At 48.2% G+C, this 60948-nt stretch overlaps 2 protein-coding genes across 4 annotated transcripts in view; one reads left to right on the forward strand and one right to left on the reverse strand.

Moving 5' to 3' along the window:
- LOC137377220 (ciliary microtubule associated protein 1A-like) overlaps positions 1-651 on the forward strand; it is a 68395-nt gene extending 67744 nt beyond the window's left edge. For both annotated transcript variants that reach the window (XM_068046758.1, XM_068046759.1), the window contains one exon: positions 1-651. This exon is cut by the window's left edge and continues 4555 nt beyond it. The gene's annotated coding sequence lies outside the window, so the exon portion shown is untranslated.
- Positions 652-10914: 10263 nt separating this feature from the next.
- On the reverse strand, positions 10915-59956 carry bet1l (Bet1 golgi vesicular membrane trafficking protein-like). 2 transcript variants are annotated; one of them, XM_068046961.1, is made up of 4 exons: positions 59889-59956; positions 24151-24242; positions 14128-14184; positions 10915-11762 (listed from the first exon to the last, which is right to left on the reverse strand). In XM_068046961.1, the coding sequence occupies exons 1-4, from the start codon at positions 59905-59907 to the stop codon at positions 11595-11597; spliced, it is 336 nt and encodes a 111-aa protein (XP_067903062.1). In that variant the 5' UTR covers positions 59908-59956; the 3' UTR covers positions 10915-11594. The 2 variants fall into 2 exon arrangements, with proteins under 2 accessions (XP_067903062.1, XP_067903063.1); XM_068046962.1 differs by lacking the exon at positions 14128-14184.
- Positions 59957-60948: the final 992 nt, after the last annotated feature.

The following is a 60948-nucleotide window of genomic DNA, read 5'->3' on the forward strand; positions in this document are numbered from 1 at the left end:
TGACGGGACGTGGGTCTGTGTCAGGGATTCCCCCACACGGTGACGGGACGTGGGTCTGTGTCAGGGATGTCCCCACACGGTGACGGGACGTGGGTCTGTGTCAGGGATTCCCCCACACGGTGACGGGACGCGGGTCTGTGTCAGGGATTCCCCCACACGGTGACGGGACGCGGGTCTGTGTCAGGGATTCCCCCATACGGTGACGGGACGCGGGTCTCCTTCTATGATCCAACACTTTTCATCTCTTAATCTCAGTAATGCCCCTGTGTTGCAAAGTGCGGTCAGGCACTTCCTCATGGGAGGAGAAAATGAATGGTCGGACCAATAGCTGCATGAAATTGGGTTAACCTTTCAGGTCTATGATCTTACGCCAAAAGTAATCGACCTGAAACATTAACTGTTTTTCTCTCCACGGATGCTGAGTGTTTCCAGCATTTTCTGTTTGTATTTCAGACTTCCAGCAGCCACAGAATTTTGCTTTGCTGGCTGCATTAAATTGTCAGATTTTAAAATCTCCTAATACTAGCTGTGTGGAAGTCAGAATTAGTCTGTTTCCTTCTTCTTGAGCGCAAGTAAACACATTTGAAATAAAGTTCTATTCTGTTTAAGCTGCAATGTATTGGGTTGCAAATGTAAAATTAAACCCCTGTGTTAAAGGAATAGTTTAATTGTAATATCTTGAAATGTTGAATAAACCATTTATTAAGATATTTTCTGTCTCATTTATTGTGACTTTTTGTGTGTTTTTGAAGATTTTTCTAAGGCTAAGGATCTATCGGAAATATTTCCAGCAGTGTTATGTAAATTATCCCCAAGTAGAAAATCTGATGAAGGCAGCATTACAAAAGCAGAACGATTACTTTGCACAGTAGTGATGGGTATCGCAAGGCTCTGCTCGATAACAGAGTCCAACCCACTCGCTACAAAGACAACGTTTTGGCTCTGGCTGCCATTGGCATTCCAGAGTCTCGTAGCTACAGTGTTGATATAACTAGTCCAGTTAAACTTCTGGTTAATGGTGACCGCAGCCCAGATCCTGCTGTACCTGTCTTGGAGAAGTTACAAATGAAGCTGAGCAGGTTTTAGGAAACACCAAGCAGGGACTGATAGAGGGGTGACTAGAAGATTTGTCAAAAGGAGGGGTTTTAAGAAGGCTTTGAAAAGGTGAATAGAGCAGCTGAGAGCTATAGGGGAAGAATTCCACAGCATAAAAGTTTATAAAGTTATGTCACCAATATTGGGATGGGGCAGGGTGGCGATATTTACAGAACTCAAAAGTCAAAGGAATGGATCACTCAGTAACCCTTCTCAGACTGGAGGAGATTATGTCGAGTTCAGGTGGTGCGAGGGATTGGAGATCATTTTAATTTAACAGGCTGGAAAATTAATATTGGTCAGGGAGAATATTGGAGGGAAAGATGAACAAGAGGACTTGAAAACATGGAAGAGTGTTTGGGCCAGATGACGTTTTCTAGAGGGCGAAGTCTGGGTGATGAGCATGAGAACAGGAACAGGAGCAGCAGTAGGCCATTCAGCCCCTCAAGTCTGCTCCATCAATCAGTAAGGGAGGCGGTGGCGTACTGGTATTGTCACTGGACTAGTAACCCAGAGACCCAGGGTATTTCTCTGGGGACATGGGTTCGAATCCCACCACAGCAGAAGGTAGAATTTGAATTCAATTAATAAATGTGGAATTAAAAGCTAGTCTAATGATGGCCATGAAACCATTGTCGATTGTTGTAAAAACCCATCCGGTTCACTAATGTCCTTTAGGGAAGGAAATCTGCTGTCCTTACCTGGTCTGGCCTACATGTGACTCCAGACCCACAGCAATGTGGTTGACTCTTACATGCCCTCGAAATGGTCTAGCAAGACACTCAGTTCTAGGACAATTAGGGATGGGCAATAAATGCTGGCCTGGCCTGCAACGCCCACATCCCATGAAAGAATTAAAAAAAAAATCATGGCTGATCTGATTGTGGCCTTAACTTCACTTTCCTGCCGGCCCACACCCCTTCCCCCACTTCCCCTCCACCCCTCCACCATAACCCCTGACTCCCTTGCAGATCAAAAATCTGTCTAGCTCAGCCTTGCAGATTTTCAATGACCCAGCCTCCACTGCTCTCTGGGGTAGAGAATTCCAGAGATTATTACCCCTCAGTGAGAAGGAATTCCTCTTCATCTCCGTCTTAAATGAGAGGCCGCTTCTTCTGACACTGTGTCCCCGAGTTCTAGATTTCCCACACGAGAGGAAATATCAGCATCTACCCTGTCAAGCCCCCTCGCAATCTTTTTTCAATAAAATCACCTCATTCTTCTAAACTCCAATGAGTATAGGCCCAACCTGCTCAACCTTTCCTCATAAAACAACCCCTTCATTCCAGGAATCAGCCTAGCGAACCTTCTCTGAACTTTTTTTTTATTTCCAAAATATACATTATTCATAAAAATTTGTAAAAAATACATTACCAAACAATTTCAAAAAGCACCAAGTCAAAAATTACAAACATTGCAAAGGAGATCAGTTTCCTTCAATACAATCATGAGTTGCCTCACAACACTTCCATTTCATTTGTCGTGCCAGATTCATTTTTACATTTTACAGCAAACGAAAAATTTCCCAATACACAGTTTGAGGGGTTTCCCACGGGTCCAGCCCCTCCGTTCAGCTTGGTGGGGGGACCTTACACTGTGGTCTTTCCCCATTGAGCCTTTGCTGCGGCTGCCCCAAGCTTTAGTGCGTCCCTCAGCACGTAGACCTGGACCTTGGAAAGTGCCAGTCTGCAACATTCGGTCGTGGACAACTCTTTGCGCTGGATGATGAGCAAGTTTCAGGCAGACCAAAGGGCGTCTTTCACCGAATTGATAGTCCTCCAGCAGCAGTTGATGTTTGTCTCGGTGTGCGTCCCTGGGAACAGCCCGTAGAGCACAGACTCCTGTGTTACAGAGCTGCTTGGGATGAACCTCGACAAAAACCACTGCATCTCTTTCCACACCTGCTTTGCAAAGACACATTCCAGCAGGAGGTGGGCAACCGTCTCTTCCCCACCACAGCCACCGCGGGGGCATTGTGTGGAGGGGGTGAGACTTCGGACGTGCAGTAAGGATCTGACGGGGAGGGCTCTTCTCACCACCAGCCAAGCTACATCTTGGTGCTTGTTTGAAAGTTCTGGTAATGAGGCATTCCGCCGAATGACTTTGGCGGCCTACTCAGGGAACCATCCAACAGGATCCACCATCTCCTTTACCCGTAGGGCCTTGAGGACATTCCGTGCAGACCACTGCCTGATGGATCGGTGGTCAAAGGTGTTTTCCGCAGAAACTGCTCCACGAAGGATAGGTGGTACGGCACAGTCCAACTGGATGGAGCGTTCCGTGGCAATGTGACCAGGCCCACCCTTCGCAACACCAGGGACAGATAGAACCTCAGCACGTAGTGACACTTGGAGTTTGCGTACTGGCTGCAGCCGCACACGAAGGTGGTCATCAGGATGAGGGCCACGTTGGGTACATTTTTCCCGCCCTTATCCAGAGGTTTGAACCTTCTCTGAACTGCCTTCGATGCAAGTAGATTCCTTCTTAAATAAGGAAACCAAAAGTGCACACAGTACTCTAGGTGCAGTCTCACCAATGCCCTTACAGTTGTAGCAAGACTTCCCTACTTTTATACTTCATCGCTCTTGCAATAAAGGCCAACTTTCCATTTGCCTTCCTTATTACTTGCTGTACCTACATGCTAACATTTTGTGATTCACGTACAAGGACACCCAGATCCCTCTGTACCACAGCATTCTGCAGCCTCTCCCCAGGGAGGAAGTTGTCGAGCGAGGGAGCCGTGGTTTACTAAAGAAGTTGAAGCGCTTGTCAAGAGGAAGAAGGCTTATGTTAGGATGAGACGTGAAGGCTCAGTTAGTGCACTTGAGAGTTACAAGCAAGCCAGGAAGGATCTAAAGGGAGAGCTAAGAAGAGCAAGGAGAGGATACGAGAAGTCATTGGCGGATAGGATCAGGGAAAATCCTAAGGCTTTCTATAGGTATATCAGGAATAAAAGAATGACTAGAGTTAGATTAGGGCCAATCAAGGATAGTAGTGGGAAGTTGTGTGTGGAATCAGAGGAGGTAGGGGAAGTGTTAAATGAATATTTTGCGTCAGTATTTACAGTAGAGAAAGAAAACGTTGTCGAGGAGAATACTGAGTTTCAGGCTACTAGGCTAGATGGGATTGAGGTTCACAAGGAGGAGGCGTTATCAATTTTGGAAAGTGTGAAAATAGATAAGTCCCCTGGGCCAGATGGGATTTATCTGAGGATTCTCTGGGAAGCCAGGGAGGAGATTGCAGAGCCTTTGTCCTTGATCTTTATGTCGTCATTGTCGACAGGAATAGTGCCGGTAGACTGGAGGATAGCAAATGTTGTCCCCTTGTTCAAGAAGGGGAGTAGAGACAGCCCTGGTAATTATAGACCTGTGAGCCTTACTTCGGTTGTGGGTAAAATGTTGGAAAAAGTTATAAGAGACAGGATTTATAATCATTTTGAAAAGAATAAGTTCATTAGCGATAGTCAGCACGGTTTTGTGACGGGAAGGTCGTGCCTCACAAACCTTATTGAGTTTTTCGAGAAGGTGACCAAACAGGTGGATGAGGGTAAAGCAGTGGATGTGGTGTATATGGATTTCAGTAAGGCGTTTGATAAGGTTCCCCACGGTAGGCTATTGCAGAAAATACGGAAGTATGGGGTTGAAGGTGATTTAGAGCTTTGGATCAGAAATTGGCTAGCTGAAAGAAGACAGAGGGTGGTGGTTGATGGCAAATGTTCATCCTGGAGTTTAGTTACTAGTGGTGTACCGCAAGGATCTGTTTTGGGGCCACTGCTGTTTGTCATTTTTATAAATGACCTGGAAGAGGGTGCAGAAGGGTGGGTTAGTAAATTTGCGGATGACACTAAGGTCGGTGGAGTTGTGGATAGTGCCGAAGGATGTTGTAGGGTACAGAGGGACATAGATAGGCTGCAGAGCTGGGCTGAGAGATGGCAAATGGAGTTTAATGCGGAAAAGTGTGAGGTGATTCACTTTGGAAGGAGTAACAGGAATGCAGAGTACTGGGCTAATGGGAAGATTCTTGGTAGTGTAGATGAACAGAGAGGTCTTGGTATCCAGGTGCATAAATCCCTGAAGGTTGCTACCCAGGTTAATAGGGCTGTTAAGAAGGCATATGGTGTGTTAGCTTTTATTAGTAGGGGGATCGAGTTTCGGAGCCACGAGGTCATGCTGCAGCTGTACAAAACTCTGGTGAGACCGCACCTGGAGTATTGCGTGCAGTTCTGGTCACCGCATTATAGGAAGGATGTGGAAGCTATGGAAAGGGTGCAGAGGAGATTTACTAGGATGTTGCCTGGTATGGAGGGAAGGTCTTACGAGGAAAGGCCGAGGGACTTGAGGTTGTTTTCGTTGGAGAGGAGGAGGAGGAGAGGTGACTTAATAGAGACATATAAGATAATCAGAGGGTTGGATAGGGTGGATAGTGAGAGTCTTTTTCCTCGGATGGTGATGGCAAACACGAGGGGACATAGCTTTAAGTTGAGGGGTGATAGATATAGGACAGATGTTAGAGGTAGTTTCTTTACTCAGAGAGTAGTAGGGGCGTGGAACGCCCTGCCTGCAACAGTAGTAGACTCGCCAACTTTAAGGGCATTTAAGTGGTCATTGGATAGACATATGGATGAAAATGGAATAGTGTAGGTCAGATGGTTTCACAGGTCGGCGCAACATCGAGGGCTGAAGGGCCTGTACTGCACTGTAATGTTCTAATTCTAAATATTGTGCTTTTCTATTCTTCCTGTCAAACCTTACATTTTCCCACATTATACTCCATCTGCCAAATTTTTGCCCAACTCACTTAACTTATCTATATCTCTGCAGACACTTTGTGTCCTCCTTACAACTTGCTTTCCCTATCTATCTCTGTATCAGCAGCAAATTTGGCTGCAATGCACTCGATCCCTTCATCCAAGTCATTAATATAGATGGTAAATAGTTGAGACCCCAGCACTGATCCCTGTGGCACTGCACTGGTTACAGTTTGTCAACCTGAAAATGCCCCATTTATCCCGACTCTCTGTTTCCTGTTAGCTAGCCAGTCCTCTGCTAATATATTACCCCCAACACCATGAGCTCTTATCTTGTGTAGTAACCTTTTATGTGGCACCTTATCGAATGCCTTTTGGAAATCTAAATACACTACATCTACTGGTTTCCCATAAACCAGCCTACTTGTTACATCCTCAAAGATTTAATAAATTTGTCAAATACAATTTCCCTTTCACAAAACCATGTTGACTCTGCAAGATTGTATTGTGATTTTTCTAAGTGTCCAGCTACTACTACTTTTAATAATGGATCTCAGCATTTTCCCAATGACAGATATTAGGCTAACTGACCTGTAGTTTCCTGCTTTCCATCTCCCTCCTTTCTTGAATAGGGGTGTCACATTTCCAGAGTAAGGAGGGCTCTGTAATACTCAAGGTGATAAATGGACATCAACAGGATGTGAAAAGCTGCTCTATAAATGTAAGCAGATTCTTTACTATACAAGGGCATTGTGACATTTTTCAATGTTAAAGACACTGTAAAAATATCAGTGTATACCATCAGAAACATTCAGAAGCTATCTTCACTTTGAATTCTTTGTAATGCTTTACAGCTAAGCTTAATTCTCTAAAATAGTTCATGTGCATATATTGTATGAAATGATTCTATTGTTAAAGCACAATTCATCAGTAAACTATCAAATTAATCAACATACAACTCGTACACCAATAACCCGCTTCCTTTTAGCTTGGGCAATCATTGGGGTAAACCTGGCTCACTGAGAGTTCTTAAAAGGCAGAGAGTTCCTCTCACACAAGCAACAGCAAGCTGCCATTACACTCCCAACACCATCCCCTAATTCACATCCCACTCCTCTATTCAACCCCCATCACAGCCCATTCACCAACTGCCCCTCCCACAGCCTTCTCCCCCCCACTCCTCCATTCAGCCCTCCCATCACAGCCCACAGCCAGTTCACCAACTGCCCCTCCCACAGCCTTCTCCCCCCACTCACCAACTCCCCGCCCCCACTCCCATCCCACTCCTCCATTCAGCCCTCCCGTCACAGCCAACAGCCCATTCACCAGCTCCCCCCGCCCCCACTCCCATCCCACTCCTCTATTCAACCCCTATCACAGCCCGTTCACCAACTGCCCCCCCCCACAGCCTTCTCCCTCCACTCCTCCATTCACCAACTCTTCCCCCCACCCCCCCCCCGACTCTCATCCCACTCCTCCATTCAACCCTCCTGTCTCACCCCACAGCACGTTCACCAACTACCCCCACCCAAGCCCTCTTCCCCCATTCACATCCCACTTCTCTGCGAGTTCCACTCCCACTTGCTGTATTACACAACCAACTACACAATCATTGTATCATGAAACTTTTGTCATTCAATCTGTCCTGCCCTCCATCCTATCACAGACCTTCCCTTTTCTTCTCCTTCCCCCTCCCCCCTTTCACTAAGGGGAGGCAGTGGCCTAGTGGTAATGTCACTGGACTAGTAATCCAGAGCCCAGGCTAATGTTTTGGGGGCATGGCAGATGGTGAAATTTGAATTCAATTAATAAATCTGGAATTAAAAAGCGAGTCTAATGATGACCATTATCGAATGTTGTAAAAACCCATCTGACTCACTAATGTCCTTTAGGGAAAGAAATCTGCTGTCCTTACGTGGTCTGGCCTACATGTGACTCCTGACCCACAGCAATGTGGCTGACTCGTAACTGCCCTCTGAAATGGCCTAGTTCACTTAGTTCAATGGCAGTTAAGGATGGGCAATAAATGCTAGCCTCGCCAGCAACGCCCACATCGCACAAATTAATTTTTTAAAAAACTTGCTCAAAACCTATTACATTTCTAACTTTTCCCATTTCTGGTGAAAGTTCACAGATCTGAAACATTAATTCTGTTTCTCTCTCCACAGATATGGCCAGACCTGCTGAGTATTTCCAGCACTTTCGGTTTTCATTTCGCAACCATTGTAAACTGGGAAACTAGATTAAAAGCAGACAATTAATTTCTAATTTGCAACTGTTAAGGAATAAAATCTCCCTGGGAAAAATGGTCCGACTGTGGCCAATTAACCTATCAACCTGCAAGTCTTTGGCATGTGGGAGGAAACCGGAGCACCCGGAGGAAACCCACGCTGACACAGGGAGAACTTGCAAACTCCGCACAGGCAGTACCCAGAATCGAACCCGGGTCCCTGGAGCTGTGAGACTGCGGTGCAAACCACTGCGCCACTGTGCCAATGAGGTGATCTCATTGAAACCTACAAAATACTTAAAGGGATAGACAGGGTAGATGCAGGTAAGATGTTTCCCCTGGTTGGGGAGTCTAGAACCAGGGGACACCATTTCAAAATAAGGGGGAAGCCACTTAGGACAGAGCTGAGGAGAAATGTCTTTACTCAGAGGGTTGTGAATCTTTGGAATTCTCTACCCCAGAGGGCTGTGGAAGCTCAGTCATTGAGTATGTTTAAAGCAGAGATTGACAGATTTCTAAATACCAACGATATAAAGGGATATGGGGATAGTGTGGGAAAAAGGCATTGAAGTGGATGATCAGCCATGATCATATTGAATGGCAGAGCAGGCCTGAGGGGCTGAATGGCCTACTCCAATATTCCTCTTACTGTTCAAGAGGGAGAAAGAAAACAGAACTACAAAACCAGTTAGTCTGACAGCAGTATAAAGGAAAATGCTAGAATCTATTATTAAGGATGTGTTAGGCCACTTAGAAAATCATATGGTTGGACAGAGTTAACAGATTTAATAAAGTGAAATCATGTTGGACAAATCAGATGAGTTTTTTGAGGATGTAACTAGCAGTATGGAGAAGGGGAAACCAGTGGATGTGCATTTTGACTTTCACAAAGCATTCAACAAGGTGCCATATAAGAGGTATTTACACAAAATTAGGTTTCATGGGATTAGGGGGACCTTGGTGTCCTTGTACTTGAATCACAGAAATCTAACATGCAGGTAGAGCAAACAATTAGTAAAGCAAATGGTATGTTATACTCTAATCCCTTTGAAATAAAGGCTAAGAGTAAAGTCTTACAACAATTGTATAGGGCATTAGTGAGCCTACACCTGGAGCATTATATAAATAGCGAGGAGGAAAGCCTTCGATTACAGGACGATATAGATGGCTGGTAAGATGGGCGGAGCAGTGGCAAATGGAATTTAATCCTGAGAAGTGTGAGGTGATGCATTTTGGGAGGACTAACAAGGCAAGTGAATATACAATGGATGGTAGGACCCTAGGAAGTACAGAGGGTCAGAGGGACCTTGGTGTACTTGTCCATAGATCACTGAAGGCAGCAGCACAGGTGATTAGGAAGGCATATGGGATACTTGCCTTTATTAGCCGAGGCATAGAATAGAAGAGTAGGGAGGTTATGATGGAGCTGTATAAAACGCTAGTTAGGCCACAGCTGGAGTACTGTGTACAGTTCTGGGCATCACACTATAGGAAGGATGTGATTGCACTGGACAGGGTGCAGAGGAGAGTCACCAGGATGTTACCTGGGCTGAAGCATTTCAGCTATGAAGAGACTGGAAAGGCTGGGGCTGTTTCCCTTAGAGCAGAGAAGGCTGAGGGGTGACCTGATTGAGGTATACAAAATTATGAGGGGCATTGATAGGTTAGATAGGAAGAGACTTTTCCCCTTAGCGGAGGGTTCAATAACCAAGGGGCATAGATTTAAGGGGAAGGAGGTTTAGAAGGGATGTGAGGAAAAATATTTATACCCAGAGGGTGGTTGGAATCTGGAACACACTGCCTGAAGGGGTGGTAGAGGCAGAAGCCCTCACAGCATTTAAGTAGTATTTAGATGAGCACTTGAAACGTCATAGCATACAAGGCTAGTGCTGGAAAATGGGATTAGAATAGTTCGGTGCTTGATGGCCAGCACAGACACGATGGGCCAAAGGGCCTGTTTCTGTGCTGTATAACTCTATGACTCTACTGTGTACAGTTTTGGTCTTGTTACCGAAGAAACAGCATACTTTCCCTATAGGGAGTGCAGCAAAGGTTCCTTGGGCTGATTGCTGCGATGAGGGGATTGACCCATGAGGAGAGATTGAGTTGACTAGGCCTATATTCCCTAAAGTTTAGAAGAACGAGAGGTGCTGTCATTGAAACATATAAAATTCTTAAGGAGCTTGACAGGGTAGATGCTGAGAAAATGTTTCCCCTGGTTGGGAAATCCAGAACACAGGGTCACAGTCTCAGAATATGGGGGTCAGCAATTTAGGACTGAGATGAGGAGAAATTTCTTCACTCAAAGGGTTGTGAATCTTTGGAATTCTCTACCCGAGAGCTGTGGATGCTCATAGAGTATACTTAAGGCAGAGGCCAGTAGATCTTTAGCTATTAAGGGATATGGGGATAGTGTGGGACGGTAGAGTTGAGGTAGATGATCAGTCATGATCTTAGTGAATGGCAGAGGCTCGAGGGGCTGAACAGTCTAAGCCTATTACTTATGCTCTCAAAACAGAAAGTGCTGGACACAGTTAGCAGGTTAAGCAGCGAGGGAGTAGTGGGGGAGGGCTATTTGGCTCAGTGTTCATCAGACTAGGAAAGGAGGTTAAAATGAAACCCAAACAAGTGACATGCTTCAAATAGCAACTGTTGTTGGAAACACATTGGACATGATTAAACTGGACTGTGATGGCTCTCGTGGTAAAATAGCTGGTCAATATCAAGCTCACGCATGGCTGAGGGACAAGGGGTCTAACAGGGTCACAGCTGCCAGGACGGGTGACTAAGCAGAGGAGGGACAGTAAACCAAATGGATAATAACCAGTGTGCATAATTACAGTTTAAAACAGTGGAAACAATCAATATTTATTGAGGAAAATAAAAGCATACACTAATGATTCACAATTCTCATGCTTCACTATTGTAAGATAAGCAACAAATGAATTTTGGAAAAGAAGCCCTTCAACTCAGAAGATTATTAAATCCATAAACTATCAGCGTCCTGGGAACTAATCTTACAAAATACCCTTTGCAAAATTAAAATTATTTCACGAACCATTAAATCTAAAGCTGTCCTTCTGCTAACACATTTCTTTTTTTAAAAAAAGGGGAGCCAGGTCTGGATGGGAGCCCCAACTTATCCTTCTCATTTCAAGGGATAGATGGGGGCTCTAATACAGACTTATGTATCATTGTACAAAACTCTCTCACCAGAGATTATAACAGGTCCATTTGTTGTACTGTACATCAGAGTGAGTGTGTGTGTGTGAGCGTGCATGTGACACAGCACAAGCACAGCAGTGTCATATAAAACCATGTTCCCTCACCACTCCCACAAAGTGCATCTTCATTATTATTTCCCAAACTGATCAAGGGAACTTCTCGAAGATTTGCTGTAAGTAAAAACTTTGGTGCAAAGGCGAGAGCAGTTAGCCGTCTCAGCAGCATCCAAAAGAAGCTAGACGAGTATTCTCCGGTCACTGGAACTGTTCCTTGGCACATTGTGCAATTGTAAACAGATCAAGTCTGAATCCTGGTGACCAAGTAGTAGAAGATGAAGAAAAGAAGGACCAGCCCCACAGATATATAGCAGAGCAGCTTCTTATTGTCTCTGCCCGATTTCACCATTGTGGAAAATCTCTTCACGCTTCCCGTCAAAAGTCCGGTAACGCTCAAAAAATCAGAATCCTGACATAGAATCAAAAAAAAAATCTTAAGGTTAAAAAAAAATTATCACACCTAATTCATTCGAACCAAATCTAGATTGGAACATTGCTCCCAATTTCCAAATCCCAATTCACAATTTCTTGGCTATGATGGATTGAGAAACGTTACTTAAAGGGATGACGGTGGATAGGCAATGGCAAACAAAGAGCACATGGATGAACTGCAACAATTGTTTATTCCTGTCTGGCGCAAAAGTAAAACGGGAAAGGTAGCCAAACCATGGTTTACAAGGGAAATTAGAGATAGCATTAGATCCAAGGAAGAGGCATATAAATTTGCCAGAAAAAAACAACAGACCTGAGGATTGGGAGCAGTTTAGAATTCAGCAAAGGAGGACCAAGGGATTGATTAAGAAGGGGAAAATAGAGCACGAGAGCAAGCTTGTGGGGAACATAAAAACTGACTGTAAAAGTTTCTATAGGTATGTGAAGAGAAAAAGATTGGTGAAGACAAATGTAGGTCCCTTTCATTCAGAAACAGGGGAATTTATTATGGGGAACAAGGAAATGGCTGACCAACTAAATGCATATTGTGGTTCTGTCTTCACAAAGGAGAAAAGAAATAACATACGAGAAAAGAAATAACATACCAGAAATGTTGGGAAACACAGGGTTTAGTGAGAGAGAGGAACTGAAGGAAATCCGTATTAGTAGAGAAATGGTGTTGGGGAAATTGATGGGATTGAAGGCTGATAAATCCCCAGGGCCTGATGGTATGCATCCCAGAGTACTTAAGGAAGTGGCCCTAAATATAGTGGATGCATTGGTGGTCATCTTCCAAGATTCTATAGACTCTGGAACAGTTCCTACAGATTGGAGGGTAGCTAATGTAACCCCACTATTTAAAAAGGGAGGTAGAGAGAAAGCAGGGAATTATAGACCAGTCAGTCTGACGTCAGCAGTGGGGAAAATGCTAAAGTCCATTATCAAAGATTTTATAGCAGAGCACTTGGAGAACAGTGGTAGAATCGGACAGAGTCAGCATGGATTTACGAAAGGGAAATCATGCTCGACAAATCTACTAGAATTCTTCGAGGATGTAACTAGTAGAGTTGATGAGGGGGAGCCAGTGGATGTGGTTTATTTGGACTTTCAGAAGGCTTTCGACAAAGTCCCACATAAGAGATTAGCGTGTAAAATTAAAGCGCATGGGATTGGGGGGTAGTGTATTGTGATGGACAGAAAATTGGTTGGCAGACAGGAAACAAACAGGAGGAATATACGGGTCTTTTTCCGAATGGCAGGCAGTGACTAGTGAGGTGCTGCAGGGATCAGTGCTAGGACCCCAGCTATTCACAATATACATGAATGATTTAGATGAGGGAACTAAATGTAATATCTCCAAATTTGCAGACACAAAACTGGGTGGGAGGGTGAGTTGTGAGGAGGATGTAGAGGCGCTTCAGGGTGATTTGGACAAGTTGAGTGGGCAAATGCATGGCAGATGCAGTATGATATGGATAAATGTGAGGCTACTCACTTTGGTAGCAAAAACAGGAAGGCAGATTATCTGAACGGCTATAAACTGAGAGAGGGTAATATGCAACGAGACCTGGGTGTTCTCGTACACCAGTCACTGAAGGTAAGCATGCAGGTGCAACAGGTAAAAAAGGCAAATGGTATGTTGGCCTTCATAGCGAGAGGATTCGAGTTCAGGAGCAGAGATGTCTTTCTGCAATTATACAGGGCCTTGGTGAGGCCACACCTGGAATATTGTGGGCAGTTTTGGTCTCCTTATCTGAGGAAGGATGTTCTTGCTATAGAGGGAGTAAAGGTTTACCAGACTCATTCCTGGGATGGCAGGTCTGACATATGAGGAGAGATTGAGTCGGTTAGGATTATATTCACTGGAGTTCAGAAGAGTGAGGGGGGATCTCATAGAAACCTATAAAATTCTAACAGGACTTGACAGGGTAGATGCAGGAAGGTTGTTCCCGATGATCAGCCATGATCATAATGAATGGCAGAGCAGGCTCCAAGGGCCGAAGGCCTACTCCTGCTCCTATTTTCTATGTTTCTATTGCTCCCATGTCTGAAGCTTTACTGCACTCACGCCTGGGTAAGATTTTTTTTGTTCATAGGACGTGGACATTGCTGGCTAGGCCCATCGGTAATTGCCCTCGAGAAACTGGTGGTGAGGTACAATCGACAGGCTTTCAAAACCAGAGCTATCACCTCTCATGAATGCTTTTATCCTGTCTCCAGGGCTGGTGCTGCTCTGCAAGATGGCCTCCATTTTGATTTCTGAATTTAGCATTCTATCAAATTATATCGAAATAATGTGGGGATTTCCCTTTTCGAGATAATCAATGAAGCCTTATACTCACCATGCCATCCAGATACCTATTCTGGTCGTCTGCCTCCTGATCAATCTCCAGAGCAATCTGCTTGAACAGACAATTGATTAAAATGACAAAGTGACTCCTGACAATGCAGCCCAGCGCCGATGTCATCAAAGCGTTCCCAGCTTCACACATGCGCAGAGCGGACCCTTGCTGTTGGTATGGTGCTGTGCATGTGCAGCCTATATCAGCACCCTGCGTACCAGGACTAATTCAGGCATGCGCGCAAAAACGTCATCGTGCACTGCAACATCTGCTCGCTCACCGCCTTGCCAGTTCTCCCCCCCTCGGCCGCTCGCTCCCCGCCTTGCCACTTCTCCCCCCCTCGGCCGCTCGCTCCCCGCCTTGCCACTTCTCCCCCCCTCGCTCCCCGCCTTGCCACTTCTCCCCCTCCCTCGGCCGCTCGCTCAACGTTTTACCCCCCCCCCCCCCCCCGACCCCCACCCCACGCCTACCTGTGGGCCATTTGCTCCTGGCCTCACCACTTCCTCCCCCTGCTCTGCCTCTGCTCCCCCGCTCCCTCCCGGAATCTTGGTATTTCTTCCCTGCCCGGGGGAGGCAGGGCAGAGAGAGAGAGGGGGATAAGATAGGTAGGTGAGGGGAGGGAGACTGCGAGCGGAACTGAGCGAGGAGCAGAAGCAGGAGGGAGCGGGGAGAAGAGGCAGAGCAAAGGGAACGAAGCGGCGAGGCCGGGAGCGAGTGGTGCACAGGTTGTGGAGGTTGGCGGAGGGGAGGGGGTGGGGGGGCAGTGAAGTGGGAAGCGAGTGGCTGGGGGGTGGGGGGAGAAGCGGCGATGTGTGGAGCAAGCGGCAAGCGCGGGAGGCAGCAGCAAAGAGAAGCATGATGGCAGGAGGGAGTGGGGTACTGTTGGGAGCGGGATGGAGGAGGCCATTGCAGCCACTGTGGGGATTTGGGTTTCATTTGTTTTTGTGATAAATTGAGCAGCGCCATCTTTATTACTGGCAGCTGCCGGAGACGTCACAGACAGTGACGTTTCAGTGGATGAGGCTGCATTTGTACATGTGGTTGCGCTGTCAGCAAATGCAGCCTTAAAATTAACAAGGTACAAACAAAACAACGAATATGGGCAGAGGCCACTGGGGATGATAAAGTCCAAGTTAGACATCCACAATTACTACAAATTATAACACACAACAGATGACTAGCAGTTGCGCTCTCTCTTCACAGTCAGAAGGTCCTGGGTTCAAGCCCCATGGCAAGACAAAAGCACAAAACCTAGGCCGGCACGCCATTGCAATACTGAGGGAACGCTGCACTGGCAGAGGACCAGTACTGAAGGTGATAGTGACTACACTTCCAAAGTACTTCTTTGGCTGTATTTTGTTTTGAACTTCCTAAGATTGTGCAAGGTGCTTTAGAAATGCAAGAGTTTATTTTCACCGTCTGTCGGATTATGTGCAAAACAGCTGACACGTTTACCTAATCAAAGTCACAAATACCATTCTGTGACTGTGATGCATTATCCTTCCAGATCCCCTCTGCAGCTTTCAACAAGTTTGATCACCATTTCCAACACTTCTCCTGTTGCCCAGCTACTCGGGACTTCCCTCTTACGCATTCCATCAAAGCCACAGCATCTGGAGCAATTGCTTCTCTTCCCACCATTCAGTTACCTCAGGAGTCCCCCAAAGATCCATCACTGCCCTCACTTACAAGTTTCCCCTTAGTGACATCATCCTTAGACATGGCTCAGCTTCCACATGAACAGTATCTTGATCTATCCAGTGCCTCAGTGCTGTCTCCCAAATTCTTCCAACTAAATCCTGGGAAGAGCAAAACTCTCTTCAGCCCTCATCAATCTCTACCCTGCTGACTGATTCCAGGCCACTGTCTCAGGCTAAACTATTCATCCCCAAGTTGGGTTTCTGGGTTGGTATCCCTTCGTCTACAAAAGATGGACACGCAGCAAACAATCCATTTAGGCAGGGTGCCTTCTGTTGGTCTTCTCTTGCTGCACCTTTGCGGATGGCTGTGAAGGCCAATCCTTGACAGGCAGGTTCTGCCAAAAGTGAGGCTGCCAAGTGATGCTGGGAGTTGTTGTTTTTGGTATTGGTGCCTGTTGCCAAGCTGCTGTAACAACTGGTCATCGCTGTAGTGTGCACCAGTCCACAGGATGTGTCGCCATTTCCCTCTTTCACCAGCTAGTGACTCCCAAGTGCAATAGTCGACATTTAGGGCCTTCATGTCTCACTTGCAAGCATCCTTGGAGCGGTGCTTTGGGCACCCCATGGGTTGTGCGGCCTCAGCTACCTCACCACACAGAAGGTCCTTGGGTATGCAATCGTCTTCCATCCTGTGGATGTGTCCAATCCACCGAAGCTGCCTCTGTTTGATTAAACACTTGGGAGCTCTGCCTTTGAGAGGACTGCCTAATTGGTGATTCTTTTTTCAATATTTGTCCATGGGACATGGGCATCGCTGGCTAAGCCAGCATTTATTACCCATCACTAATTGCCCTTGAGAAGGTGGTGGTGAGCTGCCTTCTTGAACCGCTGCAGTCCATGTGAGGTAGGTACAGCCACAGTGCTGTTAGAAAGGGAGTTCCAGGATTTTGACACAGCGATAGTGAAGGAACGGCAATATAGTTCCAAGTCAGGATGGCGTGTGGCTTGGAGGGGAACTTGCAGGTGGTGGTACATCTGCTGCCCTTGTCCTTCTAGGTGATAGAGGTCACGGGTTTGGAAGATGCTGTCGAAGGAGCCTTGGTGAGTTGCTGCAGTGCATCTAGTAGATGGTACACACTGCTGCCACTGTGCATTGGTGAGGATGGGAGTGAACGTTTAAGGTGGTGGATGGGGTGCCAATCAAACGGGCTGCTTTGTCCTGGATGGTGTCAAACTTTCTGAGTGTTGTTGGAGCTGCACCCATCCAGGAATTGGAGAGTATTCCATCACACTCCTGATTTGTGCCTTGTAGATGATGGACAGGCTTTGGGGAGACAGGTGGTGAGTTACTCTTCGTAGAATTCCCAACCTCTGACCTGCTTTTGTAGACACAGTATTCATGTGGCTGGTCCAGTTCAGTTTCTGGTCAATAGTAACCCCCAGGATGTTGATAGTGGGGGATTCAGTGATGCTAATGCCATTGAATGTCAAAGGGAGATGATTAGATTCTCTCTTGTTAGAAATAGTCATTGCCTGGCACTTGTGTGGCGTGAATGTTACTTGCCACTTATCAGCCCAAGCTGAACGCTGTCCAGGTCTTGTTGCCTATGGACACAGACTGCTTCAGTTCTGAGGAGCTGCGAAGGGTAATGAACATTGTGCAATCTTCAGCGAACATCCCCACTTCTGACCTTATGATGGAGGGAAGATTGTTGATGAAGCAGCTGAAGATGGTTGCGCCTCAGACACTACCCTGAAGAACTCCTGCAGTGATGTCTGGGACTGAGATGATTGACCTCAAACAACTACAACCATCTTCCTTTGTGCTAGGTATGGCTCCAACTAGTGGGGACTTTTCCCCGATTCCCATTGACTCCAGTTTTGTTAGGGCTCCTTGACATCATACTCAGTCAAATACTGCCTTGATGTCAAGGGCAGTCACTCACACCTCACCTCTGGAGTTCAGCTCTTTTGTCCAGTTTGGACGAAAGCTGGAATGAGGTCAGGAGCTGAGTGGTCCTGGCGGAACTCAAACTGACTGCCAGTGAGCAGGTTATTGCTGAGCAAGTGTCACTTGATAGCACTGTCGACGACCCCTTCCATGACTTTGCTGATGATTGGGAGTAGACTGATGGGGTGGTAATTCACCGGGTTGGATTTGCCCTGCTTTTTGTGGACAAGACATACCTCAATAATTTTCCACATTGCTGGGCAGATGCCAGTGTTGTAGCTGTACTAGAACAGCTTGGCTAGGGGTGCGGCAAGTTCTAGAGCACAGGTCTTCAGTACTATTGCCGGAATGCTGTCAGGACCCATAGCCTTTGCAGTATCCAGTGCCTTCAGCTGTTTCTTGATATCACGTGGAGTGAATCGGATTGGCTGAAGACTGGCATTTGTCCTGCCAGGGTATACCCATAATGCACTGCAGACAGCAAAGATGGAAATTATTCAGCTTCTTTTCCTGGTAACTGTAAGTCACCCATGTTTCACAGCCATACAGCAAGGTGCAGAAATACAGGCCTTGTAAACCATCAGCTTGGTCGTTAGGGCCAGCTTGGTGTTATTCCATGCACATTTCACAAGTCGGCCAAAGGTGGTAGCTGTTTTCCCTACATATGCATCAAGGGACAGATTGTCTATCACCGTGGACCCAAGGTAGCAGAATCTGCTAACCACTTCCAGTGGAACTTAGAGCTTGGATTAGTACTTGGAACTATGATGTTGCTGCTATTACAGAGACTTGGTTGAGGGAAGGACAGGATTGGCAGCTAAATGTTCCAGGATTTAGAAGCTTCAGGCAGGATAGAGGGGGATGTAAAAGGGGTGGGGGAGTTGCATTACTTGTTAAGGAGAATATCACAGCTATACTGCGGGAGGACACCTCGGAGGGGTCATGCAGCGAGGCAATATGGGTGGAGCTCAGGAATAGGAAGAGTGCAGTCACGATGTTGGGGGTTTTCTACAGGCCTCCCAACAGCCAGTGGGAGGTAGAGGAACAGATATGTAGACAGATTTTGGAAAGATGTAAAGGTAACAGGGTTGTAGTGGTGGGTGATTTTAACTTCCCCTATATTTATTTATTTAGAGATACAGCACTGAAACAGGCCCTTCGGCCCACCGAGTCTGCCGACCATCAACCACCCATTTACACTAATCCTACACTAATCCCATATTCCGACCACATCCCCACCTTCCCTAAATTCCCCTACCACCTACCTATACTAGGGGCAATTTATAATGGCCAATTTACCTATCAACCTACAAGTCTTTGGCTGTGGGAGGAAACCGGAGCACCCGGCGAAAACCTACGCGGTCACAGGGAGAACTTGCAAACTCCACACAGGCAGTACCCAGAATTGAACCCGGGTCGCTGGAGCTGTGAGGCTGCGGTGCAAACCACTGCACCACTGTGACTGGGACTCACTTAGTGCTAGGGGCTTGGATGGGGCAGAATTTGTAAGGAGCATCCAGGAGGGCTTCTTGAAACAATATGTCGATAGTCCAACTAGGGATGGAGCCATACTGGACCTGGTATTGGGGAATGAGCCCAGCCAGGTGGTCGAAGTTTCAGTAGGGGAGCATTTCGGGAACAGTAAGTTTTAAGGTACTTGTGGATAAGGAAAAGAGTAGTCCTCGGGTGAAGGTGCTAAATTGGGAGAAGGCTAATTGTAACAATATTAGGCAGGAACTGAAGAATTTAGATTGGGGGCGGCTGTCTGAGGGTAAATCAACATCTGACATGTGGGAGTCTTTCAAATGTCAGTTGATTAGAATCCAGGACCGGCATGTTCCTGTGAGTAATGAGGATAAGTTTGGCAAGTTTCGGGAACCTTGGATAACGCGGGATATTGTGAGCCCAGTCAAAAAGAAAAAGGAAGCATTCGTAAGGGCTGGGAGGCTAGGAACAGACGAATCCCTTGAGGAATATAAAGACAGTAGGAAGGAACTTAAGCAAGGAGTCAGGAGGGCTAAAAGGGGTCATGAAAAGTCATTGGCAAACAGGATTAAGGATAATCCCAAGGCTTTTTATATGTATATAAAGAGCAAGAGGGTAACCAGGGAAAGGGTTGGCCCACTCAGGGACAGAGAAGGGAATCTATGTGTGGAGCCAGAGGAAATGGGCGAGGTATTAAATGAGTACTTTGCATCAGAATTCACCAAAGAGAAGGACTTGGTGGATGATGAGCCTAGGGAAGGGAGTGCAGATAGTCTCAGTCATCTCATTATCAAAAAGGAAGTGTTGGGTGTCTTGCAAAGCATTAAGGTAGATAAGTCCCCAGGGCCTGATGGGATCTACCCCAGAATACTAAGGGAGGCAAGGGAAGAAATTGCTGGGGCCTTGACAGAAATCTTTGCATCCTCATTGGCTACAGGTGAGGTCCCAGAGGACTGGAGAATAGCCAATGTTGTTCCTTTGTTTAAGGAGGGTAGCAAGGATAATCCAGGAAATTATAGGCCGGTGAGCCTTACGTCAGTGGTAGGGAAATTATTAGAGAGGATTCTTCGGGACAGGATTTACTCCCATTTGGAAACAAACGAACTTATTAGCGAGAGGCAGCATGGTTTTGTGAAGAGGAGGTCGTGTCTCAGTAATTTGATTGAGTTTTTTGAGGAAGTGACAAAGATGATTGATGAAGAAAGGGCAGTGGATGTTATCTATATAGACTTCAGTAAAGCCTTTGACAAGGTCCCTCATGGCAGACTGGCACAAAAGGTTAAGTCACACGGGATCAGAGGTGAGCTGGCAAGATGGATACAGAACTGGCTCAGTCATAGAAGACAGAGGGTAGCAGTGGAAGGGTGCTTTTCTGAATGGAAGGATGTGACTAGTGGTGTTCCGCAGGGATCAGTGCTGGGACCTTTGCTGTTTGTAGTATATATAAATGATTTGGAGGAAAATGTAGCTGGGCTGATTGGTAAGTTTGCGGACGACACAAAGGTTGGTGGAGTTGCGGATAGTGATGAGGATTGTCAGAGGATACAGCAGGATATAGATCGGTTGGAGACTTGGGCGGAGAAATGGCAGATGGAGTTTAATCCGGACAAATGTGAGGTAATGCATTTTGGAAGGTCTAATGCGGGTGGGAAGTATACAGTAAATGGCAGAGCCCTTAGGAGTATTGATAGGCAGAGATATCTGGGCATACAGGTCCACAGGTCACTGAAAGTGGCAATGCAGGTGAATAAGGTAGTCAAGAAGGCATACGGCATGCTTGCCTTCATCGGTCGGGGCATAGAGTATAAAAATTGGCAAGTCATGTTGCAGCTGTACAGAACTTTAGTTAGGCCACACTTAGAATATTGCGTGCAATTCTGGTTGCCACACTACCCAGAAGGACGTGGAGGCTTTGGAGAGGGTACAGAAGAGGTCTACCAGGATGTTGCCTGGTCTGGAGGGCATTAGCTATGAGGAGAGGTTGGATAAACTCAGATTATTTTCACTGGAATGACGGAGGTGGAGGGGCGACATGATAGAGGTTTACAAAGTTATGAGCAGCATGGACAGAGTGGATAGTCAGAAGCTTTTTCCTGGGGTGGAAGAGTCAGTTACTAGGGGACATAGGTTTAAGGTGAAAGGGCAAAGTTTAGAGGGGATGTGCGAGGCAAGTTCTTTACACAGAGGGTGGTGAGTGCCTGGAACTTGCTGCCGGGGGAGGTGGTGGAAGCAGATACGATAGCGACGTTTAAGAGGCATCTTGACAAATCCATGAATAGGATGGGAATAGAGGGATACGGGCCCCGGAAGTGCAGAAGGTGTTAGTTTAGGCAGGTATCAAAATCGGCGCAGGCTTTGAGGGCCAAATGGCCTGTTCCTGTGCTGTACTGTTCTTTGTTCATGGTTTTCTTGACACTTCTAGTCAAAGAGAACAAGTTACAGGCACGGGAGAGACAATCCATGAGTCTCTTTCGCCGAGTTTCTGTGCGAGCGACTAGTGCAGCATCATTAGCAGAGAGGAGCTCTCTGATCAGGATGTGATGTGTTTTGCCTTCGCTTTCAGCCTTGATAGATTGGAGAGCTTGCCGTCTGACCTCGTGTGAAAATAGACTCCTTCCATAGCTGCTGGGAAGGCGAAGGTCAGCAGCAAGAGGAAGATGCCAAACAGAGTGGGGCTGGGACACAACCCTGTTTCACTCCATCCTTCACACCAAAACTGTCGCAAGTGGAGCCATTAAACTGTCCAGTGCAGTGAATGTTGTCATGGGACAGATGAGCCTCAGGAGCTTCGGTGCACAGCCAATTTTTTTGGCTGTTCATTCCCAAGCTGAGTTTCTAACTCACTCCCAACTCTTAACATTGCCTGTCAGTGAACACAAGAAATAAAAGCAGAATACGCCATATTGCCCCTGCAGCCGGCTCCGTCATTTAATAAGTTCATGGATGATCATCTACATCAATTCCACTTTCCCACCCTATCCCATATCCATGCCCTTAACGTAGCCCACCTGCCTTTCAACCCTTCCCTGTCTATCACCCCTAGGCTCGACCATTCCAATGCTGTCCTGGCCTGCTTTCCACTCCATATCCATCTTTGCAATCTCTGCTAGGCTTTACAACGTGTCCCTCCAATTCCCCGTTCCTCTGACTCTGGCCTCTTGTGCATCCCCCACTCTCTTCATCCCACCATTGGCAGCCTTGGCTTTAACCAACCAGGCCCCACTCCCCCTAAACCTCTCTATCTCCCTTTCCTTCATTAAGTCCCCCACACCAGGCTTTTGATCTTCCTATTCTAATCTCTCCACATTTGTCTCTGCATCCAGTTTCCTCACAGCTCTGTGAAGTGTCCAGTAACATTTTCCTGTGTTGAAGTGGCTATATAAATATAGGCTATTGTTGTTCTTCTAACACATTAAACTCTACCTGTGAACTCATTTTTCTTGCATTTGACTGGAACAGAAAGGCTGCATCTCAGAACCATTTTGGAATCATACCTTTAAATGATTCCCAAGAATCTCATTATTATTGTAATGAATACTCCAGGGAAAATATGAACAAAAATCTAAACTGTGTGGTCATGCAGCTTAAACTGTTCTAATTAAATATTAGTTTATAAAAAGATAGAAAATAGGAGCAGGAGTAAGTCAACAGCCCTTCGAGCCTGCTCCGCCATTCATCATGATCATGGCTGATCATCCAACTCAGTAACCTGTTCCCGCTTTCTCCCCATAACCTTTGATCCCTTTTGCCCCAAGAGTTAGATCTAACTCCTTCTTGAAAACATACAATGTTTTGGCCTCAACTGCTTTCTGTGGTGGTGAATTCCACAGGCTCACCACTCTCTGGGTGAAGAGATTTCTCCTCATCTCAGTCCTGAAGGGTTTACCCCGTATCCTTAGACCATGACCCCCGGTTCTGGACTCCCCCACCATCGGGAACATCCTTCCTGCATCGACCCTGTCAAGTCCTGTTAGAATTTCATAGGTTTCTATAAGATAGGGCTAGGGCTAGGGCTTTTCTCATTGGAGCGAAGAAGGATGAGAGGTGACTTGATAGAGGGGTACAAGATGATGAGAGGCATAGATAGAGTGGATAGTCAGAGACTTTTTCCCAGGGTGGAAAGGGTTATCACCAGGGGGCATAATTTTAAGGTGATTGGAGGAAGGTTTCGGGGAGATGTCAGAGGTAGGTTCTTTACACAGAGAGTGGTGGGTGCGTGGAATGCACTGCCAGCGGTGGTAGTAGAAGCAGATACATTAGGGGCATTTAAGCGACTCTTGGATAGGTATATGGATGATAGTAGAATGAAGGGTGGGTAGTTAGTTTGATCTTAGAGTAGGTTAAAGGTTCGGCACAACATCGTGGGCCGAAGGGCCTGTACTGTGCTGTACTGTTCTTTGTTCTTTGTTCTATGTTCTTCTGAACACCAGCGAATATAATCTTAACCGACTCAATCTCTCCTCATACGTCAGTCCCGCCATCCCAGGAATCAGTCTGGTAAACCTTCGCTGCACTCACTCTATAGCAAGAACATCCTTCCTCAGACAAGGAGACCAAAACTTATTATCTTACTAGTTATACTCTGAACCCATCATTTGCTGATCAAACACAAACTGAATAAATAATGGTTATCACAGGTTTTAGAAGAGTTGGCTAGTCTGCAGTGACATCATATCCCCAGGTACCCATTAGTTTTCTCAACTGAAACAAATCCTTTCAGGATTACTGTGCTGCAGCATTTTCAAAACACGTTTGGGTTATTCCAGAGGGAACTCTACCAAACACAAGTCTGCTTTGTTCCATTAATTAGCATCACAATTCCATACCAAGATCACCTGATTGATAATGGTTAACAGGACCTGGAGGACAAAAAAGTCCAGCATTTTAAGGTCACTGATTATTTTGAGATGAGGCCTTAAAAATGTCAGAAATTAAAACATGACAAACCGATTTGAGCCGGGACACTTTGCTGGACAAGTTATCCGCCATTCGTTTGTTTTCTGCATCAAGCATTTGGTCCACTGCACTGGAACCGAGGCCTGTAGGGGGAGGGAAACAAAGAAATGGCCAGCTTGTGAATACAGATTGCCAACTGATCAATCAGATGGATGTGACAACATAACACCCAGAGAAACATTTAGAATGGAAAAAATCCAATACACTTCCAAATGCCAACTAAATGCATCTCCAATAATGGGTTCAAAGAGCTTGCTCACAACAGAGTTTAGCTAACTGGTCTCTAGTCAGTCAGGTAAATATCTTCTCTTTTCTTGGACTTGGGTGTTATATCAGCACCCACCCATCCCACTACATAATTTGCATATCTTTGGAGGATTGAAAAACTCTGGTCAGATCCTCTATTACCTCCTCTCTGCCTTCCTTAAATACCGCTTAGTTGTGCTCTCACCTCAGTCAAAGATCATTGATTAAAGCCCCACTCCAGTACTTGAGTTCAATCTAGGTTGGTGCTTTCTTTTTATTCATTCATGGGATGTGGGCATCGCTGGCCAGGCCAGCATTTATTGCCCATCCCTAATTGCCCTGGAGAAGGTGGTGGTGAACTGCCTTCTTGAACTGCTGCAGTCCATGTGGGGTAGGTATACGCACAGTGCTGTTAGGGAGGGAGTTCCTGGATTTTGACCCAGTGACAGTGAAGGAACGGCGATATAGTTCCAAGTCAGGATGGTGTGTGACTTGCAGGGGAGCTTGCAGGTGGTGGTGTTTCCATGCATCTGCTGCCCTTGTCCTTCTAGGTGGTAGAGGTCACGGGTTTGTAAGGTGCTGTCTAAGGAGCCTTGGTGAGTTGCTGCAGTGCATCTTGTAGATGGTACACACTGCTGCCTTCAGCATAGTACTGAACAAGTGCTGCATTGTTGAGGTGTCATCTTCTGGAAGAGACGTTAAATTGAAGCCCTGCTTGTCTGGATCAGGTGGAAATAAAAGATCTTATTGCAATATTCCACAACGAGAAGGAAGCACTCCTAGAGTCCCACCTAACACTGCTCCCTCAAGAGTCCCAACTCAAACTGCTCCCTCAACCATTGCTTAATCAGTCATTTATCTCACTTCTTTTTATGGGACCTTGCTGTGCATACATTGGCTGCCACATTTGCCGACAGTGACCACATTCCAAAGTAATTTATTAGCTGTAAGCGCTTTGGGATGTCCTGACGATATTGAAAGTGCTATATAAATGCATGTCCCTTCTTCTCTTAATAGAGTATGGTGCATGCCATTCGGATTTGGTGATTATTTATTCTTTCATTGGAGGTGGGTGTCACTGGCAAGGGCAGCATTTGTTGCCCATCCCTAAAAGCCCTTGACAACTGAGTGGCTTGCTAGGCCATTTCAGAGGGCAGTTAAGAGTCACCCACATTTGTTGTGGGTCTGGAGTTACATGTAGGCCAGACCAAGCAAGGACAGCAGATTTCCTTCCCGAAAGGACATTAGTGAACTAGATGGGTTTTTACAACAATCGATGATAGTTTCAATGCACCATTATTGAGACTAGCTTTCAATTCAAGATTAATTAATTGAATTTAAATTCCAACAGCTGCTGTGGTGGGATTTGAACCCATGTCCCCAGAGCAATAGCCTGGGCCTCTGGATTATTTGTCCAGTGACAATACCACTGCACCGCCATCTCTTCCACCCACCCCACCCCCGCCAACAGTTACCTAGAGTTTAAAAAGGAGTCACATAGGAATAGGAGTATGCCATTCAGTCCCTTGCCTCATATCTGGGTCTGTTATAGATTAATTGATTGCTGTGATTAGTCAACAACTCCACTATTATTGATTAATTTGAGCAACAGGTAAAGCTAGCTCTTTCACGCTGCTAATATGCAGTAGCAACACGTGTGGTGTTTGCAACTAGCAGGATGCTGCCTTCAAGCCAAAAAGACGTCCTGCCAATCACACAAATGAGTAATACGATATATGAATTTCAGTGCCAGTGTGATGCTAGGTATATAGGCCATACGTCCCACAGACTGTATCAAACAACATGTCCCTTCTGCTGTTCGCAACGGGCAAGGTACAGGCCGTACCCAACTAGCCCGTGTGTGCAAAACTCAAAACAGTGTCCAACATTAGATGTGATTCCACGATTGGACAACATTTGCTAAATAATCCTCAGTGTGCTAAGAATTACGCTGACAACCAGGGCTCGCAGTGTGGCACATTTGCACATACTGGAAGCTACATATATTAATACACAGGGCCCTGTTCTTTGCAGACAGGAAGAGTATGTACAAACACTAGAAAAGATACCGAGGAGATTACGAGGATGTTGCCAGGACTGGAAAAATGCAATGAGGAAAGATTGGATAGGCTAGGGTTGTTCTCCTTGGAACAGAGAAGGCTGAGGGGAGATCTGTTTGAAATGCACAAAATTTTGAGGGGCCTGGATAGAGTGGAGGTGAAGGGTCTATTCACCTCAGCAGAGGGGTCAGTGATGAGGGGGCATAGATTTAAGATGATTGGTAGAAAAATTAGAGGGGAGATGAGGAAAATCTTTTCCACCCACCCAGAGGGTAGTGATGGTCTGGAACTCACTGCCTGAAAGGGTAGTAGAGGCAGAGACCCTCAACTCATTTAAAAGGAGTCTGGATATGCACCTCAAGTGCCGTAACCTGCTGGACTACGGACCAAATGCTGGAAGGTGGGATTAGAATAGGTGGATCGTTTTTCAGCCGGTACAGACACGATGGGCCAAGTGGCTTCTTTCTGTGCCTTAAACTTTCTATGATTCTATGAAACAATGCGCCTGCTTCAGCTAAACAAAATAATTGACAGCCCTTCACTGGTTCATTCCTCGGGGCAATGCTTTGACCAATCAGAGTCATGCTACCTGGTTTAAATTTCAAACAAAGCTTGGCAGTGAACTGTCAGTCACTGTTCTTTGGCCTCCTTATCTCGAGAGACAATGGGTAAGCGCCTGGAGGTGGTCAGTGGTGTGTGGAGCAGCGCCTGGAGTGGCTATAAAGGCCAATTCTAGAGTGACAGACTCTTCCACAGGTGCTGCAGAAATATTTGTTTGTCGGCGCTGTTACACAGTTGGCTCTCTCCTTGCGCTTCTGTCTTTTTTCCTGCCAACTGCTAAGTCTCTTCGACTCACCACACTTTAACCCCGTCTTTATGGCTGCCCGCCAGCTCTGGCGAACGCCGGCAACCGACTCCCACGACTTGTGATCAATGTCACAGGATTTCATGTCGCGTTTGCAGACGTCTTTAAAGCGGAGACATGGACGGCCGGTGGGTCTGATACCAGTGACGAGCTCGCTGTACAATGTGTCTTTGGAGATCCTGCCATCTTCCATGCGGCTCACATGGCCAAGCCATCGCAAGCTGACTCAGTAGTGTGTATAAGCTGGGGATGTTGGCCGCCTCGAGGACTTCTGTATTGGAGATACAGTCCTGCCACCTGATGCCAAGGATTCTCCAGAGGCAGCGAAGATGGAATGAATTGAGACCTCACTCTTGGCTGATATACGTTGTCCAGGCCTCACTGCCATACAGCAAGGTACTGAGGACACAGGCTTGATACACTCGGACTTTTGTGTTCCGTGTCAGTGCGCCATTTCCCCACACACTCTTGGCCAGTCTGGACATAGCAGTGGAAGCCTTGTTGATTTCTGCATCGAGAGACAGGTTACTGGTGATAGTTGAGCCTAGGTAGGTGAACTCTTGAACCACTTCCAGAGCGTGGTCGCCGATATTGATGGATGGAGCATTTCTGAGGTCCTGTCCCATGATGTTCATTTTCTTGAGGCTGATGGTTAGGCCAAATTCGTTGCAGGCAGCCGCAAACCTGTCGATGAGACTCTGCAGGCACTCTTCAGTGTGAGATGTTAAAGCAGCATCGTCAGCAAAGAGGAGTTCCCTGGAGGACTTTCCGTACTTCGGACTTCGCTCTTAGACGGGCAAGGTTGAACAACCTGCCCCCTGGTCTTGTGTGGAGGAAAATTCCTTCTTCTGAAGACTTGAATGCATGTGAGAGCAGCAGGGAGAAGAAAATCCCAAAAAGCGTGGGTGCGAGAACACAACCCTGTTTCATGCCACTCAGGATAGGAAAGGGGTCTGATGAGGTGCCGCTATGTTGAATTGTGCCTTTCATATTGTCATGGAACGAGGTGATGATACTTAGTAGCTTTGGTGGACATCCAATCTTATCTAGTAGTCTGAAGAGACCACGTCTGCTGACGAGGTCAAAGGCTTTGGTGAGATCAATGAAAGCAATGTAGAGGGGCATCTGTTGTTCACGGCATTTCTCCTGTACCTGACGAAGGGAGAACGGCATGTCAATGGTTGATCTCTCTGCACGAAAGCCACACTGTGCCTCAGGGTAGACTCGCTCGGCCAGCTTCTGAAGCCTATTTAAAGCAACTCGAGCAAAGACTTTCCCCACTATGCTGAGCAGGGAGATTCCACGGTAGTTGTTGCAGTCACCGCGGTCACCTTTGTTTTTATAGAGGGTGATGATATTGGCATCGCGCATGTCCTGAGGTACTGCTCCCTCGTCCCAGCACAGGCAAAGCAGTTCATGTAGTGCTGAGAGTATAGCAGGCTTGGCACTCTTGATTATTTCAGGGGTAATGCCGTCCTTCCCAGGGGCTTTTCCGCTGGCTAGAGAATCAATGGCATCACTGAGTTCCGATTTTGTTGGCTGAACATCCAGCTCATTCATGACTGGTAGAGGCTGGGCTGCAGTGAGGGCAGTCTCAGTGACAACATTCTCCCTGGAGTACAGTTCCAGGTCGTGCTCAACCCAGCGGTCCATTTGCTTGCGTTGGTCAGTGGTTGTATCCCCTGATTTAGATTTGAGGGGGGGGGGGGGGGGCGATCTTCTTGATGGTTGGCCCAAATGCTCTCTTAATGCCATCATACATTCCTCCGATGTTTCCGGTTTCGGAGGCCAGCTGAATATGACTGCTTAGGTGTTGCCAGCGCCTGGCTGTTCTTTGTGTAGTGCTTCTGGCTGTTTTAAGTGCTACGGATGTTAACTCGCTGGGGGCTTTCTTGTAGTTCAACAGTGCAATGCACTTAGCGGCTATGACAGGTTCCAGCTCTTCAATATAAAATTGAAACCAGTCTGCATTCCTCTTCGCACGTTTGCCGTAGGTGGTCAAAGCTGACTCATAGATGGAGTCTCTGATGTGGGCCCACTTGGTCTCAGCATCCCCTGTGGGAGTGTTTTGAAGGGCTGTTACAAGTGAATTTAGAAATTTTTGTAACAGCTGTAGATGAGAAATTCTGCTAGTGTTGATGCTCGGGTGGCCCTTCTGCTTGGAATGATGCAACTTCTTTGGTCTGAGTCTAACCTTGCTGCACACCAGGGAGTGGTCGGAGTCGCAGTCCGCACTGTGGAAGCTGCGTGTGATTTGAACACTGTTTAAGGAGGCTCGCCTTGTGACGATGAGGTCTAGCTGGTGCCAACGACGCGATCTTGGGTGCCTCCATGAAACCTGGTGACATGGTTGAGTGTGAAAGAACGAGTTGGTGATGCAGAGGTTATGATAGGTACACAACTCAAGCAGTCTCTGTCCATTCTCATTCATCCTGCCAATGCCATAGCGCCCAAGGCAGGAGGGCCATGAGTCATGGTCGGCCCCAACCCTGGCATTAAAGTCCCCCAGCAGGAGCAGGTGTTCCGTGTTGGGGATGCTACTAATGATATTATGGAGTTCCTCGTAGAACTGGTCTTTAACTTCAGGTGCGGAGCAGAGTGTTGGAGCATAGATGCTGAGTAGGTGTACTGGACCAGAGGTGGTGAGCAGTCGGATGGACAGTATGCGTTCTGAGCCATTTGAGGGAGGCTCTATCATGCTGAGCAAGGAGTCTCTGATGGCGAAGCCCACTCCATGCTGTCTTGGTTCTTCAGGATCCCTACCCTGCTAGAAGAAGGTGCAGTCTCGCTCTGCTAGAGATCCACTCACAGGGAGGCGTGTCTCCTGAAGTGCTGCAATGTCCACATTGAGTCTACTGAGGTCGTTGTTAATGATGGCAGTCTTCCGAGAATCGTTGATTTGTGTAAGGTCTTCCGACAGGCCAGGACACATAGTTCTGACGTTCCAGCTTGCAAAGCGAAGGGCTGGTACCTTCTTTCCTTTTTTCATGTTGCTTGGTGCGGTGTTGCAGTCCACTTTTCGGGCAATGACCCTGAGCTCCAAGCACCCATTGAAGCAGGTGGACTGTGGCGAGACAGAACCTTATTGACCGGGGGCTGCCCGGTTTGAGGCGGGCGGTAGCTGTCCAGTGAGGTGCGATGACCTCTCCCACCGACAAAGGCAATCCGTGGCGTCCAATCTCTACGCCAACTGAGCTGGACTTATAACCCGTAACTGCTGCCTTCTGTGTTGTTTCAGTCGTTGTGAGGTGACTATGGAGTGACCTCTCCATGGCGCATGCCTGGGCGAATGTATGGAGGTTGAGAGTTGCCCAAGCGTCAAAACCCCCCTCTCGGCCTTTCTGGTGGGGTCCAAAGGAGTGCAGAGCATGACGTTTTGCACCGGTATGGCTGCAGGAACTGCCGGAAACATGCCAAGGGTGACACATGACCGGCCACGGGGTTCCGCTCCGGATTTTCTTTTTTTTTAAGAGACACAGCACCGAAACAGGCCCTTCGGCCCACCGAGTCCGTGCCGACCATCAACCACCCATTTATACTAATCCTACACTAATCCCATATTCCTACCACATGCCCACCTCTCCCCTACATTTTCTCTACCACCTACCTATACTAGGGGCAATTGCTAATGGCCAATTGACCTATCAACCTGCAAGTCTTTGGCATGTGGGAGGAAACCGGAGCACCCGGAGGAAACCCACGCAGACACAGGGAGAACTTGCAAACTCCACACAGGCAGTACCCGGAATTGAACCCGGGTCGCTGGAGCTGTGAGACTGCGGTGCTAACCACTGCGCCACTGTGCCGCCCCTGTTCGGGTTTACTCCCTTAGCCTCTCCCGAGATGCCCACAAGGCAGTGTCAGTCACTGTAAACTGGTGCATTCCCCATGGCAACACCTCTACCAATTACAGTCCACTTGCCAACCAATCAGCACTCTTACATTGGTATTCTTATGGATTGTCCTGATGAGTGCATGATGAAAAGTTTCAACATAATGTCTCTATTTTCAGCAATACTCATGTTCTGTACTCCCAAACGACTATTGTTGGATCATGCAACTGCCAGGATGGTAGTTGGCAAATTTGACCTTTCTTGTCCAGTAAGTCCATTGTTCCTACCTACTCATCTAGAAAGCATTCTCAATAGTGCTTTCCACTTTGACCACTAGGATTATCTTTACTTTAGTCCATCTTAAGCTCGTTAAACTCATCCAACATTATTGCCCTATTTTTCTCACAGATCTCTCTTTCTGACTCAAACCTTGTGTCTGGTCAGATTAGGTAACTTATTAATTACACAATATTTACAATACAGAAACAGGCCCTTCAGCCCAACTGGTCTTTGCCAACATTTATGCTCCACGTGAAGCTTCTCCCACTCTACTTCATCTCACCCTATCTAAATCCTTAAGGTTGCTTGAGGTGCAATTAAAGTATCTCATTAGCCAGCTGTTAAGTCAGTATTAATAGATATCCGCACACGTGCCGTCCCCAACATGATTATTTGTAAGATACCCAAGTGAATAATCAGAGAAAGCAGAGGGTTAAACAAGAGGATCTGATTTAACACCTTTAAGTTAATGAGGCAGACACTAATCAGAGACACAGGGTCTCATAAGAGAATTAAATTTTTTAAGATAGTGAGACACACTGGGGATTCTAGATAATGATGGCCAAGGAGATTACTTTCTTAACTGTAGTCATGAAGACGAGCAAGGCAGCTGCCTTGCTCATCTTTTTGTTTTGACAAGAGTTCTTGCCACAATGTACATGGCCTCCTTATGCATTGCATGACTTTATGAAATGTTAACTGTGCATGAGCTACAATTCAAGTTTCTTTGAAATTGTGTTAATGGCAGAAAGGCAGTGTCCATATCCAGACCATGTCTGCCATGAACCAAAAGCCACTCCCTTGTGTGCACTGTTACGACCAGGTGAGAAAGGTTGTAGGGGTCCCTTTTAGCCTTCACCTGGTCTTAATTTTACAGGATTTTGTTTTAAACACACCGTGTTTTGAGCTCCTCCTTTGGTGAATCCTCGTTCACTGATTTCCAATTATTAGGCAAAGAAATGAGCACAAACAGGCTTAGGTTTAAAGAAGAAAAGTGAAGTTTATTAAAACTTAAACTAAAAACTCTAATTTGGTTAACGCCTACGGATACACGCCACGCCCCACACTAGCATGCATAACAATAAGCACATGCAAATAGAGACAGAAAAGACAAGAAAAATAAAATGGAGAAGTTTGAGGCAATCTCTGAAGAGTTGTTTCGTTACTGTGCTTCAAGCTCGCTGTAGTCCTTGCTTGTAGGTAGTTCTTGCTTTTCATTGGGGCCCATTATTCTTCTTAAACCTTGTTCAATGTAAGAGCCTTTTCTCTCTTGGGGTTCCTGTGTCTTCAATAGATTCCAAAGCTGGTGAGAGAGCTAAGAGCAGACAGGTCTTCTCAGCCCAGGAGCAAATAGCTTTCAGAGTTCAAATTCTCTGTGGCAAGTTCAATAAAAACCTTCAACAGCCAGTTAGTCACGTGACTAAACTGGTCTGACCACATCGGTTTGTGTATTCGGCCATCTTTGCAGTCAACCTGGAATGTGAGCTCCTCCATTCTCGACGTCTGGTCATCAAAAGTCCATTGTAGATTGAATGTCTCAGGGAATGGACTTTTGTCCCTTTTAAGCACTGTCCGTAAATATGCAAATGTCTTTCCAGTCAAGGGTCTTTTTTTTTTAAAGCAAGTTCTTTCTTTACTCCAGTAACAGTTTAAAAATCAATGTTCATGTGGCAAAATTAATGTGCCTCATTCTGGCAGGTGGGGGGCTGCAGGACAGCACTCTGAGCTGGATAGAGTGCCATGGGATTAATGGTTGTCCAATCACATTGTCTACACCAAAAAGTGGTTAAAACCACAGCACTGCATTGTTTTAAGCCTGTATGTAACAAAGTCAAGATTTATTTACACGATTATACAAGGAAAGATGCAAACTTCCACGGGTATGAATACTTCAGAAAACAAAGACTGATATAGTCTACAAGTAAATACGTATCTTTAGAAAGTATCTTATGTAGTTAGCTCTTAGGGTGGCTGTAGAGATCATAGAATCATTCAGCACAAAAGGAAGCCATTCAGCCCATCATGTCGATGTTGGCTCTTTGAAAGAACTATCCAATTAGTTCCATGTCTCTGCCCTTTCCCCATAGCCCTGTATACTAGAATTGACTTTAGTGTTCCTGGACAATGAAGGGAAGAGAAAAGAAACCTAATTGGCCAAGATACCCCTGTTCCCAATTGTTATTCAATCTGTGAACTTAAGCATGGATTTGTTAAGGGAAGGTCATGTCTTACTAACTTGATTGAGGTTTTTGAGGAAGTATCATGGAGGATTGATGAGGGTAGTGCAGTGAATGCGGTCTATATGGATTTTGGTAAGGCATTTGACAAGGTCCCACATAGCAGATTAGTCAGTAAAATGAAAGCCCATGGAATGCAGGGGAATGTGGCAGGTTGGATCCAGAATTGGCTCAGGGCCAGGAAACAAAGGGTAATAGTCGACGGATGTTTTTGCGAATGGAAAGCTGTTTCCAGTGGTGTTCCACAGGGCTCAGTATTGGGCCCCTCACTGTTTGTGATATATATTAATGATTTGGACTTAAATGTGGGAGTCATGATTGGGAAATTTGCAGATGACACGAAAATTGGCCGTGTGGTTGATATTGAAGAGGATAGCTGTAGACTCCAGAATGATATCAATGGTTTGGTTGAGTGGGCAGAAAAGTGGCAAATGGAATTCAATCCGGACAATTGTGAGGTAATGCATTTGGGGAGGGCAAATAAAGCGAGGGAATATACAATAAACGGGAGGATATTGAGAGGGGTAGAAGAAGTGAGAGACCTTGGAGTGCATGTCCACAGGTCCCTGAAGGTGGTAGGACAGGTAGATAAAGTGGTGAAGAAGGCATATGGAATGCTTTCCTTTATTGGCTGAGGTATAGAATACAAAAGCAGGGATGTAATGCTGGAACTGTATAAAACACTGGTTAGGCCACAGTTGGAGTATTGCATACAGTTCTGGTCACCACATTACTGGAAGGACATAATTGCTCTGGAGAGAGCACAGAGGGGATTTACAAGAATGTTGCCAGGGCTTGAAAGTTGCAGCTATGAGGAAAGATTGGATAGGCTAGGGTTGTTTTCCTTAGAACAGAGGAGGCTGAAGGATGACTTAATTAAGGTGTACAAAATTATGAGGGGCCTAGATAGAGTAGACAGGAAGGACCTGTTTCCCCTAGTGGAGAGGTCAATTACCAGGCAGCATAGAAGGAATAGAGGGGACACGAGGAAAAACTTTTTCACCCAGAGGGTGGTGGGTGTCTGGAGTTCACTGCCAGGAATGGTGGTGAAGGCAGAAACTCTCAACTCATTTAAAAAGGTACCTGGACATGCACCTGAAGTGCTGTAACCTGCAAGGCTACAGACTAGGTGCTGAAAAGTGGGATTAGATTGGGCGGCTGGTTTTTTTGTCCCACATGGACACGATGGGCTGAATGGCCTCCTTCAGTGCCGCAATTTGTATATGGTTCCATATTGTGTCATCAAATAGGTGACTTAAACTCATTGCCTAAGTTCACAGGAATTGCCAGACAAAAGTCGGCCAAGGTCAATCTCATTCACCTTCTACCATCCTGGCAGTCACGTGATCCAATGATAATGGGGTTATTGACCAATCATAGCAATCAATCTTTATCAATGGGTGTACAACAGATGATCAAGTGAGGAAAATCCCCAGTAATGGATAGCTTTGGGAACCATAAGTCCAAAGTCATCTGTTGCTTCCGAGCTCACTCCACTCACCACACGTTATGTCTCCAATTATAAAATGCACCCTCTATACATAAATAAGTGCTTGGGCAAGATACTGGAAGTTGTCTGTGTAACTGTATCCAAACACTAACCCCTGCCTCTAGGAGAGGAGACAACTACAGCATTAAAAAAAAACTGTACATTACAATATCTAAGATTGGTGCTTAAAACCTTATACAGGGTCAAGCTTCACCGACGACAATAAATGGAATAACCCAGTAAATCAGTGAAAACCAATAAACTCGCAACATCCAAGTCACACACCACTCTGTTAAATCCACAAGACACGGTCTTCAGCCCAATTAACTTCACCTTGCTGATGTAACACTGGGCACCATTTACAACCTTGCATTATTACATGTTGGCTGAAGTATGTGACAAGGCAGCTAATGCAGGGGTAGCAATCCAGGCACTGGTAATCTGAGATAGAATGGCAAGAAGCTTAGACTGAAATATGGACAAAGCAGAGCCTGAAAGTGGTGACAAGAAGCCGAGAATAACAAGTCAGAGTGAATCCAGTGTTACGGGTGTTTCCATTTTTTTGTTAAATTTTGAGAATGCGTTTTAAAACTGAACAGGATTCCATAGATCCTGAAACTTTGTTTTTTTTTCAAAAAAAGGTCACCAGAAGGTTTGGACAAAGTTTGAACTGTAAACAGTTACTGGAAGCCACCTGTTTTCAAATAACCCAGCAGGGGTCGATTTTGACTCGGGGAGATGTTTACAAAGGAGTGACAGGCCAATTTTATGCATGTCAGATTGTGGGTTCAATTCCCACTCCAGAGTCTTGAGCGCATAATTGATTTTGACATTCCAGTGCAGTACTGAGGGAGCGCCACACTGTCTGAGGTGCTGCCTTTCTGATGAGATGTTAAAAGAATGTCATGTCTGCCCTCTCAGGTGGATGTAAAAGAAACCACAGCACGATTCGAAGAGGGTAGGGGAGTTCTTCTAGTGTCGTGGCCAATATTTAGTCCTAAACCAGTATCTAAATTAGATGATCCGGTCATTACCACATTGCTTTTTGTGGGAGCTTGTTGTTTGCAAATTGGCTGGTGTTTTCTACGTTACCCAAGTGGTTACATTTCAAATGTATTTCATTGGCGATATAGCGCTTTGGGACATGCTGAGGTGGGGAAATGCAAATCTTCCTTTTTATATCTGGGCTCTAAAACTGGCCGTTCTGATATCACAGCAACTTCCTCAGGATATTATGATGCAGCTGCAATCTTTTTCAGCACACAAAGAAAAACAGTAGGAATCAGTTGTTTAGCCTGTGATGTATGCACAAACTCACAACCTTTCTAGTCAAATACAAATGGTGTCTGACCCACTCCATATTCTTTGAAACTATCCTGAGGTGAAGGCCCCCTACTGTCAGGACTGGAATGATACTTTTACATTCCAACTTGTGAAAGGTCATCTGGATCACGTCTTTTACTTCTAATTTTGGGTTACATGAACATGAGTTTTGTAGCATTTTATTTTATTTATTTTATTTAGTGATACAGCACTGAAACAGGCCCTTCGGCCCACCGAGTCTGTGCCGACCATCAACCACCCATTTATACTAATCCCACATTAATCCCATATTCCTACCACATCTCCTCAATTCCCCTACCACCTACCTATACTAGGGGCAATTTACAATGGCCAATTTACCTATCAACCTGCAAGTCTTTGGCTGTGGGAGGGAACCGGAGCACCCGGAGGAAATCCACGCAGTCACAGGGAGAACTTGCAAACTCCACACAGGCAGTACCCAGAATTGAACCCGGGTCGCTAGAGCTGTGAGGCAGCGGTGCTAACCACTGCGCCACCTAGAATTGTGTGTTCCACAGTCCCATATTTTGGCATGAGTACTTTAAGAGTCTGGTACAGCAGAATCTCTACGGGGAACTGTTAAGGGTTTGCATTGTTGACGTGTCAGAATGGACTGTATCTCATGTCTGAGCACTAATGCCCACCCACCTTAAACAGCCACTACTTATATGGTCATACGACCCAGGTCTACATCACAACTGAAGGGTTATGTCACCTGGCTTCACAATCAAAAACCATGACAATACAGATTGGAGGACAAAACACAGCAAAGTGGCACAAAATGTGCATTTGTACATGTGACAGGCACAAGGAGAGCGCATAAAAACAAGAGCATTCATGAAATCCATCCAGATCTAGGCAGATTACTGGAGGGAGGATTGAAAATGTTGCAAAGGAACATTATTCAGTGAAGAGAAAGAACTGTTAGACAGGAAGGAGACAGGCTTCAAAAGAGACTTCTTATATCAGATCAAGTGAGTGAACAATTACAATCTTTACTGGACAGTTAGCCACATAGTACTTGATTAAAAGTTTCTTCAAATTAAAGAACACTGTTTGAACTTAGAGCAAAAAACTGGACTGAGTAGATTTGAGTATCAGACCACTCAGGGTTTCAAGTCTCACATCTTTAGTGAGAACACATTAAAAATCTTTAGAATATTGAACTAAAGAGTTTCAGCTTTTTGAGTTTCAGTCTGTGGAAAGATTTCTGAAATGCATCGGAACGTGGAATTGTTCTCAGCTTCTCTCCTGAAGATGACCATGGAGGATGATGATGATGAAGGGACTCAGCAGAAAATACTGGGTAGTCTCCACATACTGGGGTATCACCACCCAGAGATCGTATTAATGGGCTGTCATGATTATCTGTCCCACCACACCATATTGACAGCTCGACAGGAGGCTTTAATTTTGGACAGCATGGCTAAGATTATCAAGAGCACCCTTGATAAAATTAGTGAAGCTCTAGCGCAGAAAGTTATCGCTTTGGCAGCACTGTGGCTCACTAAATCAACAGGAGCACAATCTAATAGCCAGGAAGCTGCAAGCAATCTCCTTGTTACCCTGAGCTTCAGATTTACAAACCAAATTATCCAACTAACGATGGAGAATTTCAAGCAAGGACAACTTCCGCACGCGTACATGGTGAAGACCTTGACCAAAATGTCAGCAGAAAATCTCTACGTCATGGTGCCTTTTCTGAAATCTATTATAGGGACAATGATTCCAGTTCTCTTTGGCATTAAACAGGATGAGCTGAAGGTCGTATTTGCTATAGCACTGGGAAGTTTTAGCAAAAGTATCCTGATCTACCTGAAAAATGCTGAGAAGGCCTCAGACCCTACAGTGACCAAAGAGTCTTTCTCCTCTGAGATTAGCACTGTCTATAGTTTGTTCTTCAAGGTGTGGCTTGAGAAGGAACCCTCTAAATTAAACATCCATACAGTGGAAGCTCTCGGCTACATTAGCGCTCTGCTACCCAAGGACAGTCTAGAGAAAGAATTTCCCAAGATAATTCCAGGCATCCTGTCCCTTTACAAGAAACATCCTGGACATTATTCCATCACAGAGTGTCTGTGCCGGGTACTAGATGTTGCCATGGAGATGAAGTATCTTGTGCTAAAAACACACCTGGACAATCTGCTTAATAATCTCCACCAGCAGATGTGTCTTTCAGTGGGGTCTAATAACCATCTTGCTGTGAAGAACCACACTGCGATCCTTCGCGCTTTCACACTTCTGGCCCCGGCTTACGCAGATACATTGGTCAACTTCCTCTTACCTAGGTTAGAGAATGTTGAGCAACAAATGAGGGTAGGAGCTCTCAGTATACTGAGACACCTGATAAGTTCTGTCTCCTCACACCTAGAAAGGAAGAAAGCTCAGATTGTGGCCGCTATAAAACCAGTGCTCCTGGACAACAGAACCAATCAGGAAAAGAAGCTAGTTGCGCAAGTAATATGTGCCATGGCCCAGCAAGGTTATCTTGAGCCAGAAGGAGGAAAGGCAATGGTGGAATTCCTCATCCGACAGTGTGCTGCCTCCATTGATCCAGCCATCCCAGTACCATCCAATCATCAGACAGAGCAGGTAACAGACGAAGACTTAGTCACGGTATGTGAAACAGTGATGTTTATGATCACAAATACTGTGAAGATGGAGGATGTTCTTTGGCCATTCTTACTGGAGTGTGTCACTATGACCCAGTACACCAAAGCTTTAACAACCATTTGTAATTGTTTAGCACATCTGGGGAAGAAAAAACTACAAGGCGGCAGTGAAAGGTTTTCCCTTATTTACAACGCAGATACCAATCTCCCCAAAGCCCAGGCTCTGCTGACCCGGCTCCTTCTCGTGTCTTCTTGCCCATATCAAGGAGGAAGCACAGGAGCTGCAGCACTGAGGCTAATGCAAGTCCTGAGCTTCAACATCCACCCAGCAACAGTGAGGGGATGGGACGAGGAGCTTCCGGCATTAGTTGATCAATTACTAGACAATTCAGAGGAGTCTTTACCTGAACAGGAATGGGAAGCCAAACTGTTGCTGCTCCTGTCCAAAATTCTGACTAGTACTGACGATGAGGAATGGACAAGTAAGCTCAGTGACGAAATGTGTAAACAGATTGACATCAATCATCATTCTCCACAGGAGAAGGGCTTTCTCTATAAAGCTCTTGGGATAGTGCTCAGTCAGGTGCGCAGTAAGAACATAAAGAAGGAGCTTCACCAAATGTTACTGAGTGTGCAGCACAGTGAGAGTGCAGAGAGAGAAGGGGCAGCTGTTGCTGTAGGTTTCTGTGCCATGACCCACTTCGATGACGTTCTCAGTATTCTGGAGGAGTTCGCTAATTCTAACAGAGTTAAGTGTACTAACAGTTTCTTCAATATTCATAGGGAAAAGCCTGATATGGATCTGGGTAAAGCTAAGAGCACACTGGTTCTGTGCTATGGGAATATGGCACTTTATGCACCCGAGGAACTAGTGCTGTCCAGAATTGAGACCCACATTCTGCCAGCTGTTAGTCAATACATTACAAGCGGGCAGTGGATAAAGGCCAAACCTAGGGATCTCACACTAAAGCTCAGCCTAATAAAGACCGTGACTCTGATAGCCAGATCCCTACACTCAAATCACCAGAGAGTTCCCTTCAACTATATCAGAAAGAGAGAGCTTCTGACATACATGCGGGATGTTATCGAGGCCGAGCCACCAGAAATATTGTACAGCCCTGTTCGGCAGTTAGCCATGAACGCCTGCCTGCATCTTGTACAACTGCACACTGAATCAAACCAAACGGACACCTCCCAGTTGATTCATACCTGCCTGAGAAGTACTTTTGGCATGCTACCTTTAGAACTGGATAAGGACAAAGACACGGATAGCAACATCGAGGAGATCACAACACTTTATGCTCAAACCATGACTGCCCTGCAAGAGCTTCTGAAACAAATATTACGTCAGGACCCATCCTCTGAAGGTCTGCAAGCCATATTTAAGCAGGTTGAAGAATGGATCATTTCAACAAAGGACCATGAACGAGAGCGAGCCATGAACACGACCTTAGCACTGCTGAAATATTACCTAGAGAAGCTCAATGTCAATAACGTAGCGCCTTTAATTAACATGGGGACTTTGATTGGACGAATGATGCCTCGCAGTGCAGACCCATTGCTACCCATTCGGCAGATGGCTGTGGACAGTTTGTACATCATCCTGTCCATTCAATTATCCTATGAAGGCATCTATCTGGATCAGCATAAGCAGCAGCTAGAGGTTCTGAAAGCAGTCAGAGAACAGTTAGTCAACCCTGACACTTCAGTCCTCCTACAAACGTCCTGTCAGCTTGCAGAGGTCATTTCCAAGTGTTTGCCACACGACCAACTGGGCAACTTGCTCTCCGTCGCTTTCAGAGGACTGTCTGACCAACACCCCAGCTGTTCCAGCGTAGCTGCTATCCTCATTAAAACCATCATTAAAAATCACGGCAGTGAACTTCAGAATCAGGTCTCGGATTTACTTGAAGTGTTGAGGGGTCAACTACACTCAATTCTTTACAAGGAAGTGAGACTCTCAGTTCTGCGGAGTATTGCCATTCTGGCCTCGCACAATAGAGTAGCAGTTGTATCATGTCTCCTCACTTACCCTGTCCCTTTGGACAAGTACACCACCGACATGTGGGGATCACTGGCTGAGGACACAGAATGTGCCCCTAGTACAATGAGAGCACTTCTGGACACACTGAATGAACAGTTACTACGTGGGGAGAAGAGAACCTATCCCATTAGTGAGAACATGACATCATATCCCACTCTTGAATCTCTGGCTGCCGTCTGTGCTCTGGTTCAGATGATAAACACACCCGAGTCGGCACAAGCTGTAACCAAATTGTTTCCGCAGTTATTCAGCACTCTGCTCATCAGCCTCTGTTCCTCTGTCAATGTTCATCTACCCAAAGTTTTTATTCCCGATTCTGAAGCGATGCAGATGGGATTCTCAGCTGAGCCTCAAACAGCTAAAAGTGTGGACATGTGTGTGAACTGTGTGGAGGCTCTCATTGGCCTGCTGGATCGGACAGGGAATCAGCAAGTGGTAACATGCATGATGGAAAATGGAGGCTGGAACCAAATGAAGGATATTCACAAATCCTATATGGGTGTGGTCCTGCTGGCCAGAGCAATGGGCGGTTATGCTGGCCCCAGTCTGACTGGGATTGTAGGTGAGCTCTCAGTACTCATCCCCACTGTACAAGAGTGTCAGAAAGTCACCATCACTATCTTCTTTGGAGAGCTTTTAGGATTTCCACTGGTTTCAGAGCTGGAGATCACAGACACCCTAATAAGCAGTTTGCTTCAAAGTCTGCCCAATTCTTCCCCTGTTCTCCAGTTAGCGTGCATCAGGGGGCTGGGCAACATCACAACTAGAGCTTCTTACTGTGCAGAAAAACACTCTCGCCAAGTGGTGTGTTCAATGATTTATATGATGGGGTCCAGGGAGCATGACAACGAGGTGCTAATGTTCGAGGTGCTTTCCTGCCTTGATAAGCACTTGAATCTATTGAAAGTAAATACCATAAAACCCTTTCTAATCAAAATTCTCACTGGGATCCAGCCATGCTTTGAGTTTACATGCAATAAAGTACGGGCTCAAGCATTCAATGTGTTGGGGAGTTTAGCCAAGTGTGGAACTAGAGATCCCAAATCCTACTTGTTACGACAAATCCATTCGAACCTAGTTCGCTTGCTGCTGCAGCTGGATGGAAACAGCGAGGTGGTTTCTAGGTCTTGCAACTTGACACTACATTTGGTCGTCCCCCTTATTGCTTCAGCCAAGGCAGCCTCAACAATTGAGAAGTATTTAGGTGAGCCCACGCTGAACTATATGGAGTTCCTGAGGGTCATTTCACAGCAATTCATCAAAGACCTCCCTGACAGGATCCACTCTTACATCATGGACTGCCTGTCCTTCTTCAACAACACAGAGGAGCGGCTCCGAGCAAATGCAGTCACCCTTTCAGGATTATTTTTCCAACGCCCAGAAAAACATTTCCAATCTGCCCAGAGATTCAGGTGATGGAACAAATTCTGCAAGTGACATGACTAAAGCCTCCCCTTCAACACAGGCCCCCATCCTCCGACTCCCCCTCAACACAGGCCCCCATCCTCCGACTCCCCCTCAACACAGGCCCCCATCCTCCGACTCCCCCTCAACACAGGCCCCCATCCTCCGACTCCCCCTCAACACAGGCCCCCATCCTCCGACTCCCCCTCAACACAGGCCCCCATCCTCCGACTCCCCCTCAACACAGGCCCCCATCCTCCGACTCCCCCTCAACACAGGCCCCCATCCTCCGACTCCCCCTCAACACAGGCCCCCATCCTCCGACTCCCCCTCAACACAGGCCCCCATCCTCCGACTCCCCCTCAACACAGGCCCCCATCCTCCGACTCCCCCTCAACACAGGCCCCCATCCTCCGACTCCCCCTCAACACAGGCCCCCATCCTCCGACTCCCCCTCAACACAGGCCCCCATCCTCCGACTCCCCCTCAACACAGGCCCCCATCCTCCGACTCCCCCTCAACACAGGCCCCCATCCTCCGACTCCCCCTCAACACAGGCCCCCATCCTCCGACTCCCCCTCAACACAGGCCCCCATCCTCCGACTCCCCCTCAACACAGGCCCCCATCCTCCGACTCCCCCTCAACACAGGCCCCCATCCTCCGACTCCCCCTCAACACAGGCCCCCATCCTCCGACTCCCCCTCAACACAGGCCCCCATCCTCCGACTCCCCCTCAACACAGGCCCCCATCCTCCGACTCCCCCTCAACACAGGCCCCCATCCTCCGACTCCCCCTCAACACAGGCCCCCATCCTCCGACTCCCCCTCAACACAGGCCCCCATCCTCCGACTCCCCTTCAACACAGGCCCCCATCCTCCGACTCCCCTTCAACACAGGCCCCCATCCTCCGACTCCCCTTCAACACAGGCCCCCATCCTCCGACTCCCCTTCAACACAGGCCCCCATCCTCCGACTCCCCTTCAACACAGGCCCCCATCCTCCGACTCCCCTTCAACACAGGCCCCCATCCTCCGACTCCCCTTCAACACAGGCCCCCATCCTCCGACTCCCCTTCAACACAGGCCCCCATCCTCCGACTCCCCTTCAACACAGGCCCCCATCCTCCGACTCCCCTTCAACACAGGCCCCCATCCTCCGACTCCCCTTCAACACAGGCCCCCATCCTCCGACTCCCCTTCAACACAGGCCCCCATCCTCCGACTCCCCTTCAACACAGGCCCCCATCCTCCGACTCCCCTTCAACACAGGCCCCCATCCTCCGACTCCCCTTCAACACAGGCCCCCATCCTCCGACTCCCCTTCAACACAGGCCCCCATCCTCCGACTCCCCTTCAACACAGGCCCCCATCCTCCGACTCCCCTTCAACACAGGCCCCCATCCTCCGACTCCCCTTCAACACAGGCCCCCATCCTCCGACTCCCCTTCAACACAGGCCCCCATCCTCCGACTCCCCTTCAACACAGGCCCCCATCCTCCGACTCCCCTTCAACACAGGCCCCCATCCTCCGACTCCCCTTCAACACAGGCCCCCATCCTCCGACTCCCCTTCAACACAGGCCCCCATCCTCCGACTCCCCTTCAACACAGGCCCCCATCCTCCGACTCCCCTTCAACACAGGCCCCCATCCTCCGACTCCCCTTCAACACAGGCCCCCATCCTCCGACTCCCCTTCAACACAGGCCCCCATCCTCCGACTCCCCTTCAACACAGGCCCCCATCCTCCGACTCCCCTTCAACACAGGCCCCCATCCTCCGACTCCCCTTCAACACAGGCCCCCATCCTCCGACTCCCCTTCAACACAGGCCCCCATCCTCCGACTCCCCTTCAACACAGGCCCCCATCCTCCGACTCCCCTTCAACACAGGCCCCCATCCTCCGACTCCCCTTCAACACAGGCCCCCATCCTCCGACTCCCCTTCAACACAGGCCCCCATCCTCCGACTCCCCTTCAACACAGGCCCCCATCCTCCGACTCCCCTTCAACACAGGCCCCCATCCTCCGACTCCCCTTCAACACAGGCCCCCATCCTCCGACTCCCCTTCAACACAGGCCCCCATCCTCCGACTCCCCTTCAACACAGGCCCCCATCCTCCGACTCCCCTTCAACACAGGCCCCCATCCTCCGACTCCCCTTCAACACAGGCCCCCATCCTCCGACTCCCCTTCAACACAGGCCCCCATCCTCCGACTCCCCTTCAACACAGGCCCCCATCCTCCGACTCCCCTTCAACACAGGCCCCCATCCTCCGACTCCCCTTCAACACAGGCCCCCATCCTCCGACTCCCCTTCAACACAGGCCCCCATCCTCCGACTCCCCTTCAACACAGGCCCCCATCCTCCGACTCCCCTTCAACACAGGCCCCCATCCTCCGACTCCCCTTCAACACAGGCCCCCATCCTCCGACTCCCCTTCAACACAGGCCCCCATCCTCCGACTCCCCTTCAACACAGGCCCCCATCCTCCGACTCCCCTTCAACACAGGCCCCCATCCTCCGACTCCCCTTCAACACAGGCCCCCATCCTCCGACTCCCCTTCAACACAGGCCCCCATCCTCCGACTCCCCTTCAACACAGGCCCCCATCCTCCGACTCCCCTTCAACACAGGCCCCCATCCTCCGACTCCCCTTCAACACAGGCCCCCATCCTCCGACTCCCCTTCAACACAGGCCCCCATCCTCCGACTCCCCTTCAACACAGGCCCCCATCCTCCGACTCCCCTTCAACACAGGCCCCCATCCTCCGACTCCCCTTCAACACAGGCCCCCATCCTCCGACTCCCCTTCAACACAGGCCCCCATCCTCCGACTCCCCTTCAACACAGGCCCCCATCCTCCGACTCCCCTTCAACACAGGCCCCCATCCTCCGACTCCCCTTCAACACAGGCCCCCATCCTCCGACTCCCCTTCAACACAGGCCCCCATCCTCCGACTCCCCTTCAACACAGGCCCCCATCCTCCGACTCCCCTTCAACACAGGCCCCCATCCTCCGACTCCCCTTCAACACAGGCCCCCATCCTCCGACTCCCCTTCAACACAGGCCCCCATCCTCCGACTCCCCTTCAACACAGGCCCCCATCCTCCGACTCCCCTTCAACACAGGCCCCCATCCTCCGACTCCCCTTCAACACAGGCCCCCATCCTCCGACTCCCCTTCAACACAGGCCCCCATCCTCCGACTCCCCTTCAACACAGGCCCCCATCCTCCGACTCCCCTTCAACACAGGCCCCCATCCTCCGACTCCCCTTCAACACAGGCCCCCATCCTCCGACTCCCCTTCAACACAGGCCCCCATCCTCCGACTCCCCTTCAACACAGGCCCCCATCCTCCGACTCCCCTTCAACACAGGCCCCCATCCTCCGACTCCCCTTCAACACAGGCCCCCATCCTCCGACTCCCCTTCAACACAGGCCCCCATCCTCCGACTCCCCTTCAACACAGGCCCCCATCCTCCGACTCCCCTTCAACACAGGCCCCCATCCTCCGACTCCCCTTCAACACAGGCCCCCATCCTCCGACTCCCCTTCAACACAGGCCCCCATCCTCCGACTCCCCTTCAACACAGGCCCCCATCCTCCGACTCCCCTTCAACACAGGCCCCCATCCTCCGACTCCCCTTCAACACAGGCCCCCATCCTCCGACTCCCCTTCAACACAGGCCCCCATCCTCCGACTCCCCTTCAACACAGGCCCCCATCCTCCGACTCCCCTTCAACACAGGCCCCCATCCTCCGACTCCCCTTCAACACAGGCCCCCATCCTCCGACTCCCCTTCAACACAGGCCCCCATCCTCCGACTCCCCTTCAACACAGGCCCCCATCCTCCGACTCCCCTTCAACACAGGCCCCCATCCTCCGACTCCCCTTCAACACAGGCCCCCATCCTCCGACTCCCCTTCAACACAGGCCCCCATCCTCCGACTCCCCTTCAACACAGGCCCCCATCCTCCGACTCCCCTTCAACACAGGCCCCCATCCTCCGACTCCCCTTCAACACAGGCCCCCATCCTCCGACTCCCCTTCAACACAGGCCCCCATCCTCCGACTCCCCTTCAACACAGGCCCCCATCCTCCGACTCCCCTTCAACACAGGCCCCCATCCTCCGACTCCCCTTCAACACAGGCCCCCATCCTCCGACTCCCCTTCAACACAGGCCCCCATCCTCCGACTCCCCTTCAACACAGGCCCCCATCCTCCGACTCCCCTTCAACACAGGCCCCCATCCTCCGACTCCCCTTCAACACAGGCCCCCATCCTCCGACTCCCCTTCAACACAGGCCCCCATCCTCCGACTCCCCTTCAACACAGGCCCCCATCCTCCGACTCCCCTTCAACACAGGCCCCCATCCTCCGACTCCCCTTCAACACAGGCCCCCATCCTCCGACTCCCCTTCAACACAGGCCCCCATCCTCCGACTCCCCTTCAACACAGGCCCCCATCCTCCGACTCCCCTTCAACACAGGCCCCCATCCTCCGACTCCCCTTCAACACAGGCCCCCATCCTCCGACTCCCCTTCAACACAGGCCCCCATCCTCCGACTCCCCTTCAACACAGGCCCCCATCCTCCGACTCCCCTTCAACACAGGCCCCCATCCTCCGACTCCCCTTCAACACAGGCCCCCATCCTCCGACTCCCCTTCAACACAGGCCCCCATCCTCCGACTCCCCTTCAACACAGGCCCCCATCCTCCGACTCCCCTTCAACACAGGCCCCCATCCTCCGACTCCCCTTCAACACAGGCCCCCATCCTCCGACTCCCCTTCAACACAGGCCCCCATCCTCCGACTCCCCTTCAACACAGGCCCCCATCCTCTGACTCCCCTTCAACACAGGCCCCCATCCTCCGACTCCCCTTCAACACAGGCCCCCATCCTCCGACTCCCCTTCAACACAGGCCCCCATCCTCCGACTCCCCTTCAACACAGGCCCCCATCCTCCGACTCCCCTTCAACACAGGCCCCCATCCTCCGACTCCCCTTCAACACAGGCCCCCATCCTCAGACTCCCCTTCAACACAGGCCCCCATCCTCAGACTCCCCTTCAACACAGGCCCCCATCCTCAGACTCCCCTTCAACGCAGGTGCTTATAAGCTCGTTGCTGGCTGCCAATTGTTTCAGAATGAAATTGTGTCATTTTCTTGATTATAAATAAATGGCAATGCTGTTGGGCTGTTGTAATAACTGGTCAATCTTCAAGCATTGCAGGCTGTGCTGGAAGTGAAATTGCCCAAGATGCACCCACAATCCTGACATGAGGGACATTTCCTGCCCCTCAAACTATGGGATTGCTTGCTTGATCATGATGTTATCTTAGTTATATACACAGTTCCCATTCTCTAATGGAGTACCTTGGAATAAATCCACTGACTGGACAGAGCCTGGTCTTGTACTAGTAACTGGAACAATAACACTCTCTGTGTGCTGCTAACGGAGGGGCGGGTTTTCCTGATCAACCTCTGTTCTCACAATGCACTTGCCCACACTGAGCTGCGCTATTATCGTGGCCAGGTCACCCCCTCAGTCTAAATCCATCTCACTTCAAGCAATTTGCAGAACACTTGTGAGTTAAGGAAGAATCACTGAGCACCAGTCAGGTTCTACACACTGGAAGGAAAGCCAAGGAACAGGAGGAGCTGATTCAGCCCCTCGAGCCTGTTCTGCATTCAACTAGATCATGACTGATCGGTGCCTAAACTTCCTTTACCCATTTTTGCTCCATATACCTTAATACCTTTACCAACAAAAATCTAATGATCTTAGTCTTCAAAATTTTAACTACCCCCAGCAACCACAGACTTTGCCAGAGGGGGTGGGAGGGGGCAATTCCATATTTCCACTACCCTTTGTGGGAATGAGTATTTCCCAGCTTCATTTCTAAATGGCCTTGCTCCAATTTTAAGATTACGCTCCCTTATCCTGGATTCCTCTACCAGAGAAGATAAACAGGATTTTAAATTTAAGTACAGCAAATTCTGAAGGGATGAGAAATAAATTGAATACAGCAAACAGAACTGAACTGTTAACGAATAAACCTACAAACAGTGGGAGGCATTCAAGAAGCACTTGGTCCAATTCTAAACCAGTACATTCCTCTCAAAGGCAAAAGTTTCATTTGTGTAGTTAAACAACCATGATCAACAGACAAGGTAAGAGACAGTATTAAGCATAAATAAAATGCTTACACAAATGGAAATGCAATGGACTGGGAGGGATACAAAGAAAGTAATGAGGGGCAAAAAGAGAATATAAAATTAAGCTTGCAAATGATAAAGTTAACAATTTTTTAATAAGTTTAACATCTTACATTTATATAGCACCTTTAACATTAGTAACACGAGCGAGCGAGCACACTGGCGGAGGGGCAGCACTGAGCGAGCGCCGCACTCGCGGAGGGGCAGCGCTGAGCGAGCGAGCACACTGGTGGAGGGGCAGCGCTGAGCAAGTGCCGCACTGGCGGAGGTGCTGTCTTTCAGATGAGATGTTAAACTGAGACACCAGGCCCAACCCCAGGTGGATGTAAAAGATCCCACGGCACTATGCATAAAGGAACAGGGGAGCTCTTTTTGGTGTCGTAACCAATATCGATCCCTCAACCAGTATCACTAAAACAGGTCATCTTATCTCATTGCTGTTTGTGGGAGATTGCCATGCATAGATTGGTTGCCGTGTTTCCTACAGCAGTAACTACATTTCAAAAGTATTTCATTGGCTCTAAAGCACTTTGGGACATCCAGAGGTTGTGAAATGTGATATATAAATACAAGCTTCTTCATAATCTAGCGAATCCTTTTACAAGCCTCACCATTCACACTGTCCCCACTTATCAGAGACATTTGGCTATGTTGTGCAAATGACACTAATCATTTGCCACTAACAGAGGCATCGCCCAAACTGCATTCAAGAAAGACTTGCATTTTTATAGCATCTTTCACCACGTCAGGACATCCCAAAGCTTCACAGACAATGAAACCCTTTTTGAAGTGCAGTGACTACTGTCATTTAGGAAACATGGCAGCCAATCTGTGCACAGCAAGCTCCCACAAACAGCAATGTCTTTATGACCAGATAGTCTATTTTTAGAGATGTTAGTTGAGGCATAAATATTGGCCAGGACACCAGAGAGAACTCCCTTGCTCTTCTTCGAAGTAGTGCCAAGGGATCTTTTACAGCCAGGGTGCCAGTGCAGTATGGTAGTTGAGGTAATGAGGTTTGACTGGCAGTGTGATTATGACTTGGGTTGGATAGTCACAGTTGTTGGAGGAAGGGAGGGTGGCAGACAAGATGAATGGACGGGGTGAAGCTGTGGCAGAACACTGGTGTTACTTTGGTTAATGGTTCCTAGTTATTGGACAGCATGTCCTCATTCATTAGCAGAGAAATCCCTACAACCTAGAACCTGGGCCTGAGGGGCAGTGTGACTGACTCCTACTCCGATTTCTTATGTGCTCACTCCTTTCTGAAGTGACTTTCTGCTGCCCAGTGTCACTCTGTCCCTGTATTTACAACTTTACCCCAGTCTTACTCTGTACCTAGCACTTCCATGCTGGCTTTTCCCACACAGACCCACCCTGAATGACCAACACATCCTTGCCCTCACTCACTCGACCTGCGCTTTCCAAAGAGACACAACTGACAGTTCGATGTTTTGTGCTTGCCTCCTTGACCTGGCCTTTGACTAGAAAGGAGCAGCTAATCGTGCTGCTAGTTCAGCCTGTCATCACACGAGACAAAAAACATCCGAAGTCCTGGGAAATGAGAAAATGCTGGTTGTAGGGGAGGCAGTAGCATAGTGGTATTGTCACTGGACTAATGACCCAGAGTATTGCTCTGGGGACATGAGTGCAAATCCCACCACAGCAGAAGGTGGAATTTGAATTCAATTAATAAATCAGGAATTAAAAAGCTAGTCTAATGATGGCCATGAAACCATCATCGATTGTTGTAAAAACCCATCTGGTTCACTAATGTCCTTTAGGGAATGAAATCTGCTGTCCTTACCTGGTCTGGCCTACATGTGACTCATGACAGCCTTGGTTCAAATATGGACAAAAGAGCTGAACTCAAGAGGTGAAGTGAGAGTGATTGCCCTTGACATCAAGGCAGCATTTGACCGCGTATGGCATCAAGGAGCCCGAGCAAATCGAAGGTCAATGGGAATCGGGGAAAACCCTCCACTGGTTGGAGTCATACCGAGCGCAAAGGAAGAAGATTGTGGTTGTTGGAGTCAATCAACTCAGCTCTAGGACATCACTGCAGGAGTTCCTCAGGCCCAACCATCTTCAGCTGCTTCATCAATGACCTTCCTTCAATCATAAGGTCAGAAGTGGGGATGTTCGCTGATGATTGCACAATGTTCAGCACCATTCACGACTCCTCAGATACTGAAGCAGTCCGTGTAGAAACGCAGCAAGACTTGGACAATATCCAGGCTTGGGCTGATAAGTGGCAAGTAACATTCGCGCCACACAAGTGCCAGGCAATGACCATCTCCAATAAGAGGGAATCTAACCATCTCCCCTTGACATTCAATGGCATTACTATCACTGAATCCCCCACTATCAACATCTAGGGGCTACCATTGACCAGAAACTGAACTGGAGTAGCCATATAAATACCGTGGCGACAAGAGCAGGTCAGAGGCTAGGAATCCTGCGGCGAGTAACTCACCTCCTGACACCCCAAAGCCTGTCCACCATCTACAAGGCACAAGTCAGGAGTGTGATGGAATACTCTCCACTTGCCTGGATGGGTGCAGCTCCAACAACACTCAAGAAGCTCGACACCATCCAGGACAAAGCAGCCCGCTTGATTGGCACCCCATCTACAAACATTCACTCACTCCACCACCGACGCACAGCAGCAGCAGTGTGTACCATCTACAAGATGCACTGCAGCAATGCACCAAGGCTCCTTAGACAGCACCTCCCAAACCCGCGACCTCCACCAACCAGATGGACAAGGGCAGCAAATGCATGGGAACACCGCCACCAGCAAGTTCCCCTCCAAGTCACACAGCATCCTGACTTGGAATTATGTTGCCGTTCCTTCACTGTCGCTGGATCAAAATCCTGGAACTCCCTTCCTAACAGCACTGTGGGTGTACCTACCCCACATGGACTGCAGCGGTTCAAGAAGGCAGCTCACCACCACCTGCTCAAGGGCAATTAAGGATGGGCAATAAATGCTGGCCTGGCCAGCGACGCCCACATCCAATGAATGAATAAAAAAAAGACCCACAGCAATGTGGTTGACTCTTACATGCCCTCTGAAATGGCCTAGCAAGCCACTCAGTTGTATCTAACTGCTACAAAAATCAATAAAAAGGAATGAAACCGGACGGACCACCTGGCATCGACCTAGGCACCGGAAACGACAACGGCAAACGCAGACCTGTCGACCCTGCAAAGTCCTCCTGACTAACATCTGGGGGCTTGTGCCAAAGTTGGGAGAGCTGTCCCACAGACTAGTCAAGCAACAGCCTGACATAGTCATACTCACGGAATCAGACTTGACAGACAATGTCCCAGACACTGCCATCACCATCCCTGGGTATGTCCTGTCCCACCGGCAGGACAGGCCCACCAAAGGTGGCAGCACAGTGGTATACAGTGGGGACAGAGTTGCCCTAGGAGTCCTCAACATCGACTCTGGACCCCATGAAGTCTCATGGCATCAGGTCAAACATGGACAAGGCAACCTCCTGCTGATTACCACCTACCGCCCTCCCTCAGCTGATGAGTCAGTGCTCCTCCATGTTGAACAGCACTTGGAGGTAGCACTGAGGGTGACAAGGGCACAGAAAGCACTCTGGGTGGAGGACTTCAATGACCATCACCAAGAGTGGCTCGGTAGCACCACTACTGACTGAGCTGACCGAGTCCTAAAGGACATACCTGCTAGACTGGGTCTGCGGCAGTTGGTGGGGGAACCAACAAGAGGGGAAAACATACTTGACCTCATCCTCACCAATCTGCCTGCCGCAGATGCATCTGTCCATGACAGTATTGGTCGGAGTGACCACCGCACAGTCATCGTGGAGACAAAGTCCCACCTCCACGTTGCGTATACCCTCCTTCGTGTTGTGTGGCACTACCACCGTGCTAAATGGGATAGATTTCGAACAGATCTAGCAATACAAAACTGGGCATCCATGAGGCGCTGTGGGCCATCAGCAGCAGCAGAATTGTACTCAACCACAATCTGTAACCTCATGGCCCAAGCATATCCCCTACTCTATCATTACCAGCAAGCCAGGAGACCAACCCTGGTTCAATGAAGAGTGCAGGAGGGCATACCAGGAGCAGCACCAGGCATACGTCAAAATGAGGTGTCAACCTGGTGAAGCTACAACACAGGACTATCTGTGTGCCAAACAGTGCAAGCAGCATTCGATAGACAGAGCTAAGCAATCCCATCACCAATGGATCAGATTTAAGCTCTGCAGTCCTGCCACATCCAGCCGTGACTGGTGGTGGACAAGTAAACAACTAACTGGAGGAAGTGGCTCCACAAATATCCCCATCCTCAATGATGGGGGAGCCCAGCACATCAGTGTGAAAGATAAGGTTGAAGCATTTGCAACAATCTTCAGCCAGAAGTGCCGAGTTGGTGATCCGTCTCGGCCTCCTCCTGAAGTCCCCAGCATTACAGATGCCGGACTTCAGCCAATTCGATTCACCCCACGTGATATCAAGAAACGAATGAAGACACTGGATATTGCAAAGGCTATGGGCCCTGACAAAATTCCGGCAATAGTACTGAAGACCTGTGCTCCAGAATTTGCCGCGCCCCTAGCAAAGCTGTTCCAGTCTCGCTACAACACTGGCATCTACCCTGCAATGTGGAAAATTGCCCAAGTATGTCCTGTGCACAAAAAGCAGGACAAGTCTAACCCGGCCAATTGCCGCCCCATGAGCCTACTCTCAATCATCAGTAAAGTGATGGAAGGTGTCATCAACAGTGCCATCAAGCGGTACTTGCTCACCAATACCCTGCTCAGTGACGCTCAGTTTGGGTTCTGCCAGGGCCACTGAGCTCCTGACCTCATTACAGCCTTGGTTCAGGCATGGGCAAAAGAGCTGAACTCCAGAGGTGAGGTGAGAGTGACTGTGCTTGACATCAAGGCAGCATTTGACCGCGTATGGCATCAAGGAGCCCGAGCAAAACTGAGGTCAATGGGAATCAGAGGGAAAACCCTCCGCTGGCTGGAGTCATACCTACCGCAAAGGAAGATGGTTGTGTTTGCTCGAGGTCAATCATCTGAGCTCCAAGACATCACTGCAGGAGCTCCTCAGGGTAGTGTCCTAGGCCTAACCATCTTCAGCTGCTTCATCAATGACCTTCCTTCAATCATAAGATCAGAAGTGGAGATGTTCACTGACGATTGCATTCGCGACTCCTCAGATACTGAGTCAGTCAGTGTAGTAATGCAGCAAGACCTGGACAATATCCAGGCTTGGGCTGATAAGTGGCAAATAACATTCGCACCACACAAGTGCCAGGCAATGACCATCTCCAACAAGAGAGAATCTTGCCATCTCCCCTTGACATTCAATGGCATTACCATCGCTGATCCCCCACTATCAACATCCTAGGGGCAACCATTGACCAGAAACTGAACTGGAATAGCCATATAAATACCGTGGCTACAAGAGCAGGTCAGAGGGTAGGAACCCTGCAGCGAGTAACTCACCTCCTGACTCCCCAAAGCCTGTCCACCATCTACAAGGCACAAGTCAGGAGTGTGATGGAATACTCTCCACTTGCCGAGATGGGTGCAGCTCCAACAACACTCAAGAAGCTCGACACTATTTAGGACAAAGCAGCCCGCTTGATTGGCACCCCATGTACAAACATTCACTCCCTCCACCACCGACGCACAGCAGTGTGTACCATCTACAAAATGCACTGCAGCAACGCACCAAGGCTCCTTAGACAGCACCTTCCAAACCCGCGACCTCTACCAACTAGAAGCACAAGAGCAGCAGATACATGGGAACACCACCCCTCCAAGTCACACATCATCCTGACTTGGAACTATACCACCGTTCCTTCACTGTCGCTGGGTCAAAATCCAGGAACTGCCTTCCTAACAGCACTATGGGTATACCTACCCCAGATCGACTGCAGCAGTTCAAGAAGGCAGCTCACCACCACCTTCTCAAGGGCAATTAGGGATGGACAATAAATGCTGGCCTGGCCAGTGACACCCACATCCCATGAATGAATTTTTAAAAAATAGGCAGCCTGAGTGCTCAGTCTGCCACAAGCTGCCTTGGGGGAATGGAATCGAGATGTGCATAGTGCCGCTGGCTGGCATACACGATACTGTGTGTTAGAAGCACAGAAATGAGACTAATAAAAGGAATCTTCCATCAGGTCACAACTAAATCAGACTCCATCAATGCTGTTGGACACGATCTGCAGTGCTCCCATCATTCATACCAGAATACCTCATTTAATTATTACTGGTCTCCTCACTAAATAATGCAAGGAGGGAAATGCAGAGAATTACCTGGTGTGTAATTACATTTACTCTTTGGTCACTGAGCAACAGAAAATTGTCTCTGTGCAGTAACTGTGGGTGTGCTTAACTGATTTGTAAAGACTATACAATGGTCTCTGAAGCAGAGGCTATAGTTTCACTACAGAAATAATAGATCAATTGCACCTCGCCTGTTATAACCCGTGTACAGATCATAACCGAAAACACTAAACCCAAATGTCACCCTAACCCCACCAACTGCTGTCCCAAGTCCACCCCCAAACCACAACAGGCAAATAAAACATTCTGTATTCCCTGATAGTAACTAATGAGGTGATGCAACGCAATGTGATGGCCCTCTCAATCTTGCAATTTTGGTTCAATCAGATTAAAGCCTCCCCTTTCTACTTACAGCAGTGCATGTGTGGATAAACTGGGTGGGCCCACAGCTCAAATCAGAACACAGACGTACGAATTAGGAGGAGTAAGCCATTCAGCCCCTCGTGCCTGTTCCGCCATTTGAGATCATGGCTGATCTGATTGTGACCTAAACTCTACTTTCCTCTGTACTTGCTATAACCTTTTTGACTCCCTTGACAATCAAGAATCTATCTAACTCAGCCTTAAGAATATTTAATAAAATATTGGCACTAAATTGCCAATCCTTATTGAGGCCAGAATTTTTTTTGCTGCTGACAGAAGTGTCCCATTCTCTAACAGAGTCATCTTTCACTTTTACATTTATTAAGGGTTATAAGGAAACGAGTGACATTATCTCCATGGGCAGTAAAGCAGTAACTAAATTTAAGAATCAGTGGTGAGGAAAGCTTCATTTTCACATGGAGGTTAGTTACAATGTGGAACTTTCTGCCACAGCTTTGTTGAAGTAGAGTCTAGAAATTGTGGAGAGGATTTAGATTGCCACTTGAAAAAGGGAAACTTTTTTTTTTAATTCATTCATGGGATGTGGGTGTCACTGGCCAGGCCAGCATTTATTGCCCATCCCTAATTGCCCTTGAGAAGGTGGTGGTGAGCTGCCTTCTTGAACCGCTGCAGTCCATGTGGGGTAGATACACCCACAGTGCTGTTAGGAAGGGAGTTCCAGGATTTTGACCCAACGACAGTGAAGGAACGGCGATATAGTTCCAAGTCAGGATGGTGTGTGATTTGGATGGGAACTTGCAGGTGGTGATGTACCCATGCATTTGCTGCCCTTGTCCTTCGAGTTGGAAGAGGTCGCGGGTTTGGGAGATGCTGTCTAAGGCGCCTTGGTGATTTGCTGCAGTGCATCTTGTAGATGGTACACACTGCTACCACTGTGCGTCGGTGGTGGAGGGAGTGAATGTTTGTAGATGGGGTGCCAATCAAGCGGGCTGCTTTGTCCTGGATAGTGTCGAGCTTCTTGAGTGTTGTTGGGGCTGCACCCATCCAGGCAAGTGGAGAGTATTCCATCATACTCCTGACTTGTGCCTTGTAGATGGTGGACAGGCTTTGGGGAGTCAGGAGGTGAGTTACTCGCCGCAGGATTCCTAGCCTCTGACCTGCTCTTGTAGCCATGGTATTTATATGGCTACTCCAGTTCAGTTTCTGGTCAATGGTAGCCCCTAGGATGTTGATAGTGGGGGATTCAGCGATGGTAATGCCATTGAATGTCAAGGGGAGATGGTTAGATTCTCTCTTGTTGGAGATGGTCATTGACTGGTTCTTGCGTGGCGTGAATGTTACTTGCCACTTATCAGCCCAAGCCTGGATATTGTCCAAGTCTTGCCGCATTTCTACATGGACTGGTTCAGTATCTGAGGAATCGCTAATGGCGTTGAACATTGCACAATCATCAGCGAACATCCCCACTTCTGACATTATGATTGAAGGAAGGTCATTGATGAAGCAGCTGAAGATGGCTGGGCCCAGGACACTACCCTGAGGAACTCCTGCAGTGATGTCCTGGAGCTGAGATGATTGACCTCCAACAACCACAGCCATTTTCCTTTGTGCTACGAATGACTCCAACCAGCAGAGAGTTTTCCCCCTGATTCCCATTGACTCCAGTTTTGTTAGGGCTCCTTGATGCCATACTCGGTCAAATGCTGCCTTGATGTCAAGGGCAGTCACTCTCACCTCACTTCTGGAGTTCAGCTCTTTTGTCCATGTTTGAACCAAGGCTGTAATGAGGTCAGGAGCTGAGTGGCCCTGGCGGAATCCAAACTGAGAAGGTTATTGCTAAGCAAGTGCTGCTTGATGGCACTGTTGATGACACCTTCCACCACTTTACTGATGATCGGGAGTAGACTGATGGGGCGGTAATTGGCCGGGTTGGACTTGTCCTGCTTTTGGTGTACAGGACATACCTGGGCAATTTTCCACATTGGCGGGTAGATGCCAGTGTTGTAGCTATACTGGAACAGCTTGGCTAGGGGCGCGGCAAGTTCTGGAGCACAGGTCTTCAGTACTATTGCCGGAATATTGTCAGGACCCACAGCCTTTGCAATATCTAGAGCCTTCAGTCGTTTCTTGATATCACGTGGAGTGAATCGAATTGGCTGAAGTCTGGCATCTGTAATGCTGGGGACTTCAGGAGGGGGCTGAGTATGGAGTGCAATATGGAGAGCGGGATTGGACTGGGTGGGATATTAAAGGGTGTAAGGAGTGAGCAAGAGAATGGGATTAGACTAGATAGGTACTGTGGAAAAACATCAGCACAGATTTGATGGGCTGAATGGCCTGAGTCTACACTGGAACATTCCAGTAGCTCAGAGAAGTAAAAGTAATTAAAATGCACTTTTTCCACTCTCTCCATGTTTTCACTCATTCTTAGCCTTAATGTGTCAGAGTCTGCTGCTCGACAAGATGCTTGTCCTATTCTCGCTCTCTGCCCCCACCTGACTCTAAAGTTAATTTTACTCATTCCTTCGTTCCAGGGCACACTCACCCTGCTCCTGTACTGTTGCTTCTGTCTGACCTCATACACATCCAGCTCCCCCCTCCATATCTTTCCCTCAACAGCCTGCTTGTGTATTCTGATTGCCAAGGAGATCTCACCACGATCTTAATGAGCTACGCCTGGACTCCCAGTTCCTGCTCCCTGGACAACAAAATGGCCTTTTACCATTCCTAAGTTCTTATTTATTTGTGTTAATTTACCTTATAAGAGCTGGGCAGGCAGCAATCAGGATTTTGGAAACCACATCAGTCTTACTTCTACTCATGTTTCGCAAATTATTGCTTGGAGGTTAGCTGGTAAATTTGAATGCTGACCAAAGAAATATGGCTCCACATCTCCATATCGACTATTAATTGAACCTTTAAACAGAATTGTTTAAGGCTAAATCCATTGATAACTGCCAAATGTGGCATCTCAGCAACGGTAATCAGGTTTCACACACACAAGCCAGCTCTGAGAGCTTCAATAAATGAATGGATATCCTCGCTTAGAGATTTACCTGCTGTCATCTAAAATACAGTGGAATAGAATCTTACAGCACAGGTGGAGACCATTCAGCGCATCGTGCTTGTGACAACTCTCAGCTATCCAATTAATCCCACTCTCCTGCTCTTTCCCTATAGCCCTGCAAGATTTTCCACTTGACATATTTATCCAATTCTCTTTTGAAAATTATTAAATCTGTTTCCACCACACTCTAGATAATAGCATCAAGCTGCACGTAAGAAATTCTTTTTTTCCCAGTTCTTCAGACTTCCACCTACACTGCCTCACTGACACCCGTGCCAAATCCCAGGGTCTGAGTCATGCAAGTATGGGGTAGATGCCCATGGCAGAACCAGCATTACTGGGGGAGCCACCTCACGAATCTGGCGGATTCACAGCCGCCCCCTTGGCACACTGTCAGGGTGAGCAGCGCAGGCTGCTCTGGCCAAAGGCCTCCAATTTGCTTCTTTCCTGCTCCCTTCACAGTTCACCTCCATATTCAACCAGCAATCTCTACCACTTGGATCAACTGCTTTCTGAATACACCACTGTGGAACACACATGAGCCTGTCCACCAAGTATGCCTGCTTCATATAGGCAGGCTCACTGCTGGCTGTGCAAGTGGTAAAACCTTACAATCATCACAATTTACAGCATGAATGGAGCCCATTCAGCCTATGCTGGCCGACAAGTAGCCATCCAGCCCACTTCCACTTTCCAGCTCTTGGTCCATAGTCTTTAGGGATTACGGCATTTCAAATGCACATCCAAGTATCTTTTTCAATGTGATGAGGGTTTCTGCCTCAACTACTCTTTCAGGCAGTGAGTTCCCCCCAACCCATCCTCCCCCCCCTCAACCCAAACTCTCCACCTCCCTCTAACCCACCCACCACCCCTCAACCCCCCACCCCCTCAACCACCACCCCACCCCCTCAACCACCCCACCCCCTCCAACCACCACCACCCCCCCCCAACCCATCCTCCCCCCTCAACCCAAACTCTCCACCTCCCTCTAACCCACCCACCACCCCCCACCACCCCACCCCACCCCCTCAACCACCCCACCCCCCCAGACCACCACCACCCCCTCAACCACCCCACCCCCCCAGACCACCACCACCCCCCGGACCACCCCCGAGTAGAGCAGGTGGACAATGAACACAAACCCTAACACATAATATTTACAATATTCCCCTGCGGCTGCTGCCCGCTCCGGCCCAGCCAGGAACCGCTCAGTCCCCAGGCGGGGGTCAGCTCCCAGGGCCTCAGTCCAAGCTCCCAGCCCCCCAACACCCCCCCGTCCCGCCCTCACCCCCTCGGGCCTATCGCCCCCGGTCTCTCTCCGGCCCCGCTCTGTGCTTTTTCTCTCACCTCGGTTTCTCTCCGCCATGTCAGCACCCGATGGATTTTGGGAAACCGTGCAGTCATATGGGGGAGTGGCTTCCTGTCAATCAAATGGGGGAGGGGTTTCCTGTCAATCAAATGGGGAGGGGTTTCCTGTCAATCAAATAGGGGAGGGGCTTCCTGTCAATCAAATGGGGGGGTTTCCTGTCAATCAAATGGGGAGGGGCTTCCTGTCAATCAAATGGGGGGGGGGGCTTCCTGTCCATCAACTGTGGGTGGGGATGCTGTCAATCAAATGGGGGAGGGGCTTCCTGTCAATCAAATGGGGGTGGGGCTTCCTGTCAATCAAATGGGGAGGGGCTTCCTGTCAATCAAATCAGGAGGGGCTTCCCGTCAAATTGTGGAGGGATTTCCTGTCAATCAAATGGGGAGGGGCTTCCTGTCAATCAAATGGGGGTGGGGCTTCCTGTCAATCAAATGGGGGTGGGGCTTCCTGTCAATCAAATGGGGGTGGGGCTTCCTGTCAATCAAATGGGGGTGGGGCTTCCTGCCAATCAAATGGGGGTGGGGCTTCCTGTCACTCAAATAGGGAGGGGCTTCCTGTCAATCAACCCTCTGAAATGGCCTGGCATGCCATTCAGTTGCAGCTAACCGCTACAAAGTTAATAAGGAATGAAACTGTACAGACCACCCGGCATTCACATAGGCACTGGAACCAACAATGGCAAACCCAGCCCTGTCGACCCTGCAAAGCCTCCTTACAGAAGGACGTGGAGGCTTTGGAGAGGGTACAGAAGAGGTTTACCAGGATGTTGCCTGGTCTGGAGGGCATTCGCTATGAGGAGAGGTTGGATAAACTCGGATTGTTTTCACTGGAACGACGGAGGTGGAGGGGCGACATGGTAGAGGTTTACAAAGTTATAAGCGGCATGGACAGAGTGGATAGTCAGAAGCTTTTTCCCAGGGTGGAAGAGTCAGTTACTAGGGGACATAGGTTTAAGGTGAGAGGGGCAAAGTTTAGAGGGGATGTGCGAGGCAAGTTCTTTACACAGAGGGTGGTGAGTACCTGGAGCTTGCTGCCGGGGGA

The sequence above is a fragment of the Heterodontus francisci genome, chromosome 14 (genome assembly GCF_036365525.1).
Source record: "Heterodontus francisci isolate sHetFra1 chromosome 14, sHetFra1.hap1, whole genome shotgun sequence".
Classification (NCBI taxonomy): Eukaryota; Metazoa; Chordata; class Chondrichthyes; order Heterodontiformes; family Heterodontidae; genus Heterodontus; species Heterodontus francisci.

Bases quoted from the DNA above. Each gene is read 5' to 3' on its own strand.
- bet1l (XM_068046961.1), bottom strand. The intron at 14,185-24,150 runs GTTTGTCATGTT...CTGTTCAAGCAG, and splicing joins AAGTGTCCCGGCTCAAATCG to ATTGCTCTGGAGATTGATCA. The intron at 11,763-14,127 runs GTGAGTATAAGG...ATTCTATGTCAG, and splicing joins ATAGGTATCTGGATGGCATG to GATTCTGATTTTTTGAGCGT.